Raw genomic sequence first — 72,089 nt, 5'->3', positions numbered from 1 at the left:
ACCAAGTCCACCTCCCAATCCTGCACTGGTTTGATGATAAAAGATATATCCAAAAGAAGATCTCTACTAAAAAACTGCATACGATCCGCCACCCATGCCTCCTTGCAGTGCGCAATATTTAACAATTCCGGAAAAGTTACCTTCAAGGGCTAGTCTCACACCACCAATCATCCCAAAAGCTAATCTTCGTCTCATCTCCCACTCCATATCTAACAAATCTTGAAAAAACGCCTCACCCCTCCTTATATATTTACACACTCCCACTTTAAAGGATCTCACTACCTCCTTAGAATACCAACCTCCACTCGTGCTATCATATTTGGTTTCCACCACTAATCTTCATAAAGCCTCCCTCTCCATAACCTTTTTTTTTTTGGATAGGTAACCTCCCTCTCCATAACTTAATGCCATAAACATTTCTCAAGGAGAGATTAGTTAAAATGAATCAAATTTCTTGCTCCCAAACTACTAGTTAGCATCAGAAAACAAATCTTCGACCAATTGACTAAATGGAACTTAAACTCATCACCAATCCCACCCCCACAAAAAGTCCTCTGAAGGTTTTCAATCCTTTTAGCCACACCAACAGAATAATAGGGAAAAGAGACAAATAATAAGGCAAATTGGAAAGAGTGCTTTTAATCAAACCGGTACCATACTTCAAGTAGGCAATGGCATTCCCGTATTTATGGTCTTGATGAAGTAAATTTTCATTATTTTTGTCATTGATCAATAAAAATAACTGGGCAAGCGAATGGAAGAAGGCTTTTTCAATAATAAACCAAGGCTTTATTATGGTTCGTGCTTGTGATGGATCTTGACTGAGTTTCAAATTTTTTTTAGAGGTATTAAGTTTGCAAATGTTTTAGTGATCAAACTAGATTTTGCTTTAAGATGGTAAAGAATTTAGAAATATAATCTCCCATCCTATCCTATTGAGGCCTTATAGCCGGATGCCTAGGATTCATTAAATAGATTTTGTTTTAAAAGAAGCACTGCAAAGAATTCGTGAGCATTCCTAATATGATTAATAAACCTAGAAATTGCAAAGAAAATAAGTTGACAAAGCAACAAGGTGTAGTACATCTGCCATTTGCCTCCCCACCCAAGCACTAGTTCTAAAAGTTTGACACCATGAGATGTATTTCAAAATCATATCAGAATAGGTGCCCATACCATCTAAGCATACAAGTAATTGATAAATAGGAGATCTACAAACTCAATTTTATTTGAGGATACAAACTAGAATATTTCTGTTTAATTTGTCTCTCTCTTAAATATATTACCATGCTCATGCTCAAACAATGTGTGGATTGAAAATACCTTTGCATGTATATGCAATAAAACGTATAAGATTGTAAAGAATTTAGAAATATACCTCCTGATATTCTGAGAACTGAGAGGGAAGAAAATGTAAGATGCTTGCACATTCAACTCAAGGTGTTTAGTCAATGTATTCTCTTGATGAGAAAACCTTCTTGCAACTCTTGTCAAAAGATCGGCCCCATTCCATCTCAAACGGGTATCATCATATGTCATATAGAACTCGTTCAAGCATTCCATTATGAAGGGACTACATGGAAAGTGGAAAAAATATCATATCCAAACTTTCAGTGTATAATGCAAAGAAAAATTACTTATCAAATTACTATACCTTTTACAAAATAACTAAGGGAACAAGGAATGCCTGTAAATTAAAGTACATATATATATATATATAAAGATAGCATCAACTCCTCATCTGACATTTCTAACAAAATTCATTCTTCTAAATTCTAGAGAAATTCTTTCCCACCAACTCCATGCTCTTTTACCTCAAACTTTCTAAGAAAGTTATTACAGTTCCGTGTGATGTTAAGAAACAGAACAAAGTTTATACCAAAATGTATCACAAACAAACAAGCAACCACCCGCAAATGAAAATTTAGTAATGTAGTTTTTGAAGAAATCCTGCATATCCCAGACTCCAGGCTCTCTTCCCCCAACAATTCAAAGAAAGATTTCAGTTCAGTGCAAATTGTGCAATGTTAACAAACAGAACATAGAAAGTAGCATTGCTCCTGATCAGAATCCTTATCCAGCTGGATAGCAAAGAGGAAGAAGGAAGAACAGCAGGGGCGGGTGGGGGCTTGCATTAACCATATATCTGGCATAAAACTACTTCTACATGTAATAGAACCTCAAAATGATATGATTTCAAATAAACTAGCAAATGAATTCTTACTATCCAAGAATAAGTTCTGTTAGTACCTGTGCTTTCTAAATGCCATCACAGCACCATTCAAAGAACTTCCGGTGAGACGATCCTCCATACCAACAGAGTTATTAAGCAAAGACAATGGTTTCAAAACTATGATATCGGAATCAAGATATATTCCACCATATCTGGACAACACAACAAAAGAGAAACAAATCACTTAAGTTAAAAACACAAACAAAATCAACAAAATTGCTCATATTACAAACGATGCAGTCTATTCCAATCCATTATTGGATGACCACATATCAACAATTAGTTGGTAGGTTAATCTATTTGTCTCACACTCGTTCAAACATCGCCTATGCAATTAGTGTAGTGAGTCAGTTTATGCACCCCAGGAGTCTCATACCGAAACAGTAAAATAGAATTATTTGCTATCTGAAAACCTCACTGGACATGATCATTTGAAAATAGAATCCTGTATAGATCCAGATTAGACTAAGTCAATCACAAGTCGGAGATCCACTACAAGAAATTGCACTTTTGTGGGAGAAAATCTAGGCTATGATTGGAAATATCTCTAAAAACACTTTTCTGTTTTCAGAAACAAAAACACATTGTTCTCAAAACCATTAACAAACATTTCAAAACACAAAACTCTTTTTAAAAAACTTTTCACACCTTCTAATAGGAATATTTTTACAAAATAGGTGTAAAATTTTTGCGGGGATAGGGGCTAACTTATTACTTTAAAAAATAAATCAAAAAACTTCAATAGTAAAAAATTAAAAAAAAAATTAAAAAGCATAGGAGCTATGATTGGAAAGAAACAAAGAGTGGTCGTATGGCCACCCTCAACAGATGAAAGAGGTGGTTGCGCGGCCACCACAATAGGCCAAGGGTGGCCGCGTGACCACCACAACAAGCCTAAGGTGCCCCATGGCCAAATAGGGTTGGTTGCATGGCCTGTTCTGGTTAAAGGTGGTCATGCGGCCACCACAACAAGCAATGGGCGGCCGCGCGGACACGCCAACCAGATTAGGGTCGCTGCACAGCCCCCTGACCAAATCAGGTTGGTCGCATGGCCACCTCTGTCCTGATCGGAGGTGGTCGCGCAACCACTCTTCTTTTTATTTTTCATAAGTAACAAGCGAGCTCTACATCTAGGAGTGTAAACGAGCTAAGCTACTCGTGAGCTTACTCGAGATCAGCTAGAACAAACTCGACTCGTGCTCGAATCAATTATTAAATGAGCTTCTCGTAAACACGAAATCAAACTCGATTATTAAACGATGCAAACTCGTATAAACTCGACTCGACTCGACTAAAGCTCGTAAACCCGCTCGTATAAGGATCGACTCGTTTATTAAGGCTCGACTCGTATATATATAATTAAAAATAAGTTATATATTAATTTGTTAATATATAACTTATTTTTTATAATATAGTATATTAATAAACAATATACTATATGTAAGCATAAATTAAGTAACAAATAAAAATGATCAATAAATATTAATTGGTTATAATTGTTTGGTTATATCAATATGTATATAAAATAGTAAAAGTGAATAATATTAATACTTAATTATTAATCACTTAATCATATGATATAATGACAATTCATATACTTAATCATATAATTCGTATTATATTATTCATATAATATAATAGGACTATATGATCATATGATAATATAACATTGTGGCATATGACATGTAATCACTGATTCACTATATCCAATATTATAACTTATAAGTATTATTATTTGATACTTATGAATCATTACATCACCGTCATCACGTGATTCAAGATCTAAGATCATATGAATTGTTAAATAACTTAGATCGTATGAATCATATGATCATACAATAATACTTAGATCATGTGATCATATGATTCATATGATATTAGTATTATTATAAGATAATTAGTAATTATGATAATTGTGACTTATAATGATTATATATACAGAATTATCAGTCAAGTTATAAGTATAAATTATAGCACATAATGTCAAATAAGTATACAAATACAATGATTAAGTATTTAGATACTTAGATACACTGATTAAGTATAATGTAAGATTTTAAGTGTGTAATAATTATTCACATTAATCATATGATATAATGACACTTTTAAAACTTAAACATATTATTCATATATAATGACAATTTAATTCATATAATCCCAAATTAAGTTATTAGGATTGGACGGTTGGTCCGATTGAAATTACCAATGTGTTAATTATAACCACAATTTAGGTGTTATCATTAGAATTCAGATCATATGATCTAACATTGTGCATTTGTGCTACATAACTATTAGATATGAATCATATGATCTAAGAATTATCATTAGACTTAAAAAAAAAATAAATAAATAAAAAATATTATTATCATTAGATATATAGGACGATATGAAAATATAATAACTATCATTATTAATGTTTTAACTTAATGTTTATAATGATTATTGTTACATTTATTTTATAAGTAAATACTTATGAATCGACAGAATTGTTATATATAATATATTTATAAGTTATATCACATGATTCACATGATTTAAGATCAAAGATAAAATGGTAATACTTTTTTGTTTGAAAACATATGATAATACTTAAATTATATGATACCATCATTATATTTATATCTATATTAACTTATTAAGTATGTAATTATTAAGATTATAAATTGTTTGTATCATAACTCATGAAGAGTCGTTCGTATATAATTTTTTTTTTATAAGTAAGAAGACTTTATTAATGAAAGCGTAAGTACATATAATGACATGTACAATTAGACATATATATTACTTATTAAATTACTCTCTATATATATATATATTAATACTTATATATGCTACTCATTATACTTACACATATAAGTAATATAATGATACATATTAAAATGTAGTAATTAGAATATTTACAATTGTTATACTTAATTTCAAAACATAGCGTGTGAAACTATAATTTTGATTATTTATAATACTAAATCATATCATTAATGCATTGTAGGTTTAAATGCTTTTTTTAAAGTATAAATGGTTATTATAAGTGTAAATTTGTTGGTGGTATAGAAAAAAAAATGAAATAGTGAAATGTGTCAGATGATATATAGACACTGCTATCCCACTCAACCTATGTCCCAATGCTAATTAGCCCTTAATTTGTTTTTTCTTGCAAAAATTAATTTAAAGATTAATTGACACTACCATATAAATAAAATATAAAACTATAATTTTTTTGCATTACTCATCACACAATTAAATTAAAAAGAAGTGCAAGTCAGTCAGGTAACACTTGGGCGTTATGAGGCCACGTGGCTTGCCATGCATCTAGTTAAGGGTAGAAGTAGAACATGGTTTGTTTAGGCTTGACTGGTCAAATCCAAAATAACTTCTCACGTACGTAGCAACTTGGCTGTTAAGGGTAGAACATATATGGTTTGTTTATTCTATTTTTTTCCCACTTTTTGCTCCCGCCCATTATCAACCTGTTATTCTCCGCTTTTTCTTTTTTCTCCGCATTGAGCCGTGCGCACATCAGTGACTCCTTTAGTCTTCAGAAATTGAGCCGCGTGCACTTTTTTTTTCTCCTCCCGAAATGAACTCAACTCTTCTCAATCTTCCTGATTCTTCCATCGCAGGCATCTTTCCTTCTTCCCATTTCTTATTCTTGTAGCTCTTTTCTTCTACCTGCAAACACTACAACTCTACAAGCCAAACCCAATGAAATAGCGTCCTTGCTTAAAAAAACTGGTTTCTCCGGTAGAGCAGAAGATGGAGGACGCACTCTCTCTCACGCGCACATTGAACCCGGGCTCGCGAGAAAGCCGTCTCTCTCTTCTATCTTCGCTCAAAACTAGTTTATTTTTTGTTGTTTTATTTTTATTTTTTTGCTAAAATAAAGAAAAATAAAAATTTAAATTATTTGATTCGGGCCGAGAACTCGAGCTCGGGATCGACCAAAATGATCGAGCTCGAGCTCGATCAGTAAATCTTCCATAGTGAGCCGAGCTCACACACCAAATTTAGGCTCGTGTTGAGCTCGAGCTTCAAATCAAAATAAACGAGCCGATCCCGAACAACCAATACTCGCTCAGAATCGGCTCATTTACAACCCTATTTACACCTGCTTGTGTTTTCTCAAAATAAGCAGGCGTACCCCCACGACAACATTTTCTCAAATGTGACCAAAAAATATTCTTCCCCTTTAAATCACGTCAAAACACTTTCTAATAAAAAAAAATAGAAAAAACACTTTTCAAAAGCATTATCAAACATACCCCTAGTTACCCAATGTAGTAGGAAACAGTTAGTAGTTTATAGATCAAGTGCGGAAGTTGAATGTCGAGCCAGGGCACACGAGGTATGTAAATTATTATCATTGAAGATACTGTTGAAAGAACTTAGATATGACTATAACGATCCTATGAGATTATATTGCAACAATAGGACTACAATTAATATTGCTCATAATTCAGTTCAACAAGATCGAACTAAATACATTGAAATTGATAAACATTTTATCAAGGAAAAATTGCACGCAAGATTAATTTGTACAACTTATTTTTTTGATAAGTAATAAATTAATTTGTACATCTTATGTGAAGAACTGAAGAAGGGAGAACAACTTGCAGATATTTTGACAAAGGGAGTGTCCAGTAGTGTTCTTCATACAACCTCATGCAAGTTGACCATGCAAGACATCTTTGTCTCAGCTTTAAAGGGAGTGATGAAAAAGAAAACTTAGTGAATTTATGATCTCATTTTATTCTCAAAGCTTATTGCCATTATCCTCTTATTTTATTGTTATTACTATTGTAATCTGCATTAACTAAATATCCATAATAATTTGTATCACTTTTCTATTTAAACACATGTATATACCGTATGGCAGGCATATCAAGTACGAATACAATTTCTTCTTGCTCTCTTCTTGCTTATTCTCTTCATTTTCTTTACTTTCAACTTCTATAACAGACATTCCATATCCAGAACTAAGATCAGGAAGGGAGTTTATTGGGAGAAAAAAGTAGAGTTTCAGAAGATGGTTCGATATGCGACTCTATAGTCACAGAGAATTGATAGACAAACGGTATAATTAATATATATATATATATATCATAGTGCAAGTGTCTAGTCTTGAGCTGAGCATCAAGCAAGCTCATACAGAAATCACATTTGTGTGTCAAAGTATGCCTCATTCCCAAACAAAAACTGATAGGATAAAGTTATTATTTTCTAAAATGAGTGTACAAATCCTGCTTCTGACAAATATTTGCTTTAAATAGAGTAGAAAATACCAAAGATCTGCCTTATAGGCATGTTAGGGTTGTGGCTTATCAATGATGTAATTATGTAGACATCTTTACAATAGTATGTTTCAGAGAGTAATTAGTGAAGTGATAACCATAAGAGTTATTATTGTTTCCTTGAAAAATATGAACCCTAGCCCTTAGTTTCAAGCCTTCGACCTCAAGATTTGTATTTTCAAAAATGCAACCTCAAGATTTGAGTTATTCATATTAACCATGATGAATGTGATTGTGAAGCAGACATTTTGTAAACTGTTCTGCATTTTTCTCATTCAACCTTTCTTTTCTCTCCTTACAATAAACGAGAAGGGAAAAAAAAAAAAACCCATTTTTTGAATACCCAAATCTTCATATTATGCCTCTGCTTCTCATATCCATATGTTTGCATGGGTTATGACCATAATTCGTTATGTTTCCTCATGTAAAACAATAAAAACACATACTTTAATATAAGATGCTCTCTCTGGGATTACAGCAAATTAGCACGTTCATATGATATCCATGCCTACAAGTATAATGTAGTAGTGTTTATCAAATCTTCATATGCATGACCCTCTTTGGTTCTTCGCCCTCTGTTTTACACCATCCCCTTTACGAAATCCTGCTGCATTTCCCTTGTATATGCATATCTAGTCTTCATGATTACTAAAATAGAAACTTACAATCTCCACGTTTACTAAAGTAGAAACCAATCAAAGACTTCACTGATAGATGGTCGAAATGAAAAGAACTCACAAAAAGAAAATACTAAAAATTCGCTATACTATATGAAAATTTAAGTCGAACTAAGCACACTTACTTGTAGAGAGCAGCAAGACGGACAAGCTCACTGTAGTGAGTAGGATAAAACTTTGTGTTTCTCCATTCAAACCAGACAGAAGCAAATACATGGGTCCGCGTATCCTTCAGCAATTCATCAAGATTTGGCATGGCCACAGCAACTTTGTACCTGAACAAATAAATGCGTTTAGACAGTATGCTATAAAGTGGTAAAAGAAATCAACTAATTAAAAACAAAAAAAAAAAAAAAATAGAATGAGAATATACCCATCATTCACAAAGTTATGCTTAAAAAAATCAAGCTCAATCGTCTCTGAGAACACCACAACACAGGCACCTGGATGCTGAGAGAGCAAACTCTCAAGACCCCGCTGATGCCTCACAGTATACATCCAAGGCGGCGAATTCCACACCATAAAAACTCTCATGTCACACTTCCCCTTACTGAAAAACGCATCCATGAACTCTGAAAACGACAAATGCTGATGCAAACCGGGGTAATACCCCCATCTCTTTCCATCCGCATATATATGACCCGAAAACTCAGTCTTATTCCCAACCTCACCACCCTCTCCACCCAACTCATCATTCAACCTATCATTCTTATTGGAATCCATAATTCTATTGCTATCCAATACGTTACCTACATTTTCAACTGAAGTCCTATGCTCTGCTCTCTTACTGTCTCTCTTATCAGATAAATTCAATACCCCATCCTTTCTATTTACAGTCCAACGATTCAATTCATTACCTAAAGTTGTACGCTCCGCTCTATTCAATCCAATGTGGTTTTCTCCGGATTTTGATTCCCTAATCGTGTCCGAAACGCTCAACGGCTTCTTGGCCGAAAATGGGGTTCTCTTGAACTCGTTTAACCACCATTTCTGGACCAAGCGATCTCCCCTCGTGAGCGCGGTGACCCCAAGGCCATCGGGGTCTTGAAGCATGGGATTGTTGAGAGGGTTCAGAGCCTCCAAATTGGACTTAAACATCTTGTCCCTCCTCAAGAAATCGCTCTTCTTGTCGAACCAATTCCCCCAGCCTTCCCTCAATGGCGAGGCTCTCCCACGACCCGTCGTTTTCACCAGCAACGCGTCCTCGATCGAGACCACCTCGCTCGCCTTCCTCCGCACCGTCTCATCCACCGGCACGTCGTCGGACCCGAACGCTGCCTTACTCCGATCCTCAGACCCTGAGCGATCGTCGTCCCATTCGTCGATCGAGCGCTGGTTGAACGCCCTCCTGATGGCCCCGCTGAGATGGTCGAAGAAGTAGCCCGAAACCCGAGTCCGATCCGATCGGTCGCCTTCTGCATCTTCTTCCTCCGATTCGTCTTGTTGCTGTGGATCTTCTTCGACGATGTCGAGCTCGTCGATTTTGTCTTCGGAAGTGGAAACGTCGTCGTCTTGGGCATCGGAGAGGAGGGGGTAGGAGTCCACGTCGTTTCGTGAGTTGGTGAAGTAGTGGTGGTGGTGAGGCTGAGATGGGGCGTGAGAGAGGCGCGTGTACAGGACAGAGACTGAGAGGAGGAGGAGCAACGCTGAGATGACGGCGCACGCCTGCGCCCCGTACCGGGGCCGCCGACGTGTCCGGAGGTTACGAAGCATCTCTCCCGACGTTAGACACTTAGACTTAACGGGTCGTCATCGTACGGGGATGTGAGAGAGAGAGAGAGAGAGAGAGAGAGTGTGTGAGGCAGTTTTCGGTTGTGTAATTTCCCACGCTCACATCACATCACATGAGACCCACGGTACTGTGGGCCAATCTAACCACGTGGCAAATCTGTTGGCTTTTGGAGAAATCCTTTAGAGCAGCAGCGGTTTCATGCTTTTTCTTTTTTTTCTTTTTTTTTTTAAGGAAAAAAATTCTAAAGTTTTGTTGTGATTTCCATTTCTGCTCCGTTTGTTATGGCGTAAAATAATTTTGATATTTTACGATATTTTGTAGAAGCGAAAATAATGATCAACGAAAATTATTTCCAGTTTGACCGTAAAAACTTCTTTAATTTTTATAAAACGATTTTACGATTTTAAAACTTGTAAATCGTTTTTCGAAATTAAACTTTTCGTCATTGCACGCAAGTTTGATATCCGATTATTGGAATTCGACAATAGTCGGTCGTCGGAATATAGACGGCGCCGAAATTCGGCAACATCCGGCCACCATAATACTACCAGCGCTAGAATCCGGCAATATTCGGTCACCGTCTTAGGATGCTGGCGAACCAGATTCTAGCCGAAACTGGCCAAAATCCGGCCATCTTCAGAAGCCGGCTGGATCTGGCCAAAATGGCTAGGATCCAGTCGGATTTGGCCTGATCCAAAGGAGTTCGGTAGGAATCTAGCCATTTTGGTCGGATCTGGCCAAACATGCTTGCCAGAATCCGGCAACGGCAACTGGACGTTGCCGGATCCGGTGGTAATTGTATTTTCGTTTTTCGTAATTTTTTCGTGCAATCCAAACACTGAAAAATATATTTAGAAAAATCATTTTTTCTAAAAATATTTTTTTCGAAAATATTTTACGACGAAAACCATTTTACATTGAAACAAACAGAACATTAATCATTGATTTTTCAATTTCGATAATTCTTTATGTTTTACCATTTTTTGTCAATTTCCATAATTGATTCCTTATGTCTTAGCTGGTAGAAACTATTTGGCGTGTCGGTTTTGGGTTGACCTGTCAATCTAACAACCTGAACCCAACATGTTTAGTTAAATAGGTTAGACGATTAAACCCAAACACGACACGCTAATTTGACGTTGATGGTAACCTAGGTTACCCAACATGTTCCCAATTAACCCTTTTAGCTAACGAGTTATATCGGATTGGCACGACCCTGACTCGTCAAACATTTACAAAATAAAACATTTCTTCAATTATCGTTGTTTTTTCCTCATTTACAAAGTAGAACAGAGATTGCCAATGACAAACACGAAATTAAATTGGGATTTGACCATAAAAAACAAGAAGAACAAGTACATGGAGCATAAATTTGAAAGCCAAAAACCATTTCTATAGGCTGGGACCGTTAGGGCATGGCTTGACTTCGTATATCTCAATTTAAAATAATTAACTAAAATTTATTTTATTTAGTTTAATTAATGGGTTTTAAAATGCACCATTATATATTCTTAACTCTATATTATTTAGATATGCTTTCTTTATTTTATTTTTTTATTTTTTAATCGTATTTTTTTATTGTTCTTTTTTTAAAAAACAGTTATATTTATCAACGGTCATTTTATTAAAACAGTCATTTCAACGGTCATTTTTCCTCAAACGGCAATTTTTATAACAATCATATTTTTCAACAGTCGTTTTGTTAAATCTGTCATATTTCTAATACAATAATTTTTCAACAATAATTTTTTTAACCATCATATTTTTAACAGTTGTATTTGTCGATTATTAAGTATTTGCAAAGAAGTAAAAAATACTATAAACTAAAATTAACTGTACATATCTTTAGTGCATTTATAATATGCCATAAAACAAAAATAACAAGGAAGATAAACAATAAAAAATAATAATAATAATAATAAATATATATGTGAACCGTGCTACTTTTACCGAATTAAGAAAAATCTACTCTTAACTTTTGTTTAGATAATTCAATAGTGTTTTTGACTTTTTATTTAACTACTTTAGCCTAAAATTGTAAATAGCTAATCTATTGAAAATGCTTTTAAGGTTACCTAATCTTTCATAAATTTAAGCATTCAATTCTTAACTGAATGGCACTTCCAACTAAATATGTTTTCAGGAAAAAATAGATGACTTTTAATAACAGTAATCCTATCAATTTACAAAAGTAAGAGACTTTTTTTATTCCACACACCAGCCACTTTTTTTATTATTATTTTTATTATTATTATTAACGGGCTAATGGAGTTAACTTGTTTGACATGTTTATTAAACCAGTCATAAATAGGTTGACATGTTTATAACCCAAACTCGTTTAACCTAAACTCAAACCCTATAACTTTATATCGCATTTGTAAAAAATTATCAGCTCTAGTCTTATATGTCACATCATGCTAGATCAGGGCCGATTCTATATAAAAAAAATTAGGTGGTCGCCTAAAACCCCTAATTTTATAAGGCTCTCAATTAATGAATATTAATAAAAAAAAAATCTATGAAAAAATATTTGAAGGCTTACTTTTAGTTAGCATTCTTTAAGTAAGGCCATAATTATTGTAATAAGTAATTAAAAAGGCGTTAATATCGTTTAATTTTCCAACGTTCCATTCTTGAAACAAATCTTAAAAAATTGATAGTATTAAATAAGAGAATCAAATAATATTAAAGTCATTCTTAAATAAAATCCATTTTTCAACTTTAAACGTTATATTCTTGGAAATAATGGAGAGAATGAAAATAATAATAATATTCAATTATGTTATGAGTAGAGATTTTTTGAGCCTTGTGATGAGCATTGAATAGCCAAAATTCCAATCAAAATTTAAAAAGACAACAATTTTACATTCCAAAAAGTGAGAAAACTAATATATATATAAAGCCTCACTTAACCTTGTTGCCTTAGGCCTCAAAATATTTTGATCCAGGCTTGCGCTCATCTATCACGTGTACACTATGTCGTACATAAAAATAAAAAATAAAAGCAAATGGCTCATTTGAGTATGTGTTTTTTTGGTATTCTTTTGTATTGTTTTTAAAATTGTAAATACAGAGAAAAATATATATATATTTGAAATTATGTTTTACTGTTTTAAAAAATAGAAAACAAAACTAGGAATATATGTTTGAAAATGTGAATTAAATTGAATATATATATATATATATATATATGACATGTCCATATAAGAGGAGGAGGAAGGGTAACCTCCACTTCATGTCCTCAACCGATTGAGCTACCCATTAAAAACTAAATTGAATATATTTGGAAACAGTAAAACTAAAACCGGAAATAATAATAATAATAAGACGGTTCGAAAACCACCCACAACCACTCTTTGGGGTGGCTTGATCACCCTCGAATTTGACTTTTTCTTTTTTCTTTTTTTCATGGCATTCTCTATTTTTATTTTTGTTTTTGAGTTGGGTTGAAAACAAAAAAAAATCTCTTCCAAACATAAATTCAAAAAATAAAATAAAATAGTTAAGTTGAGTAAAAAACTGGACTTAAAAAAGAAAAAAATTGACTAAAAACAACATGGCCATATAAAATAAGTTCATTTTAAAATAATAATGATAATTTTTTTTTTTTTTTTACGGGCAAAATCTGCTTGTTCTGGTCGACTACTTAGAACCGTCCTCCGCCAAAGGTTGTTCCGGTGGCAGAAAACTCATGTTGTGTGTGTACAATCCTAACGGCCTAAATTGTGTAAACATAAAGCTAGTTGAGGTAACTCCAAGAGTCGTAAGTTATAAACATAATTTCATAAATTTCACCATTCAAATTTTTAGTTCTTTTAAATTTCAAGTAAATAATTGACTTGAACGACGCACATTATACTCATCTCGTCAAGGCATGAGAAATTTGCAAATACTTATAGCCCGAGCAAAATGCATTATTCTGAAGAAGAAAAGAAGCAACTTTATAGAAACCAAAAAAGGAGGGACTATGGACTACTTGCTATTCTTAAGGGACACCATTAAGGTTTCTCAGCAATAAAACTTCCACTTGCCAAATACAAGCATTGAATTCTTTTAAGACGAGAGGTACGTTTGCTATGCGGAATGGTTATTCCGTGAAAAATAAATAGCACTGAGAATGAAAAGTGAAATAGAATAGCCTTATAATATATGATAAGGATTCTAACAACAAATTCTTCCATTCCTAATAAAAACTATTTATTTTTTCTAACGAAATAGTCATTCCACAAACCAAAAATTCCCTAGGACTTCAAAGTAATGGATATCATATGTATTGAAAACTGCATCAATTTACCCATAGCAAGCAAAAACATCACTTAACCGTGGAAAGAAAAGGTCCTATTAATAGCATTAAGGCCATTTAAGTAGCAATTAAAGTAAGCAACATTCAGACAAGCTTTACAAGCTGTACAGCAGCAGAATCAACTTTGTTAGTACCGATACCTGGCATCAACAAATAACAACAGCAACATCTCTATGATTGTCTTCTGTCTTGTTACTCCACCACGTTTTAGTTATAATCCCTACAGTGATGCTTCAATCTGAATGGTTAGAACATCCACATAGGGTTGGTTTTCCCCTTTACCTTCATAATTTGCACCAATTTCTTCAATACCCATTGCTGATTCCACAACTGTCGAGGAGAAATCCATTGATATTTTCAAAAATTTGAGGAAAGTCCATTTCACATCTTTTAACTCCATTGGCTGCAGCCAATATCTCTCCAGATCCAATATTTCCCTCACAAATTTCTTTATGATGCTACAACAGTGAAGCACCTAGAACTTTCAAAAGATGCCTCTGAGACAACGGTCACAAAAGCTAATTGCTGACTTCTTTGTCTTACCTTCATCTACAGAACTATCTAAAAATTATCCAGATACTCTTTGCAGTGTAGAGCTCCGGTTTCTCAAAAAAAGAAAAAAGACTCCTTTCCACGATCAATATCACCATAAACAGTTTCTCTGTAAGCATTTTCTTCTTCTATTTCTATATATGTTTGTTGTAGGATGGAGTGGTATCTGGCAACTCATCCACTACGGAATCCATAATTCCCAAGCCATTCTCAGCATTTGATTCATCTTCACAAGCGTTTTGGATGCCTGCATCTTGTGAAGACTCTTTTTCGTCTTCATATCCAATTCTAAACAATGTCTTGCGACTCTCTGCTTTTGATTCTCCTTCACCATTTGAACCTCTTTCAACATTAATATTCTTATACTCACCACTGATTAGAGAAACTACATGTTGCAATTCAACACTATGAGATGACATGTTTTCTTTATCCTGGCTTTCAACCAAAACCTCACAACTTCCCCTTTTGTCTTTCCTGTTTACAGAATTTTCTAGTGATAATACCTCTGTACCTTTGGAAGCATCATTGTTGATGCCTTGTTCATTAGAAGACTCTTTCTTACTGAAGTTTGGCCTGATCAACTTTCTTCTTTTGTGGTCCCCACCTGATGAGATACCTTGTTCATTGGAAGACTCTTTCTTGCTGAAGTTAGGCCTGATCAACTTACTTCTTTTGTGGTGCCCACCTGATGAACCATCACTCCCAGCAATTTCATTATAGTGTCTACTCTTGGTATTATCTTGAATTTTACACACTTCACTCCGACGTTTGAAATCCACACACGGTGTCCGTCCAACATTCAGATACTTGAAATCCACCAAGCAATCCACTTCCAACTTGGGGTCCCTTAAGTTTTCATGTTCATCATATTCTTTGATCAACGTTTTAGACTTTTTGGTCTTTGCCGATTGGAAGAGACTTTGACGCAACCTTGCCATGACTTCATCCACTGATGTATCCCCATCACATCCGTTACGGCCAACGTCATCACCATTTTCCTCTACATATACATCTGAAGCCAAAGTTAAGCGAGAAAACACACTATTCCTGTTCTTCTGACAGCCATAGGACACGTTTTCAAAACCCTGATAAGACTTGTGATCAAGATTAAGTGAATTGTGTTCATCCAATGATGTATCCTCATCATATTCCTTATGGCTAAAGTCATCACTATTTTCCTTTACATGTACATCTGAAGCCCAAGCTAAGCGAGAAAACACACTATTCATGTTCTTCTGACAGCCAGAAGACATGTTTTCAGAATCCGGATCATACTTGAGATCATGATTAAGTGAATCGTGTTCAGGGTGGTAGTCACTCCTAGGTTCAACAGAATAATCACAGCCATGCAACTGAAGCTGACCATTATTTGACAAAGGAACATTACCAGTAAATGCTTCATTCTTCTCCTCCTGTCGTGCAACCTTCTCACACTCAAGTTTGCCTAATGACTCTACAAGAAAGCCAGAGTAGAATGAAGAGCCCTTGTTTTCCATCCGATTATTTTCAGTCTCTGATAAATGCAAGGGAGCTAAAGCACACTGCAAATAGGAGAGGCCCTCGTAACCTGGATTTTCAGAAGATTCTGCTGCCAAGTTTTCAGAATATGCAACCCTAGATAAAGGCATGATGTTCCTGTAGTTAAAGTGCTCATGATTGTTGGGGGTAGAGAAAGAAACATGGTTTCCAAAACTAGAACTATCATCTGGGCATCTCTTTCTACATTTTGGTTCCACAGATGGGAAATGCAATTGGTTTTTTGGGGAAGGAATGAGAGTCCCGGCATATGGTTTATAAGGGGAAGCACATTCTTTCAATGAATTAGAGCTGTGATCAATCCCTGGAGATGATGAGTACCTATAGTTAATACTAGTGGATTCAGGATCATAAGGAACTGTGCTCATACCAAGTGCATCTCCATAAAGTGTTGAATAGGAAGGGTAACAGATTTGTGTCTCTATTGGGCGAGTGGATGTGGAATATGACCTATGTTGATCTTTAAATACAGCATTGTCAGAGTAGACAGATCTATCAAGGTTAGGTTGATATAAACTACGGCACTCAGTAGACATGGACGGCACAAAGCCATTGTCCATATTACATTCACTATCTAGCCTATTAGTCATTGTATACCTGCTATGATCAGGAACTTCAACTTTGCCTGAAAGATACCCAAAACGGTCATTTGACACGACAGGCCCGTGCTCAATGGACAAGTTATCTCTACTCTCTGACCTGCCACAAGCTGCAAATCTGACTCGATCTATTCCACCTTTAGCCAAAGAGTCCTCAAAATACTCGTTAATGGGTGCAACTTTACCTGAAAGATACCCAGAACGGTCATTTAAGACGACAGGCCCATGGTCAATAGCCAAGTTATGTCCACTCTTTGACCTATCACAAGCTGCAAATCTGCCTCCATCTCTTCCGACTGTAGCCAAAGAGTCCTCAAAATACTCGTTAATGGGTCCAACTTTACCTGAAAGATACCTAGGAGGGTGATTTGACACGACAGGCCCATGCTCAATAGCCAAGTTATGTTCACTCCCTAACCTTTCACATGCCACAAATCTGCCTCCATCTCTTCCAACTTTAGCCAAAGAGTCCTCAAAATACTCGTTCATGGGTCCAACTTTACCTGAAAGATACCTACAAGGTTCATTTGACACGACAGACCCATGCTCAATAGCCAAGTTATGGTCCCTTCCTGACCTAAAACATGCAGCAAATCTGCCTCCATCTCTTCCAGATTTAGCCAAAGAGTCCTCAAAATACCCATTCATGGTCACATCGTAAGTTTTATGTTTATTCCCTAACCCGTTACTTTTTACAAACCTGCTTTCATCACTTTCTCTTCCACCATAGCCAAAAGATTTCCCAGAGTACTGATTCAAGACAACTGGTCCATGATCATTATCCAAATCATTCGGATCTTTTACCTCATCCCTCATTATAGCCCCACCATCATGAACTCTTCGAACTTTACCCTTTGCATTCTCTCTTGCACCTTTAATTTTGCTTAATTGTCTTTGTGGTAGATGATATGTTGTCCTTCTCAAACTGAACAAGCCTAGAAGCCTATGAACCTGTAAAAAGCAGAGTAAGTGGCATCAAAAAATAAGAACTTTATAAATAAATTCCATTGAAATCTAACTTCGATAGCAAAGGAGCAGACCTGCTCTTCAGACAGGCCAAAGTTAAACTTCTTAGCAGAAAAGTAATTTTCTTTGATTGTGTCACGAAACTCAGCTTCAGTAAGTGGGCTACAGTTCCAAATTGGGGTGAATTTCACCTGACAAAGAAATAAACAAAGATGGCTATGTTTGTTAATATGTTTTGAGGGTTTTTGTTTTTTTTTTTTTAAAAAAAATGTTCCAATGTGATATAAAGATGAAATCAGTTTTAAGTGTTTTGTGGTTGTTTGTTAATGATTTGTTTTGTAAGGAGAAAACAGGAGGGAGAAGGAAAAAAGCTTTAATAAACATAGCCATGACTTTCTATGTAATAAGTTAGGGAAAAGAAACTGAATCACTCTCCCCAAAATAAACTCTCAAAAGCCTTCTCCCTGCTACTACTTTAAATGGAAAAGAAGAAAAATGAATTAAATGGACACAAGAAAAGATACACATATCCACACCTGTGCGGAGAATTGCTTTCCTGATGAACGGAATGCATGGGGCACAATATCAATTGCACCATCAGAACATGCCTGGAAAACACCATGTAGGTGTCTCTTATCATATTCAAACAGAAACAAAATCATTCCAGCTTTAACCTGCTTTACAAAGTCGCCATCAGAAGATGGAAGGCCAAACAGTCCCCGTCTTAAACATTCTTTTTTGGTTGTACTGTTCGACATAAAAATCGCACCACATTCAGGAACTCTTCCTGAGACACCATGCTGCTCTTCATCAAACTCCATCAATGCTGTTGACTTCTGTCAAATTCAATAATGATGACAAATATAAAAGCCACAAATATCAGGGTGACAAGATGCAATACTATGGGTTAAAGCCTTAAAAATTGGAAGTTCCTCTGTTTTTGTCAAGAACCAATAACTTCATAGGTACCCCATTGCAGAAATTTTACCAGACTACTAAAGCCAGCACAAATACAGGTAGATAGAGTTAAGCAAGCACGCGCCTAGTAATTTAGAGGGGGAAAAAAAAGGGAAAAGGTTGTAAAGAAAGAACGAAACATATAGAAGCATTTTTACAGCCTGAAAAATTATCTCATAATAAATTAATGATATCCCTTAACTAGTTTAAAACAACCAACTCCTGGACTAAAAACACTCTGATTTCAGGATAAGGAAGAAATCCCAAACAAGGCCAAAAAACTGTACTTGTGACTCCAAGACTTGATGCTAATATGGAGAAATACAATAATTTTACGAGCCCAAACTATAGCTTTGTTTAATAGAAAAAGACACCAACAAATTGAATGTTATCGAAGGTTCTTTTGTTCTTTTGGATCCTTTTCACTGTTTTGAATAGGCATAGGATAATGACAGGAACAAAGCTGTCAAAGACATTCACAATTAAGGAAACACTTCAAATTACTTGGACAAATTTGTCAAAACATTCAAAAAAAAAAAAAAAAAAACGAAACCACTGTAATTTACAGAGAGAACAGGTTCTTTTCAAATAACAAATTTAAATAATTAGGAAATCCTCAAACAGGACAAGTTCCTTTTGGTTCCTGTTTGTTTCGCCAGAAAATACTTCTAGAAATATCTCTCCCCTAAAAACACATATTTTTTATGAATTAAAGGTATCTACCCTAGAAACACATATATGCATACCAATATATATATATATATATATATATATATATATAGAGAGAGAGAGAGAGAGAGAGAGAGAGAGAGAGAGAGAGAGAGATGGATCAACGAACTCTGTGTTTGCCATATACATAAGACATTTTCTATTTTTAATTCCTCGAAAAAAAAATTCTATGAAAACAAACGGAAACAAGGGGCCATGAAATCAAGAAGTCGAAATATCAAAAGCAAAGGAAATAAAAAGACGTGTGCGTGAGAGAGAGAGAGAGAGAGAGAGCTTACACGTTACACCCCTGTTTGGCTGCAATATATTGAAGAAAGAAAGCGACGAATGAAAACTGGGAAACAGGCAGTGCGTTTGGGTGTGTTTATCTTTGGATCGCCATTCACTAGAAAAAAGAGAGAGATTTTAGGTTTATGTTAACAACAATCTAGAAAGGCGCTAGCTACTTGTTTGAAAAAAAGAGAGAGAGAGAGACAGAGAGAGAGAGATAGAGAGATGAGATGATTATATGATATCTACATCCTACAGATACGCGTGACAGGGAGAACACGTCGCGTTGTGGGTCTCTCTCTCGGCATGCGGCGCCTTTTATAATTTTAATGGGGCACTTCTTCTGTATAGCACTCCCAATAGATTATCTATTTACAACTTTAAGCTAGAATAGATAACAAAAGTATTAAAAAGAGACTCCATCAGCTTATGTATTCCAACTCTAAAATAGATTTTTCTTAATTTCATAAATAGTGGAACTCTACAAGTAGAGTTATACTATTCACTTATCTATTTTTTTTTATTCTTCATCTCCACTTTTTTAGCTTTGCTTTTTTCCTTTTTCCCTCCACCACTCCACGTTTTTCTATTTTTTTCTTCCTTTTATAGTGGCGATCTAAGAGAAAGTGTGTAAAGTAGTGGAGTTATGAAGCAGGACCCACGTGGAAAAAAAATACTATAATGAAATAAATTAATTAAAAATAATAAAAAAATAATATAGAGTTAAGAATAGATAATCAGATGTATAGTGCATTTAAAATTCATTAGCTAAACTAGATAAAATAGATTTTAATTAGCTATTCTAGATTGAAAAATACATAAGCCATTGGGAATGCTCTAAGAAATTAGCAATAGTTGAGATTTGACCTTTGTTTCTCTACAAATTTATATTTATTTATTAGGACTAACCTCTCTCTCTCTCTCTCTCTCTCTCTCTCTCTCTCTATATATATATATATATATATATATATATATATATATATATATATATATATATATATATATATATATATCTGGTCAATTTCAAATGAAATTAAGACGAATCATTATAGCATTCCTAGTAGCCTCACAAAAATAATTTTTTAGCTATTTTGGTGAGCCAATTTAATGAAAATCCTGAAAAACCACTCCCAGCAGCCTCACCATTTTAACCAAAAAAATTTGATGACTGAAATTACTAACCAAATTAGATGATGCATTTTCACTCAACAATTCACTCACCAAATTTTGTTTCACATTTCTCTCATTTCTCTCTCACATGATTAGCACACTTTTTTCCTTTTTTCTTTCATTTTCTTCTCCCATCTCCCATCTCTCACACGATAATGTCCTTATTTCATGGATGTGAATGATTTTTTGTAAAAAGATTATATAGAGAAAAAATAAATAAATATGAAAAAAAGTTATTATTTAAATGGAATAGTAAATATTGACTAGTTAAAATGGTGAGGCTGTCGGGGAAATTTTAATAAAGTGGCTCACCATAATAGAAAAAAGTAATTTTTAGTTATTTTGGTGAGTAAAATTTGGTGAGGCTACTAGGAATGAGATTTTATTTTGTTTCGTCAATCTAACCGTGTTGTTATAAAACATAGAAACATACCTCCATAACCTTTTTTCTCATTTTCATTGTTATTTATATGAGTAATGATTCACCACCACCCAAACATACAACTTTTTACCATCTTGCCTATGTGGCAAGGCGGTCCTCCACTACTTTTTGAGTTTTTTTTTTTTAAAAAAAAAATAAATTAGGGTGAGGGACTACCATATAGGCAAGGTGGCGAAAAATTGTATGTTTAGGTGGCATTGAATCATTACTCTATTTATATAGGGAGACTATTTTCCCACACAGACTTGTTACATTGTTGAAAGACGTTTCACTTACACTCTTAATTTTTCTCACCAACTTCCAAACAGCTTGTGTATGATGTTTTCATACGCTATTCAGCATCTAACTATTAGACCATTAGGAGCAACATGCAATCATTTTTTCTAAATTTAGAGAACAAAATTATTTTTTGTTTTCCTATCTAAAAACACTCAACAATAGCTTTTCTTAAATTTTCCTTAAACCATTAAAATATTATTTTTTTTACTTTTACTTTTCTTTCTTTTTTTTTCTTTCATTTTATTATTATAATGAGAAGAGATGTGAGAAGAAAGATAATCGAGTTTATAATTATAATAATTATTGGAAATGCTTAGGAAACTTGTAAGGAATCCGTTACCAATGACTTTTTGTGATTTTATTTTTTTTACATTTTCCCTATATCTATGGAAGAGAACCACCTGTAGAGTATCTGCTACTAGTGCTCTTATATGTCATTTAGTGTATTATAAGTGTTGTGTTGTGGAGTAACAGTAATGTTACTCCACGTCGGCTGCCCACTAATGGGCGTCTTATACGCTACAACTACCACTTGCACAATGGCCATAGTTCCAGCTCCAGCCATGTATCTCTATCTATTTTTAATAATGTTTATGCTAGGTAATAAACTATGCGACCATCAAGCACACTTGTAGAAAATGCTTGGAGTACTATACAAAATCTTGTGTGGACCAGCATAGCAGTATCGCTGTATGTGTCTCATTATTCCCCGACTCATTTGGTTACATCATATTAAACATCTTTAATCCCTCTCAATTCCAATATCTCAAAGAAATGTTTAACCTTTACGTACAAAACATTATGCACCCACAATTATGTTGCAACGTCCAAGAAGCAACACAACTTGCCAACAGTGAGTACAAATACAATACAAATGTGTTCAAATAGTCTTCCATTTGCCCTCATGCCAGTCAATTTAGGTGCAATCACTTTTCCAGCACTGCTCCTTTATACCACATCATACATTGTCATAGGCAACATGCTAGAGTAGCAAACACTAAAACCTCGATGTCATGACATAGTCGAAGGTCACAAAGGGACAAAATAAGGTCATTAATAATGACTTATGGAACTCACACGGTGAGAAAGTAGGAATCGATTTACCATACATGTATTATGAAACACATGCTACGATGGATGTAATGGTCTCAAAATTAATTAATCAGTAATTAACTTAGAGTGTCACCGTATTTTTTCCAAGCTTATTTATTAATGAAATAAATCAAAGAGTTACTAAGACCCCCTGATCAAATGGCAATGTAACAAAATAAAAATAGTTTTTTAAACTACAAGATAGCCAAACAACTAAGTCACATAACATTGAGAAATGATACGTTTACAACTTTTGTACAACTCCAACAACTTTTTTTTCAAATTAATCATTGGATCTGTTTTTTTACACATGGATCCTACATTTCCAAAGGTTTATTTAAAAAAAAAAAAAAAAAAAAATTGTTGTAGTTGTACAAAAGTTGTAAACGTATTATATCTCTATCACATAAATAGATAGAGCAAAATACTAAAAGCATCATAACACAACTTAACGAAATAAATATAACATTAGGTACCTCGGTCAAATACTGATCACCAAGTAAAATCGCAAAATATTACAACACAAGTCTAGTACATAACATTATCAAATACAAACGATAATTATGGGTCCTCCAAAAGCGTAACGCCCCCAAAATTACATAATTATATGTACTTGACTTAAAATGTTAACTCGTAGTGTTATCAAACCAATTAACTGGTAATTAGCTAAATTCACTATGCTATACAAATAATCAGAGTATACTATAGTAGAAAGTGGAATCTAATAATCTAATAATTTTGACAATAAATCTTGAAATGGAACATGTATCATCAATTATAAACTCAAAGCTTCCAAACAGACATTTTTATCACAATAATAAATAACTACTAACTAAACCCACATAACAATGCGAGCCATTCACTTGTTATCTTGATCCCAACGAATTTTTCACTCTACCGCATGGCAACCTGCAAAATAAATTAAACATATTCATTTCTATTTGTTGTGAAATAAAATAGTTCATCGCTTTTATAGGCAGATTTTACGTTCACTTCTGTTTTTGTGAAATAAAATAATTCCTCACTTTTGTATACAAATTTTACAAAAGTTACAATCAAACCTAAAAAGTAGTATTGAAAAAATTATCATATAGTCTAACTTTATTGTATAATTATTTATATACAAATTTTACAAACATTTCAATCAAACTCAAAAAAAAAAAAAAAAAAAATTAAAAAATAATAATAACAAAATTATTATATACGCAGTCTCACTTTTCTTTTATAATTGTTTATACACCAGAGAGGAAGAGCGTTTTTTTAAAAAGATTGAGAATTGTGGTTTAACATGAGTTTAAGAGAGATTTCATCTATTATTAATAAAAAGGTATGGAATATGGACATTCTCATATTTTAAAATAAAGATAATATATATTTAAATGTTATTACCTACGTAGAAAATAATTCTGTAAAAAAAAATTTTGTGAATTTTTTTGTTCGAATAGAAATAGTAGGTGATTGGTGTGATTTAAATGTGAAATGAAATTTGAATTGTTTGTGAGAGAAAAATTAAAAAAAGAAAAAAGTTATTTGATAATAATTTTTAATTTTTAATTTTTTTTTCTCTTTTAGAGAAGTGAAAAATCTATTGAAAATAAAGATATAGGAACTTCGTAAATTAATGAAAACAAAATAAAAAAACTGTATGAAAAATCACTAAACTCTTAAACAGTACGCAAGGCAAATATTAATAGACAAATATTACTTTTCACTTATACAATAAGTTGTGCAACTGGGAATATAAAAATTTTGTCATCAGAATATAATATTGTCTGAATGTAGTATGCAAATTGTAAATTCTGAACATAACTTTGAATTATAAATTCTACAACATCGGAGAAGAAAAGTAAGAAGAGAATAAAAAGATCCAACAAAATATGCTGAAAAATATATTTAATAAATTACAAAAGTAATTTATTATAGTTTTTGACCGTTGAAAATGTACTTTTACACATCAGAAAAATACAAACGTAAATAATAAACGCGTGGCTTGTGTGGGATGATGCGCACATGCTAAGTGTTAAAAGTGCATCTAAAGCGTCAAAGCGACTTTGCGGCACGCGTGTTTGCGACGATCAGTACTTCGCACTAGGTCACACAACTTGCACGTGTATACTAAAAAATTCAATTTAATATAAGAGCAAGATAAATACTTATAAATGACACACAAAAAAAAAAAAATCATAATTTTTAATATGGGACAAAGATTTTTTTATTTTTTTATTTTTTGAAATAGGGACAAAGAATAATTAAAAAACCAAAAATAAAAAAAAAAATTTGAAAAATGAAATAAGAAATAATTTTCAACACAATCACAAGCAAAAACGTTTGCCAACGGTTTCCACAAGGTCTAAGTGCCCCATATTGGGGAGTGCTCTAAAAGGGACGAATAGACAGCGAGAGATATCTACAATTCTGTTCGTGGGTCCCCCCTCATGCGGCGGCATGGCGGCATTTAAAACTTTCGTATTCGTCGGTTACGTCTCTCCATGGTAATTACTAATTCTCCATCATGGTTATATTCTAAATATTCTAAACATATTATTTATATATATTATTTGAAGTGATAAAATCTAAATTTACTTAATTTTAAAAAACAATACCACGCAAATTTTAAAAGATTTATCTTTGGCCTTTTAGGCTTTGACCTTTGTTTTGTAAATTTTGTATTATTTTATTCAAACTATTTTTTTTTTCCTCATTGAATAAAGAAATGGTTACGGGGAATGATCATTCTTACGCCTGATCCGAATAGAATAAGTAGATTATCCTAAGGCCTTATTTAGTTTGAAGAATAAATATTCCATTAGAAAAAAAAAAAAGAATAGTTATTCCCAACAATAAAAGAGAATGGAATAGAATGATTATTCATAATCTTTAGGTTAGTAACAACTCACATACTTTAATTGGAATTTAATCAAAATTACTAAAAAACCCTCACATTATATATATATATATATATATATATATATATATATATATATATATGGAAAAATACACGTAACCCCCTTAAACTATCATTTAATTGTCAATGTACCCCCAAAACTACCAATTGTATCAATGTCCCCCTCTAAATTACCAAAAAATGTCAATGTCCCCCCCTAAGACCAACAAAAAGACAAAAATGACCTTTTTTTTTATAAGACAAAAATGTCCTTATAAATTCAAAAAATTAAAACTAAAACTAAAAAATTTTTAAAAAAAAAACTAATTTTTTTTTAAAATTAAATAAAAAACGAAAAAAAAAAAAGAAAAGAAAAAAGAACATTTTTTTTTAAAAAAAAAAAAAAAAGCAAACAAAAAATAACTGAAATTTATTTTTATTTTTTTTAAAAAAAATAAAACAAATGAAAAAAGAAAAAGAAAACCAGTTTTTATTAAATTAAAAAAATGAAAAAGAACAATTTTTTTTTAAAAAAGAAAAAAAAATAAAAACAAAAAATAACTGAAATTTATTTATTATTTTTTTAAAAGAAATAAAACAAATTAAAACAAAAAACAGTTTTTTTTTTAAATAATAAAAAAACGAAAAAGAACAATTTTTTTAAAAGAAAAAAAAACGAAAAAAAAACTGAAAATTATTATTTTTTTAAAAAAATAAAAAAATAAAAAACAGTTTTAAATTTTTTATTATTTTTTGGAATAAATTTTTATTATTTTATATTTTTTTAATAATTTTTTTAGTTTTAGTTTTATTTTATTTTAATAATTTTATGAAGGACATTTTTGTCATTAGGGGGACATTGACATTTTTTGGTAGTATAGGGAGGGACATTGACACAATTGGTAGTTTGGAGGGTACATTGACAATGAGGTGGTAGTTTGAGGGGGTTATGTGTACTTTTTCCATATATATATATATATATATATATATGAACAAAAATTATAAAAATAAAAATAAAAATTGAAAAATGGATCGGTCTCCGGGGGTGGTGCGGATACCCCTGGCACCCTATGTGGCTGACCGAACCCCTAATGGGCGGTCGGCCAGCCAAAATTAGGGTTTCTTTTTTTCATTTTTTTTTTTTTTTGAAAAACAAATTGAAAGAAAATAAAAAAGAAAGTGTTTTTTCTAGACATTGTAGTACATTCCTATTGGAATAGCTATTCCTTTCATTTTTTAGAGGAATCGGTATTTCTCTTCGTAAGGAAATAGTTATTCCACTGGGAATAGCTATTCCAATGAATAGATCCTTACCAAACAAAAAAATAATTATTCTATATGAATAGTGATTCCATTTCAGAAGTCTATTCCGCAAATCAAACGAGGCCTAAAAACGAAAATAGGGTGGGCTTCCCAACAAAAGATCCAAAACAAACTAAAGCAGTGTGAAAATAATTATAAAAAGCAGGAAACAGGGTCAAACAAATGACTTGATCCTCTCAAGGGGCCGTACAAGACGGTTACATAAGCAAAAGACACAAATTAAGGAGAACCTATCTGAACCCCCGCCTGGAACCAACAATAACAATCGGAAGGAGGTTGAAGCTGAATATGCATTGTCATAGTCCGATTAAGGGACTGTAGGAAAGAGATGAATCAACTCAAATTCGGTTGCAAGAGTCTCCACAATAAGAACAAAACACCCAAGAGCTAGGAGACAACAACCCACAAAACAAACAAGCAGCAAAAAATAGAAAACAAAAAGTTAAAAAAACTCAAGGAAAATTAAATTACAGATAAAAATAAAAGACAACAAAAATACCCACAAAACAATAGCACTGACGAAGGGCAGGGCTAAAAATGGTGGCACTAGAGCAGCCCCCTTGGCGGTGCTTGAAAACCACGCGTCGGCAGTGGCGGCCAAAGTGAAGGGGATAGCCGCAGAGAATCAACAGCAGTGACAGGGGATGGGAGAAGCCACCACATGCAACAAAAAAGGCCTTACGCATTGAGACGTGTTGGACACACGCTAGCGAGTGAGATCCAGTCGCAGGCGTATGTTGGCCACAGACAGGCGCGTGCACGCCGGAAGATGCCGTGGTTGGTGGTGTTGGAAAGCGGACGAGCCAAGGAACACATTGGAGTGATGCATGTGAGAGTGAGACTTCCTGAAATTGATAGATCTGATTTTGAAAAAACAAAATCTTAAAATTCTAAAAAGGGAGTGGAGGAACGAGGCTGAAACCAAACGCTCAACGGAGGGGAAGGAGTAGAGATGGACGGCAGTGGAGGAAGATCCATCAGAGATGTTGATCCATGAGAAAAGGACTAAAACAAAAAGAGAGAAAATGAAAAGAATGAGGGAAGGGGGAGGGGGAGGAAAAGATTAAAATCCATCCCTCCCCATTCGAAAAACCCGCACGAGGCGACAAAAACCCGCACAAGGAGGTGGCTAGACTTCTCCGAAGAGAAGTGTAAAAACTTCTCTCTCGGTTGAGAGAGAAATTATATTTGATTGAAAATGTTCCATTATTTTATTAGAACTAAGTCTTATATATTTTAAGCTATGTAAAGATCTAATTTGTATATCACATTAAGTTGCATTGAATAAAAGGGGGAAAAAAAATAAGATTGTTCCTTGAAAGTTTATCCATTTGAAAAATCATTGTCTGGTTTTTAAAAAATATCACTCCCTTAAGTTTTGATAGCTTTAAAAATCACCCTCCCATTATTTTTATTTCTCCCCCTCCCCAAAAAACAGTCAACCTCTTTTTAAAACTAATACCAAATAATTTTCTTAACTGTTATTTGACAAAAAGTTTAAATCTCATTCCATTTTTATATTACATCAATAACTTATTATTACTCTTTATCAAACTATTTAACCAAACTCATTTTTTTCTATCCAAGTTTGTGATAGTCTCTATCGGGTCGGTTAGTCACCAAGTCAGTTGCAGCCATATAATAAAGTGGACACTTCGTACCCATCACTCCCATAAATTTATAATAAATAAAATATTTTTTTTTAAAAAAAAAAAATGTAAAATTGGTCTACGGGGTTAGTCTGATTTACAAATCACTCACTGTAGTATACAAATTAATTGAGAGGTCCATGTAGTAGGTGAAATTGACAAATTATTCTCTGAAGTCAATTTTCATCCACTACTTGACGGAAACCGTTAAGTTTCCATGTCAGACTCAATAAAAATGTGATACAAATTACTCTAAATAAAAAAAATATTAATATATTAAAAATTAAAAACTTAAAATATTATTATTATTTTTTTAAAACAAAAAGAAGGAAAAAAATGGAAGTTTAAGGGTGGCTGCTAATATATTAAAAATTAAAAACTTAAAATGTTATTTTTTTTAAAGAAAAAAATGGGAGTTTAAATGTGGGGCTGGGGTGGCTAGCTGCCACCAATAGCCACATTTAGGGTGGCTTGCGAGCCACCTTATAGGCCAGGTGTGACATGTAAGCCACCCCAGAAGTGGTTGGCGTTAAGAGTGTACAACTGGTTGCGGTAACGACTATTTCTTCATAACTGCAATCAGAGTACCTAGTTATTTCCATTTAAATAACCACAACCGATACTGGTTGCAGTTATTACCAACTACCTGTTATTAACTGGCTTTCATACATTGATATTATTATTATTATTATTATTATTTTTTGGAATCCAATGCCTAACCATTCAAGATTCAGTTCTAAATCGAAAATATTACTGGTTACCGATTACCCGGTTATATATATTCTAGCAACAGAAAACAAAAATAGCATGGTAACAGGAAGCAAAAGAAGCGTTTACTTTTTATGGGTTGGAGATGAGTATAGGACTAGGTACCTTGGTAAACCTGGATGGAACTCTCATGGCCTTATACAAATCGGGGAAGACAATATACTCCTTAGTCGGAAGCGCTAAGTGCTAACCATGCCCAGTTATATTAATGAAACCAGAGCAATGCTTTGAGATACTAAATCCAGAACCATTAACCGAGTTGCACATGGATCAGTGCAAAAAAGGAATGTTTGGGTAGGCTGAGAAATGAGAATGTCCACCGGAGGAGGCAAGTACCAGCCTCTGCCTCTAAATCGGACAAGTCCAAGTTCAATAACCATGCATTGCAAGATTTAAATTCAAAAGTTTTTCTATTCTTTGTTCCCATGAAAAGCTTCCATTCTGTCTTAATTTTTCAACCACATTACAGCAAGGTTTTACTGAATAGAAGAATATCCCAAGCAGAAACAAATACAATCCTTTTTCCTCCACCAAAATAATTTAACACAAATATTTCAACAGAAAGTTGGAGCTAAGGGCGTGTACTCATCATAGGCGATTAATGACAGCCTCCACCTCGGAAGGGGTGTATAGATGGTATGTTGGAGCCACCTTTGCAATGTCAACATTACTTGGAGTCACCTGGGATCAACATTCAACAACACAGTTTTAAGCAATTTTCTATGGACTAAAACATTAATCTCCAATTCCAAGAAATTCTTTTTTACCTTTTCTTCCATAACCTGCCTCAAAATGGAAAGAGCAATGGTTTCAGCTTCTTTAAGAGTGATGTCCTGCAAATATTTACCATATCAAATACCCCACCCCCTTCAACTTTTCAAGTTGACAGCACAGCAACAGAGCAAAAGTAAAAGGAATATGTCATCTTCACATAAGATTGCACCACTTCAATGATTATATCATTGAAGCATGTACTCAAAGATTTTTTAACAAGTTGACAAGTTTGTCTAGGCCCTTAACTTACAAAGTTAGCATGTATTTGGCCGTCTAGAGGTGGAACAAACTATTTGCACACAAAGCATGCACACGCGGACATATAAGAAGGCAGAGATAACTCATTATATTGCACTTGCAGAAGGCGGATCCACACATGAACAAGAGAACTGCTTGTATTGCAATGAGAGAACATATAAATACAAAAGGATACCTTGTTGTACTGCTCTTGCAGAGAGCTGTCTGCACCCTCTGAACCCGAACCAATAGCTTTTGCATTGCATTGCCAAAAAGTGCCAGATGGATCAGTATAGTATCTGCATTAGAGAGTTTTCTTCTGGGGTCAAATAACGAGGAAAACACCAGGATATGCACACATGGCATAAGCAGCAACAATTTTAACAGTTACTCAAAACTGAAAAACAGAACAAGTGACCTACGAATATGCACATCCTGGCACTATTGCATATAATTGTCACATTCGTGTCCCAAAGAACAAACTATAAATGGAAATCTACAACCGGCCTTTTTTTTCTAGTGAATGTGAAGGGAAGGAGCTAAGGTGAATAGTGTCGTCATATAGATGATAATTTGCAAAGAAAATAATAATTAAACCACGGGATTGAGATTACAAAGGCAACAGGTATGGCATGACATGTGATTACAGATACAGAGAACATCGACACTAATCATGCAATTTTCACACTTAATTGGTATGATGTTGAAACATTGAACACTCAGAGATTGGTTCATGGCCACATTGTGTCATGTTGATATGAATATATTGGGAATTTGAGCAGTCCAAGTGGTACAATGTGGTCAGTCTACCACCTGAGTATGCACATCCACAGGGGTGATTGAGTGATTCTACAAATCACCCTAACAATCATCATAATGGTTAAATTTTAGTTCGGGGAGTCTCTACAAATCATTTTGGCAGTAGCAGTTGTCTGGTGTCCAATTCTCTCCCGCCACCCACACCCCAACTCCCTCAACCAAAAGCAAGAAAAATAATCAAATTAAAAAAGAAACTAAGAGTACAAAAAAGGGCACTGAGGTAGTGGAGCGTGTGCTTTTTCAGAGAAGCGCATGATTGGGAAGTGGAAACCTTTGCTGCGTTTTTCCAGGTATTGCACTCGATCAGTTTTAATAGAGGTAATGAAGACAAATTGTGGTGGATCCCTTCCAAAAAAGGTTTGTTCAAGGTTGGGTCTTTCTTTAGCTCTCTGGCTTGCGATGTGAGAAGTCACTTTCCTTGGAAGAGTGTATGGCGGACTCAAGCTCCTCCGCGGGCAGCTTTTTTCGCGTGGTCTGTGGCTCTAGGCAAGATCCTAACGGGGGATAACCTCAGGAAGAGGCATGTCATTGTGGTGGATAGATGTTGCATGTGCAAGAGAAGCGGGGAATCAGTGGATCATCTTCTCCTTCACTGCGATGTTGCATACGCTATGTGGAGTGCTATTTTTTCTCGTTTTGGTCTGTCTTGGGTTATGCCTCTGAGAGTCCTTGACTTGTTTGCGTGTTGGTGGACGGCTGGTAGGCCGAGGAGTGCTGTTATTTGGAAGATGGTGCCGACATGCATTCTCTGGTGTGTTTGGAAGGAAAGAAATGATAGGTGTTTTGAGGATTTGGAGAGATCCTCGGAGGATATTTTAGCTTCTTTTTTTCATACGTTGTATCTTTGGACGGTGGCTTTTGTGTCACCGTTGTTGTTTACCTTTCATGAATTTCTTGTTCGTTTTTCACTTTCTAGCTAGGTGCGTTCTCTTGTATACTGCCGGTGTATTGAGGGGCGCCTTACGCTTTTAATAAGACCAACTTATTACTTATCAAAAAAAAAAAGGGCACTGACATATACTGGAAGAACAAATATATCATGGGATGCAAGAGCGAGAACATAAGTATGAAAGCATTAAAGCCGGATGTTACAGTTTTTAACAGAGCAGAAGCACCTCCAGAGGATGTCTATATCGATGTGGAAGAGACAAAAAGCACAAAAGGGAGGTCAAAAGTTATGCGGGTAAAAGTTATAACGAAAAACATGATTGGTAGAGAGGTAAATGGGGACATTGCCCTAAATAAGGTTGAGTGACGTAAAATAATACATGTAGCAAACCCTAATTGGTTGGAATCAAATCGTTCGAGTCTGTGGTGTGCGAGGCGGAGTCTCGGGTGTTTTGGGACCAGTCTCGGCGTGACTACCCGAGGATCATTGCGCAGACTCATGTCAACCGGCATGGCGGATTCTTGGTCGTAGAAGAATTTTTTGGAAATCGGAGGAAGGACGCGATTTTCATTCCGGAGGGCAGAACCGGTAAAGGGTGGTCAAGATTTCGGGAGGAATTATGCTTGGTCTCTGAGTATCTTAGAGACGGACCAAGAGGTAGGGAGGATGGAGCGGAGGTCCCCATCATGCGCAGAGGGAGAAGGAGCTTTGCTGAGGTGTTGGCAAACAATGATACTTCGTTGGAAGAACCGTTTGGGGAGTTGTCTGGACCGATAGCCAGAGTGCCGAGATGGGTCAACGAAAGCTATGAGGGAAAGCAGGGTGCTCTGAATCCGGCGAAGTATGAAGGAATGGCAATAGAGCACCACTCAGGGGAGGTCTCAAGGCTTCCCGAGGAAATGAGTACTCGCTCAAGGATTCCCGACACTCGGCATGGTGTGAAGGTGAAGACGGTGCCGGAGACGAGGGTAGGAGTCCCAGGTACGAATTCGGATCCGATCTCAGTTACCGCTCAAGCGGAGGGCGCAGGACACGATGGTGCATTGGGAAGGACGTCTGACACCACGCGTGGGGCATCTGAACCGACAAAAAAGGCAGCACGCCTCAGACACAATGAAGGGAATGTCGATATGGGTGCACTCAGAGAGTCACTAGTAAGGATGAGAGAGGAGATTGACTATTGGTTGAAGGGGTTGGCGAGGACTGAGGGGGGAGGGAAGGACCGTAGGGCTCGGGTAGGGGGTCTCAAAGTGGCGCGGCACATCTCCCTTTCAAAGCCCAAAGTGAAGAATTTTGTAGCACCTAAGGCTGCTTGGGCTTCTAAAGGAAAGGGTATTCTGATATGCCCAGACCAGGCATCAGTGTGGAGGGCCAAGGGAAACCCAGAGACCCATCCCCCTAGGGTCCAGGCGAGTTTGGTGTAGACCAACGTGCAGGGTAGGGGCGCAGAACCATCTGGTGCCTCTTCGTCTAAGGGGGTTCCAGAGGCGGTTTTTGTGGATTTCATTGACGGACAGCCTTGTTTGCCGGTTAAGGAGGCAGCAGTGAGGACTCCGGTGAGTTCAGAGACAGATGCGAGGGGGATTGGGTCTCAGAATTGCCATCAGTGGCCTGCCGTGGTGTGCCCGATATCGCAACCAACTCTGGGTGGAGGTGGAGAACAGCTCCAAGGGCAGGTGAAGCAAACGGAGAGCTGCATCTCGCTTCGGTGCAATTCGGAAGAGCAAGGGGAGGCGGAGGAAGAGCAGAGGGATGACTCGGGAGAGAAGAAAAAAGGAGAGTCGAATGGTGGGTCCGGTGAAGTAGGGGGGAAGGCGGATTCGGTAAAGGAGAAGTGGACCTGTAGTGAACCCCGTGTTTTGTGCATAGAGGATGGACGAGAGTTGCTGAAAGTCCCGGTAATCTCGCAGCTGAGGACGTTGGAATTGCAGGGGGTGCCTCGGGAACTCACAGGGACTGTGTTTGGGCTTCAGTCGGGGAATATGGAGCGTGTGCCGTGCTTCGGTAGTGCTGGAGGGGCAGGATGTGAGTGGTTGGGGGGGCCAAGGGTGGACTCAGGGTCCCCTGGTCTGCGGGTTGGACTGGTGGGTGAAGCATCAGTTTGTCATATTCCCGGGTTAGGCGGTTTGGTGGCTGGCAAGGAGGGGGGAGGGGCTGTTGACGTGGGACTTCCTCTAAATGCTTACGCTCCAGATTTGGGCGGAATGGGGTACTCGGATTGGGTGATGCAAAGTGCCAACGAGATTTATCCCATTATTGGGATGACGTACGTGGGGCACAAACTGCAGCTGCTAGCTTTCCTGTCTTGTATTGAAGAGGAGAATAAAGAGGAGCGACGCATGGGTATAGGTCGGTTGAAGGGGAAGAGGGAGATAAAGAACCTAGAGAGCTCTGTTAACTATGATGGTAAAGGGTCCGGTTTGGGCAGCGGTAAGAGGAGGACAAGGGGGCTAATAGTGGTGCCATGAAGCCGAAGATTCTCTCTTGGAACGTTAGGGGGCTAAATAATAGACGTAAACGGTTAAGGATTTGCAATTTGCTTAGAGGGTGGAAGGTGGATCTTATATGTCTCCAAGAAACAAAAGTGAAGGAGCCCTCGAGGAAGTTTATGCATAGTCTGTGGGGGTGCAACTATGTGGATTGGTGTTGCGTGGACGCTAGCGGGGCCTCAGGAGGTATCCTTATCGCTTGGGATAAGAGGGTGGTGGAAAAGGTGGATGTCTGTATGGGGAGGTTCACTCTTGCAGTATCTTTCAGGAATGTCTTTGACCGCTTTGAGTGGGGTTTCGTGGGAGTGTATGGTCCGAACAGCAGGGGGGATCGGAGGGGTCTTTGGGATGAGTTGGCTGGGATTATGAGCTGGTGGAGCTTGCCATGGTGTATTGGGGGTGATTTCAACATTACTCGGTTCAACAGCGAAAGATCTGGAGAGGGTAGTGTGACCGCTATGAGGGACTTTTGTGATTTCATCTCTGAGCAGGGGCTAATGGATCTACCGCTCGTTGGGGGTTCCCACACGTGGTCGAATGCTGGTGATACTCTTGTTTGGTCCAGAATCGATCGTTTCCTTGTCTCTTCTGATTGGGAAGTTAGGTTCCCTGAGGTGACCCAAAAAAGGCTCCCCCGACTATTCTCTGACCATTTTCCTATTCTCCTCGACTGTACGCTTTCTGCTACTAGTAGTAGGCCGTTCAAGTTCGAGAATATGTGGCTTAAGGTTGACGGTTTTGTGGGACTGGTGAAACAATGGTGGGATTCCTTCTCGTTTCACGGCTCTCCCAGTTTTGTTCTTGCTTGTAAACTAAAGGCATTGAAAGCTAATCTGAAGAAGTGGAATTCAGAGACCTTTGGTAATGTGGAGAGAAACAAGAGAAAGCTTCTTGCGGAGCTTCATGCGATTGACATAGTGGAAGGCAGTAGGGCGTTGGGTGAGGGGGAAATGCAAAAGAAGATGGAGGTTGTTAGAGAGATAGAGAGAAGCTCTTTGCAGGAGGAGATTTGTTGGAGGCAAAAGTCCAGGGTGACATGGTTGAAAGAAGGTGATAAATGCACAAAATTCTTCCATGCTATAGCAAATTCAAACAGAAGGTATAACTCTATTGACTCCTTGTTGATTGGAGACTCCATTTCTTCTAATCAGGCAGAGATAGGAGAGCATGTGGTTCAGTTATATCAAGACCTGTTCTCTGAGAAGCACAGCGGGAGGCCCCGGTTGGATGATCTTGCTTTTGATGCCATTTCAGAATCAGAAGCAAGGTGGATGGAGAGAGCTTTTGAAGAGGAGGAAGTCAAAAAGGTAGTGTTTGCGCTTAAGGGTGACAAAGCGCCGGGACCGGATGGCTACACCATGGGTTTCTTCCAAGCTTGTTGGGAGATGGTGAGATCGGATATTATGGAGGTTTGCTCTGAGTTTCATGCTAGGGAAGTATTTGAGAAGAGTGTGAACGCTTCTTTTATTGCTCTTATCCCGAAGATCCCAGGAGCCCAGTCTCTCAAAGACTTCCGGCCCATTAGTCTAGTAGGAGGTATTTACAAGATTATTGCTAAAGTCTTGGCTAACAGGTTGAAGACGGTCATGGACAAGATTATCACCAAATCCCAGAGTGCTTTCATCAAAGGTAGGCAGATCCTTGATCCTATTCTCATCGCGAATGAATGCCTGGATAGCCGTCTGAGGTCAAGGGAGCCGGGAGTAGTATGCAAATTGGATTTAGAAAAAGCGTATGACCATGTTAATTGGGACTTCCTGGTGTATATGCTAAGGAGATGTGGGTTTGGGGAGAAATGGTGTTCGTGGATAACTCGGTGCATCTCCACTGCAAAGTTTTCGGTGCTTATCAATGGTTCTCCTCACGGATTTTTTAGTAGCTCTCGAGGTCTAAGGCAAGGAGATCCCCTGTCTCCACTTCTGTTTGTGTTTGTTATGGAGGCTTTGAGTCGTATGATTATGGCGGCAGTGAGGGGGGGTGTGTTGGATGGTTTTAAAGTGGGCAATGCTTCTTTCTCTCACCTGTTGTTCGCAGATGACACTTTGATCTTCAGCGATGCTAGCCCTTCCAAGTTGCGGTCTTTGCGAGGTCTCCTACTTATTTTCGAGGCTGTTTCGGGGCTTAAGGTAAATCTGGCCAAATCCAGCATTATTCCAGTGGGGAACGTTAATAATATGGGGAGTTTAGCCGATATTTTAGAGTGTGGAGTGGCTACTCTGCCTGTGATGTACCTGGGTCTTCCACTGGGGGCACATTACAAGTCGACTCGGATCTGGGATGGAGTTATTGAAAAGGTGGAAAAACGGCTGGCGAGTTGGAAAAGGGTTTATCTCTCGAAGGGAGGGAGAGTGACATTGATCAAAAGCACACTCTCCAACTTACCTACGTACTACATGTCTCTTTTCCCTATTCCGGTGAGGGTTGCTTCTCGCATTGAGAAATTGCAACGCGATTTTCTGTGGGGTGGTTTGGGTGAAGGTTTTAAATACCATCTGGTGAGTTGGGAGAAGGTGTGTACTCCTATCTCAAATGGGGGGCTGGGCATCAGGAAACTGGTTAAATTCAATCGCGCCTTGCTAGGCAAGTGGTTATGGCGCTTCGGAATGGATAGAGAGGCTTGGTGGAGAGTCGCGGTGGACTCAAAATATGGAAGTTTGTGGGGTGGGTGGTGCTCACGAGAGGGTGGTGGGGGGTTTGGAGTAGGACTGTGGAAGTATATAAGGAAAGGCTGGGAGAACTTCTCTAGATTCCTTAGATATGAGGTGGGGGATGGGAGCAGGATTAGATTCTGGCATGACTTATGGTGTGGGGATGCGGTTCTAAAAAATGTGTTCCCTGATCTTTTTGGCATTGCACGGGTGAAGGATGCGTCAGTGGCTGACAATTTGGAGCGTTTGGGCGGGTCTTTACAATGGAATGTGAGCTTCATCAGAGATGCCCATGATTGGGAAGTCGAGATTTTTGCCGAGTTCTTCCAAGTGCTGAGCTCTACAAAGGTGAATCCTGAGAGGGGAGATTGTTTTAACTGGGTCAAGTCCAAGAAAGGTGTATTCAGGGTGAAGTTATTTTTTGAGGCTATGATGGATGATGGAGATTCTTGGTTCCCATGGAAGTGTGTGTGGCGGACACAGGCCCCCCCGAGGGCAGCGTTCTTTACTTGGTCTGCAGCCTTAGGCAGAATTCTGACCTTGGACAACCTTAGGAAGAGGAATATGATTATTGTTAATAGATGCTGTCTTTGCAAGCGGGATGGAGAATCAGTGGATCATATTCTTTTGCACTGCGATCTAGCCTCAGCTCTGTGGAATAATATCTTTTCCCGCTTTGGTATATCATGGGTTATGCCTAGGAGTGTGCTTGACCTGGCTGCTTGCTGGTGGAAGAAGGGGAGAGTAGGAAGTGCTACATCGTGGAAAATGGTGCCTATTTGCTTGTTTTGGAGCATATGGAGAGAAAGAAATCTTAGGACTTTTGAGAATGTAGAAAACTCCCTAGAGGAGGTGAAAGAGTTGTTTCTCCATACCTTGTATGGTTGGTCGATGGCTTTTTTGTACCCTTTATCTATCAGCTTTGCTGAATTTCTTACTTCCTTCTCGAATTCTAGCTAAGTGCTTCCTGTTGTATACTTCTAGTGTACGGAGGGGCGCCTTACGCTTTCAATAAAAATTTCATTACTTATCAAAAAAAAAGCATGAATAAATATATATAATCAAGTATGCATAATGATGCTACCTTTCATTTACACAATAAAACTGCACTTGCAAAATATGTATTTTAGTTTTCTTGCTAGGCATAAAAAGTATTCAAACATTGTACTTGCAAAGTATGCAAAGAAAACTAATACTCACAGGCTGGGCCCGTTCTCATCATGGCCAGCAATGAGAAGAGAAACTCCAAAGGGTCGAGACTGCACAAAAGAATACCATACATCAGAAAGCATTTAAGAATGACAAATCTAGGATCTAATATCAAATAGTCAAAGAGGATCCAATTTTAAACAAGAAAAAACATTTTAAATGCAATAGAAGCAAACAGCACTCTATGGACATTGTTCTGTTGTCTCTTTCTCAAGAATGAAGGTATCTGGCACACAGCACAGCATCCCATACAAAGAGTCCTTGAAGGTGAGTGACAGTAAAATGATTACAGAAGTTTAAGTATGAAATGTGAATTTCTGCGAGAACATGTAACTTCTTTACAAGGATTTCCTAAACAGGCAGAGTTTTCTTTTCTTTTCTTTTCTTTTTTCTACAAAGTAAATACAATTCACCTGTATGGAACTGAAACCTTGACTTCAACCTTCACCTCTTTCTCATGGAGGAGTAGATGTCATTCAGTCCAACCCTTGGCATTTCCCAAACAGGAAACTTCACAGCATACTAATTTGTTTTGGTAAGAAACAAAATTTCCAAGACAGACAAACTGGACATTGGAGTAGAGTGTGTAGGACACGTTAGTTTTTCCCTTGTGTTTTTTCTTGTGATGGGGTTCTTGAGTTGGGTTTTTTGTTGAGTCCAAAACCTATGAGTTATCGACATCAGAAGGGGGGTTCTTTGCTTCGGATGGTTGAAAGAGGCCGAGGGTTATCCTGTGAGTGTTGCTTGGTTGTCTTCCACAGTGGAGGATTTGGTTTGTAAGGCAGAGGTGGCTGAGTTCTTCAAACCGTCTAGGGAGGGGAGTAGAGCTCTTATAGTCCAAAGACATTCCGATAGGTCTGGTCGTTTTTTGGGGGAGGTGTACAGGGGTGGCGGTTGTAGAGGCTCCATTGTTGTGCCAGAGGGACAAGAAGGGAGGGGGTGGAGTATTTTTCTGCAGAACTGGGAAAGGCGGTGGCCTTTTTTGATAATTCTCATGGCTGTGGTAGCATAGGCGTGGTTTCTCGACGGTCCATTGGCGGTTCGCACGCTACTACAAGTAAATCACTATCGTTAGGTGGCTCTTTCGATCTTCTCACGGTGGTAGGAGCAGGGGGCACAGTTTCTCGGCAGCCCGTTGGTGGCTCGTAGGCTACTAGCATGGGTGGCCCTTTTTCATCTTACACGAAGGTGTTAGGAAGGGCATGGCAGCCGCCGTGTTGTTCTACGACACCAGTCCTCCCTACAGTGCTTGGTATGAGGAGAGCTCAGACCCTCTCTGCTGCTCAAGGTGATGCGGACTTGTCTTGTCCCTGCTTTCACCTTGCAGCATGAAACATGGTTGTACGTAGGGATGAAGTAGTGTGTGTTAGTGGGAAACTAATATCTCTGAGAAGTCAGCCAGAGTTTTTAAAAGGGGAATTGGATCAGGTGCTTGTTTTATTGGATGAGGGTTTGGGTTCTTTTGGGTTGAGGGATGAGAAGCATGCTGATTTGAAAGCCCATTATGTACCTTTTACTTCTAAAGGCCTTTCCTCTAAAGACAAAGCCCACCCTCTAGTTAAAAAAGATAATGGGCACCCATACAATGAAACGTGCGTTTCATGTGAAACCCACTTTAAGTGGGTTAGGAGAGCTCGTGATGGGCAGGCCCTTTCCTCGAGTTTAGACCCGGTTGTGGTTGCGGGTCTTTTCAGCTTGGAATCAGATTGTATCAAATCCTCCCAGTCCAATGGTTTGTAGGAGGATCCGATGTGAGCTTTCACCGGCATCGTTACTACGTGTGGAGCAGTCTGCTAGTGATGCGTCTTTGCCAACCATCGGCGATATTAGCTCGTTGCTTATGGTGGAAACTTTGGTAAGGTGTATTGCCAAGTTTTGTGGCTCTCTGATAGTCTCACTGAGTCATTGGCAGCCGTAGAAGATGTCAAGAGGACTGGACAACCTTCTCCAAGGGATGTCGTTGCGGTGTCTGAGCTGGGCAGTAGCCCTCTATGTAACATAGTCCACCCTCCTCTCCCCTCAGATTTCGACGGTGATGTAGCTGAGCCAATACCCATTCCTCCTGGACTCTCTGTTGCCAAGTCCAGTGTGTTTGTAAGCCAGCCAGTGTCTTTGCCTCATCTGGGTAGGCACATAGGCTTGAATTTTATGGGAGGCAGTGCTAGTTCCAACTCTTTTTCCCCCTCTTCTCCTCTTTCCAAAGAGGTGTTGCATAGGGGCAGTGTGTGCATAGTAAAGGATAAAGGCCTTGCTTTTGATGAGTGGGTTGGGGGTGATGTGGGGGTTAGGGGGAGAAGTGACGCTCTTGTTTCCCAGCCTTGTTTGGATGTGGATTTGTTCTCTGGCGAGGAGCTCACTCCATTGAGATTTTATCTAGTAGTTTCTAACAAGAGGACAACAGGGTCTCTGCCTTCAGCCTAGGTTCTGCAGACAATCTAGAGGAGCTAATGGGGCTTTCGTGCGAGAGTTTTGAAGAGGAGCTAATGGCCTTGTTTGCAGCCATTGAATAAAAAAAAGGAAATAGAGAATTAAGAAGGTTAGTTTGCTCTATTAACTAGATACGAACAGTGGCAGTGCTAGTCGCGATAGAGCCAAGGGGAGGGCTGCTAGTGGATTTTTATGAAGCCCAAATTGTTATCTTGGAATGTAAGAGGGTTGAACGAGGGTGATAAGCGTTTGAGAGTCAGAACTCTTCTTAGACAGTGAAAGGCGGATATTAATTGTTTGCAAGAGTCTAAATTGGAGCTCATTTCCAGCAGCATTGTGCAAAGCTTGTGGGGGTATCAACATATGGATTGGTGCTACTCACCTTCTAGAGGAGATTCCAGTGTATTTTGGTTGTGGGATAGGAGGGTGGTAGAGAAGATCGAAGAGTGTGTTAGGGAGTATACTGTAGCTTGCTCATTCATATATATCAAAGATGGTTTCTCTTGGGCTTTTGCGGGGGGTTTTTTGGGCCTAATTCTGATCGTGTTAGAAGGTCCTTATGGGAGGAGTTGACTGACTTGATTAGTTGGTGGAATTTGTCGTGATGCATTGGGGGAGATTTCAATGTCACCCGCTTTCCTAGCGAAAGATCGGGTGTGAAGCTCGTTTTAGTCCCGCTATGATGGAATTTTCTGATTGTATTTTTGAGCTAGACCTCATGGATCTTTCCCTTGTAGGACTTTTACGTGGTCTAATAATAGGGACTCCCCCCCTTGGACAAGAATTGACAGATTTCTTGTTTCTCCGGCGTGGGAAGCTAAGTTTCTTGATCTTTTTCAAAAAATGTTGCATAGACTGTGCTCAGACTACTTCCTCATTCTCCTTGATTGTGATGGTTACCAAGGAGGCAAAAAATCTTGGAAAAAATGCAAAATTAGTCCCTATGGTTTACCTCATTTACAACTAGCTCCCTGTAGTATCAAAATGAACTTAAGAGGTCCATGGAGTATGCCGAAATGAACTTAAAGGTTGGAAGAAGATTTACTTGTCCAAGGAAGAGCGCCTTACTCTCATCAAGAGTACGCTTTCAAGTATTCCCACTTATTCTTTGTGTCTCTTCCCTTTACCCGCTGGCACAACCAGAAGACTTGAGCTTTTTCAAAGGGACTTTCAGTGGGACAGCCCAAGCGGGGGCCACAAGTTATATTTGGTAAGCTGAAAGACTGTTTGCTCCCTAATTGCGAGAGGGTTAGGTTTCAAAAATCTTACTCTGTTTAACAAATCCCTGCTTGGTAAATGGCTTTTGAGGTTCGGGTATGAACAAGATTATTTATTGAGGCAAGTGATTGTATTGAAATATGGGATCCAGAGAGGGTGGTGGTGCTCAGAGGAAGCACAAAGTACTTATGGGGTGAGTTTTTGGAGGTATATTAGGAAAAATTGGGGAGCGTTTTCCAATTTTGTTTCCTATAAGGTTGGAGATGGCCTTCGCATTCGCTTTTGGCACGATATTTGGTGCAGTGATAGTGCTCTAAAGTGTTATTTCCCTGAATTCTTTTCCTTAGCACGTAACAAAGAGGCTTTGGTGTTAGATTACATGAATCGCTCCAGGCCCCCACACCCTTTGGAATCTTACTTCATTCGAGATGTTCATGATTGGGAAATTGAATATCTGGATTCTTTTCTTACTCTTTTATACTCTGTGAACCCCTTTCCAGGAGTAATGGATAGCATGGTCTGGACACCTTCAAGACACCATGGTTTTGCAGTGAAGAGCTACTATACTATGTTACATTCAGGTGAGCATAGTTCATTCCCCTGGAAAAGCATTTGGAAGGTGAAGTCCCCTCCTCGCATTGCTTTCTTGTTGGCTACGAGTTTGGGTAGAATCCTTTTTTTTGATAAGTAAGAGAAATATCATTAAAAGCGCAAAGCGCAATCAAGTACACAGGAAGTATATAAGAAAGACATCTAAGAGGAAGTAGAAAACAATACAAGAAAATCATTAAAACTAAACGTTAAAGGTGCGAGGAACACAGCAGACCAAGAGTACAAAGAATGAAAGAAAAAGGAGATGAAATCCTCAATGGTTCTTTCTTTGTCCTCAAACTGCCTATCATTGCGTTCCCTCCATAAGCACCACATAAGGCAACAAGGGACCATCTTCCACACGACAGCACTCCAGGAGCGACCACCCGTCCACCAGCAAGCGAATAAATCTACCACCCGAAGAGGCATAACCCAAGACAGGCTGAAGCGACTAAAGATGGCGATCCACAGAGCGCGTGCTACCTCACAATGGAGAAGAAGGTGATCCACTGACTCCCCATTCATTTTGCACATGCAGCATCTATCAATCACTATGACCCGCTTCTTCCTTAGATTGTCCAAAGTAAAGATCTTCCCATGCGCTGCCGTCCAAGCAAAGAAAGCTACTTTCAAAGGAACCTTGGTCCACCAGAAACTTTTCCAAGGAAAATGAATAGCCTCTTTGCAAGCAAGAGCCTTATAAAAAGATCTAACATCAAATTTCCCTTTGTGAGAAGGAGACCACCATAGCTTATCCTCCCCATCATAATTCACTCTGGATGAGTACATCAAAGAGAAAAATGAGGCCAAAACATCCACCTCCCAGTCGTGGGCCGCTCGAAAAAAGCTAACATCCCACTGATAAGACCCACTCACCACAACCAAATGGTCTTCTACAAGAGCATCCTTGTCACGCGCAATGTCATACAAAATTGGGAAAGCTTCCTTAAGAGGCACCTCACCACACCACACATCATCCCAAAAACGGATCCTAGATCCATTTCCCAACATGAGTCGGTATGGTTACAAAACGAACTCCATCCCTTCCTAATATTCTTCCAAAGCCCCACTCCGTGAGACCCAGGGGGATCTAAAGAACACCAACCATCCCGAGTAGATCCATACTTTGCATCCACAACAGATTTCCACCAAGCCTCTCTCTCATGGACATAGCGCCATAGCCACTTCCCTAAAAGAGCCTTGTTGAAAAGCCTCAAATTCCTGATGCCCAAGCCACCACTTGAAATAGGGGAACAAACCTTGGACCAATTAACCAGATGAAATTTAAATTCTTCACCTATGCCACCCCACAAGAAATCTCGATACAACTTCTCTATACGACTAGCAACACTGGAAGGAATAGGGAGTAGAGATAGAAAGTACGTAGGAAGATTAGAGAGAGTGTTTTTTATCAGGGTTACTCTGCCACCCTTCGACAAATACAATCGCTTCCAGCTAGCCAGACGTCTCTCGATCTTCCCAACTACCTCATCCCAGCAAGACTTAGCCTTAAAAGGAGCCCCCAATGGAAGACCAAGATACTTTAAAGGAAGAGAAGAGACTCCACAACCCAAAATGCCAGCAAGATCATCCATATTATCCACAATACCCACAGGAACCAAAACTGACTTATCCAAATTAATCTTCAAACCTGAAACAGCTTCAAAGAACAGTAATAACATACGAAGATAGAGAAGATGACCAGGACTAGCCTCGCAGAAAACTAATGTATCGTCTGCGAATAAAAGGTGAGAAACATTAATAACTCCATTGCTTCTACAGCCCACAGAGAAGCCAGAGAGAAAGTCCCTTTGAACAGAAATAGAGAACAGCTTACTAACTGGTGCTGCCTATGTGAGAAGGATGAGGAAACTATTAATCATCTCCTCCTTCATTGTGAGTATACTGTTGACATCTGGAACTTAGTCTTAACAACTTTGGGGTCTCCTTGGGCGTAAACATCCTAGAGAAGCTATCTGGAAAGTTATTCCCGCCCTCTTGATATGGAGTATTTAGAGAGAAATGAATCGTCAAGTCTTTGAGGATAGCGAGACCAATGTGCATCTTAAATCCTCCTTCCTGAGATCTCTTCTGGATTAGGCTATTGTTCATGTTCCTAACTTTCCTTAAAGGAAATTGGTAGATCTGATTTGTTTTCGAGATTGTAGTAGCAGCTAGAACTTTGGCTCTCTTGGTTCACTTGTATACTCTTCGTGTACGAGGAAATTTCGTTTTTTTAATAAAAGTATTATTATTCATCAAAAAAAGAAGTATACCAAAAAAATAATTTATTCCCTACAGTCAAATTATGTCCACTGAATTAACAAATTCCGATTATGTGACATATCATAGTCAATAAAATTATGACACGTGTGCTATGTAAGTCAAAGTCACACTATCTGAATCTATTAAATCAACGGACGAAATATGATTGTAGGGAGTAAATTGTTTTTTGAAATACCTCAGGGACTGAGTTTATTTTGATACCATAGGGAGCTATTTGTAAATCAAGTAAATCACATGGACTGATTTTGCATTTTTTCCAAAAATATTTTAAGGCGGAAGGTGATGGTAGTCTTCTTATCACTTTCAATGCTCTCATATCTTCATTTTAGCTCGTAAATTAAAGGCCTGGAAAGCAAATTCAAAAATCTAGAATGAGCAGGTGTTTGACAATGTGGAGTCCCATAAAAAATCTCTTATGGAGGAGCTGTGTGTTCTTGATGGGTTGGAGGAAGTGAGAGCTTTAGTCAGGGGTTCTCAGAAAACTGGATATTGAGAAGGGTTATGATAATGTCAATTGAGATTCCTTACTTTACTCGTTAAGGAGGTGTGGTTTTAGGGATAAATGGTGCTCTTGGATATTGCATTGTATTTCTTCGATGCACTTTTCTGTCTTGGTGAATGGTTGTATGTCCGGTTTCTTTAGTAACTCCTGTAGGTTGAGACAGTGTGATCCTTTGTCACATTTTCTCTTTGTTATTGTGATGGAAGCATCGAGTAGAATGCTTTCTACTATTGTTAATGAGGGATTTCTCCCAAGCTTTTCTATGAGGTTTAAGCACTCTGGTGTGGTTGACATCTAACATATGTTGTTTTTGTATGATACTTTGGTTTTTTGTGGGGCTAAGCCTGACTACCATCGCCTTCTGCGTGCTTTATTTTTATGCTTCAAAGTTGTCTCCGGTTTGAAGATTAATATGGCTAAGTCGAAATTAATTCTTGTGGGTAATGTGTATGGGTTGGCGGGCATTCTGGGCTGCAAGGTTTCTTCTCTGCCTTTGAAGTATCTTGGTATTTAGTTGGGAGCCTCCTATAAGGCCAAGTATTTTTGGGACGATGTTATTGAGAAGATATAGCGTCAATTAGCCAATTGAAAGAAGTCATACTTGTCTAAGGATGGTAACGTTACCCTAATAAAGAGCACACTTTCCAATTTGCCAACATCTTTCATGCCCCTTTTTCCTCTCCAGCGGGTGTTACAAACTATCATAAAGAGCACACTTTCCAATTTGCCAACATATTTCATGTCCCTTTTTCATCTCTAGCGGGTGTTGCAAACTACATAGAGAAGCTTCATCAAAATTTCTTATGGGGCAGGATAGGCGAAGAGCTCAGATTTTACTTGGTAAGCTAGTCCAAGATTTGTTCTCCGATTTCTAAAGGAGAGCTGGGGGTTCAGAACTTAATATCGTTTAATTGTGCTCTCTTAGGAAAATCACTATGGCGCAATGTGCATGAGAGAAGCGTGGTGGAGAGTTGTGGTAGACTCTAAATTTGGCAGTTCATGGGGTGGGTGGTGTTCTAATGAGCCTCTTGGGTCGTATAGGCTGGGTTATGGAAGAATATCAGGAGGGGGTGGGGGATGTTTTCAAGTCACACCAGATTTGAAGTGAGAGATAGCGTCAAGATTAGTTTCTGGCATGATCTGTAGTGTGAGGACAAAGCCCTAAAGGAAGCATTTTCAAATTTATATGGTATTGCTTGTGCGAAGGATGCTTCTATAAGCTCACTTGGAGCTTTTTTTTTTTTTTTGATAAGTATGGACCATTTTAAAATCGTGTGTTGACTCACTTGGAGCTTTCTAGTGGCTACAATCAATGAGACGTAAGTTTTGCTAGAGCGGCTCAGGATTGGGAAGTGGATGTCTTTGCCTCGTTCTTCAATTTGTTGTATTAAGTTAGAGTAAGACAGGAAGGTGAAGACAAGGTTTGTTGGGCCCCCTCCAAAAAAAGGGTTGTTCGTTGTTAGCTCCTTCTATAATGTCCTTGATTGTAATGATGGCATTCCTTTCCCTTTGAAGAGCATTTTGTGGACCAAGGTTCATTGAGAGTGGATTTTTTTTGCTTGGTTGGCGACCCTAGGGAAAATACTTACCATGGACAATCTTGGGAAGTATCATGTCATATTATGGTTGACAAGTGCTGCATGCACAAGAGGAATATGGAGCTTGTGGACTATCTTCTTCTCCATTGGAAGGTTGCTTTTGCCTTATTGAGCGCGTTCTTCAGTCGTTTTGGGCTTTCTTGGGTTATGCCTAGAAGTGTTGTGGATTTGTATGCTTCTTGGTGGACAGGTGGTGGCACTTAGAGTGTTGTTGTGTGGAAGATGATGTCTTCTTGGCTCTTGTGGTGTCTTTGGAGGGAACGCAATGATAGAAGTTTGAGAAATGCTAAAGGTACCGAATTTTTTACTAAAAGATGGGTACCAAGATGATGTGGAGCTTATTCATTGGTACCCATAGCATTTTTTTTTTTATTAATTGTTTTAATCATCTCCGATTCTCCAATGAATAAGCTTCACATCATCTTAGTATCCATCTCTTGGTAAAAAATTTGATAACCCTAACATTTTTCTAAAAGTATCAAGGACCATAAGAAGACGTTGGCAAAGTTGAAGTCTTTTCAATACTCTTTATATTTGGACATATGCGTTTTATCTCCTTTGGTGCTTAAGCTTTCACGATTTCCTTATTTTTTTTCTTCTCACTCTAGTTAGGTGTTTCTCTTGTATATTTCATGTGTACCCGGATTGTACCTTTCTCTTTTAATGATAGTTTGATTACTTTAAAAAAAAAAAAAAAAAAAAAAAAAAAAAAAAAAAAAAAAAAAAAAAAACCAAACAAACTTAACATTGGGATATAATAATATTGCACAACCTGCATCATCTCCTTTTCTTCTATTCGAAATTTTGAAGAGCCAAGAAAGTAGGCTATGTATTTTGCAGCAGTCTTAGGTTCTTAAAAATAGGCACTTGCAAATGATCTGACGCATTGAAGCATCTGATATTACTTTTCAATTAACAGGGAGGACCCACAACTTATATAACAAAACAGAAATTAATTGCAAAGGAAAGCAATTAGCCTTTAATAAGAGTAATAAGTCCTACAGCCAACTTCCTGGTCAGATAACACCACTGCTTTGACTTAAAATATTGGATTCAACTCCATGACTACGTTAGTTTGTTGTCTTTCTTATTCTTTAGTTTTTCTATTAATTTTCAGTCATAATTACTCATCAAGAGGAGCTTTATGGTGCTATTTGCAAAACATTCCCCAGTTGAAACTCCCTAAAAGAAAAATCCTCCGTAAAGTTAGTATGTATTTAATGCAGATTGTCATTTAAATTAAATTAAAGCAAAAAAATAATACCATACTGATTTTAACAACTAATCTCTCTCAATTTAAAAGCATCCAACAAATCCCTATGAATAAAGGGTAGAAAGTTTAAACCACGGAAAGATCTCCAATATGTAATTGGAATAGACATAACAAGGTAAGAAAATCTGGCAGCAAACACAAAGACAGTGTATGGACAAGCGAAATCAGGCTGCTAGAACAGCCAAAATGCTAACATCTATATATGTCATATTCACGTTGAAGTAAGAGACAGGAAAAATGGAAACAACTTAAAGCAAGTGAAGAAGAAATATAGAGGACAAATAATTTTTTTTTATAAGTAATCAAGATATCATTAAAAGCGTAAGGCTCCACCAAATACAGGACAAATAATAAAGGAAGCATGACTCAGGCCATTGCAATTTGGGATATACATGTGGACAGATCAGGTTCAAGATGAAACCATGTATATCTTGAACTGAAAGCAAGCAAATAAAAGAAAGAAAACAAAAGGGCTATATATAGAAATACTCAGTATAATTATCAGTTGCACTGTTAAAAATGCCTAACTGCCGGCTTTTTTTTTTTTTTTTTCTTTTCATTGGTATCATATATTTCACAATAACATAAGAAACAAGTGAATCAGTTATTACCATAAATCATGCAAAGCTTTTTTTGATAAGTACTCAAATCATGCAAAGCTAAGTGCTTATTACCATGGATTCTTCATCACCTTCGCCAAATCGTAGGGCCAGATCACAAAGAGCTTGAGTCGTAGACTCCACAGTCATTGGCTCACCATAGGAGAACCTATGGTTCTGAAAAAAAGAAAGAAAGAATATAAATCTATTGGCATAGAGCTATTGCATCCCACTAGCACATCGATAACAAAAACTGTACCTGAGTTTCCACCCGTGCATGCTCAACAAGTGTTCGAGCATCAGCAATCAATCCGCTCATGGCACATCCAATATGGTCATCAATTTCCATAATTTTCTCCACACTGCTGGGTTCCTAAAAGAGAAATATAAACAAATAAGGTCTTGACCAACAGACCAAGTAACAACCCTCTATGTTTCTAACATTAGCAAGTGTGGTTAATCTACATCAAGAGAAAAATCTCCTAATCAAAATTCATATGGTACCACTCTTAGTTTTTAAATGAACAAGAGGCTAGGTTAGAATAGAATTTTGAAAAGAATATCCTATTTAAATCTGATTGCAAGTTTTATTGATCCTAATGTCGATCCATAAATTTTCACTGTCACATTAAATTTGTGAGTTCCTTAATAATGCTTAACATATATACATTAGTATTCCTGTTAGTTTCACCACTTAAAGAATACGATGTTGTTCTCTGGTAAAGAACACACACACATGCATTCCTCGTCATACCTAAATAAAACAAATAGGATGGGACATTTACAACTTAAGCTCTTAATAGCAATACAAATCAATGGGTTATTATCATAACACTGATCTGAAAAAATCTATGCTTTCACAAAATGCATATAAAGTTATCCTTAATAAAAGAAATAGTGACAGGCTTTGTCCCAATGGTAAAGGAGGGTTGGCTTTTGATAGCTCTTAGGTTCCAATCTGGCAAAGTGAGCACACACACACACACTTATTCGTAGCCTCGTAGTTCTCATAAAAAACTAACGGTGATCAACAACATCTACCACTAAAGGTCAATGCCAACAAACCTAAAAGGCCTCTCCGCAATGCATTCCTCTAAATATAATCAATATCTAAATTGAGCACAACCCACCAATCTTGATCCCCTTGCTTGTGTTTATTAAAAAATGCTTTATAAATGGTGGGACCAAATGGAAAGACAAACTCCTAAATCAAGATAGGTTCATTAAGCAACTTCACCTAGATGGAAATTGAACTGTAAACTGAAGTCTCAACTCATAAGGACATATGTCTAGTTAAAACCACCAATCTGTTTTCGCTTCTACTAGATTTTTATCAAATATAAACCAATCAAGACCTACTAGACATTTGCAATCTATAGGCACACAGAGAAGCTATACCAGCTTGTATCTTATGACCTGTATTCCTTTAGTAGTGTGCTTTGTATACAGAAGCATACATCTAACGGTAGCACGACTAATTATCATATAGAGCAGAAGCTTTGCACTTCATCTAAAAAGGAAATTTCTTTAACGGTCTAAAAGTTAGAAAAGGGCTTCTTTAACATTGAGCGAATACAATGACTTTCCAGACTCTCTAAACCATCAGACCACTTTTAACATCCGCCTAAAAGGAATGTGAGTTTCACAGCAATTCTTCCATCAGAAACAATTAAAAAAAATAAAATGCTGTTCAGAACAATTAAAAGTGAACTGATTGCAACTATAAATGTAAACACAAGAACAAATACATGGAGATCACAAAAGGATAAAGTCTAACCAGTAGTGGAGAAGTGATACGTTTCTCAACTGCAAGCACAACTCCTTCTTTCGTCTTCAACCCAATTGCAGTTGAACCCAGCTATCAATCGATGAACACCCAAATTATAATTACAATCAGAACCATTTGACAACAAAATAAGAAGATATAAAAATAAAAACACATAAATGAACGAATAAGCAAGACCTTGATCTCGTCCCCACTAATAAATAGCTCCCAGAAAAAAAAAAAAAAAAAAAAAAACTTTGGATGAACCCACACTATCTCTATAGATTTTTTTTAATGCCTATCACTCATTATTATTTTTTATTCCTCAGTCAGAGAGAAAAAAAAAAAAAAAAAATATATATATATATATATATATATATATATATATATATATATATATTCCAAGGAAACAAACAGACAGTGAAAGAAAAGAAGAGTGGATTACCTTGATGGCCTCAATAGCATACTCAACCTGAAACAACCGCCCTTCTGGAGAGAAGGTGTTCACTCCTCTGTCATACTCGGTCCTTCACACACCCAATCGACAACCAAATAAAACGAAATCAAAAACCAAACATATAAGAAAAATAAACAAAATAAACAAACCCTATATGTATAGTAGCACCAAATGTAGCTAACCTTGTGAGAAACATTTCCGGTGCAATTCGATAAAAACCCTAGAATCTGCGTGAGATAAACCCTAGATCAGTATCAGAACGAGATTAAATTCAACGGTTTCACACAAACAATTGACCAAACAGATGAGCACGTGAACAAACGCGTCGATTTCTCAGGAACCAAACAGAAAAGTGTATAAGAAGTTTCTGAAGTTGTTGAAAACAACAAAAAACAATGGCAAAGATATAGTAACAGAGAGAGACTAACGGATCTCTCAGATATCAAGCTCAGGCAATGAGCTTTTTCCCTATTATTGCAAGGAGAGAGAGAGAGAGAGATTTACCGTTTTGAATGATATATGTGCGAGTGTGAGATAGAGAGAGCTGAAGAGCGAGCGTTTTACTCCGATGGAAAGCAGAGACCAAAAGGTCTGGTTTCTTGTTGGGGAAGAAGGCTTTCTAATGGGCTTGGGCCTTTGTTTGGACTTGGCCCGGGTCATGAAATGGGTTCCACAGGATTTCTATGCGGCACAAGCTCGATCCAATTGGGGCACACAATTTTCCCCCCACCCGATGAGCCCACTAAGCAGGCTTTTCTAATTTTTTTTTTTTTTTTTTCTCATTTTTGCCCTCACGTCTGTTTCTTCAAATTTCAGCTTCTTGAAAAAGCCACATGACCAACGGCACTCTTTTTCCAAAAGCTACAACGGCTAGAGATTGCTAAAAGACCATATTGCCCTCACTCCAAATGCTTTCCTCTTCCATTCCCTGATGTCCTTCGTCTTTCCTCTTCCATTTCATCTTCCATTTTCAAGCTTTCCTCTGTAACGGCCAGAGATTGCTAAGCTTCCATCTTCCATATTCTTTTTTTTTTTGGGTAGAAAATCGTATGTAACCTTGTATCCTTACAGTATCCCTAAAATTCGTATGCATCTCTTCAGGCCCAGTTCTACTGCAGCAGAGGAGGCTGATCACGTGGGAACCAAATGCTCCATCAATGTACACCGGTCTAACACCCACCCGTTTCAGAGCGCTGTAACTCTTCACTTTGCTTAGTTCTTTTTTGATTCCCATATCTACCGTGCGATACGCTTCAGAAGTTTTCCTCACCCATCCGCTCAACCCTTGGAATTTCAATTTCCACAAGCCCACATCACAGGCCTATAAATGAACCTATCATCTTCCACAAATCACCAACGAATGATGGTCAAAAGCTCTTTGAAGGAATTTTCCCCTGAAATCGCTCATCTCAGACCCAAGAGCAATTTCCCCGGTGTTGCATTTCGACCCAGGCCCTCCACGACGCAGACAACAATGGGTCCAACTACCAAATCACGATCAAAGGTAAATTTTCATCTTCTTCGTTTCTTGCAAATGTACCCATAGGTCATGAACTTTATTTTTATGTTTTGATGAGTGTATATTTGAGGTGGTAGTTTAGTGGGATTGGCTGTATATTTGAGTGGCTTCAAGAAGCCCTAATTCTTTTAGTGGCTTCTGAAAGTCTTTTTTTTTTTCCTCTCTAATGTATATATATTTTTCTAGTGAGCAAGCGTAGGTCTTTCTTCTAATGAGTGTACTATTATCAGTCAAAAGTTTCATACTTTTTGTGAAAATGCAACTAGAACTGAAATTCATTTTTTTTTCTTAGGTTGTGTGGTTTGAGAAATTTTTCTGAAGAAACTCATGGGTTTTGTTTTTTTAGGGAAATCTCTCAAAGCAGCTTCACTGTACCAAGCAGGACACCTAAAACCCCACCTTTTTAATTTTTTTTTTTTTTTTCGAATGTATATATATTTCTACTGAGCAAATTTAGATATATCTTCTAATCAGTACTATTATCAGTAAAATGTTCCATACTTTTTTGTGAAAATGTTACCTTGATTTGTTAGTTATATTACATGGTTCATGAGTTGGTTGGTTCAAATGTGTTTCGTTTTAATTTGCAAATTACATTCGCTCTCTTTCCCTCACTCAGTCTCTCTGAATCTCCATCCTTTCTCTCCTATATCATTCTCACCCTATTTGTATATGGAGGATTGGAATTTCTAATTTTTTTTTTTTCAAATGTGTATATATATATCTAGTGAACAAGTTTAGTTATTTCTTCTAAAGCGTACTATTAGTAGTAAAAAGTTCCATACTTTTAATGAAAATCCAACCTTGATTTGTTAGTTACACGGTTCATGAGTTGATTGGTTCAAATTGGTTTTGTTTTATTTTGCAAATTACATTCTATTCTATCTTATTTTTTGATCATTTAGTGTGAGTTTGATATCTCTATAATTTTGAAATTCATGTTTCTAGGACTTCAACTTGGATGCCATGTGTATGGTCGGTAGATTAGTTCTTTGGTAGTTAATAAAATTTATTATTCTGATTGATTGCAATGAGCAAAATGAGGGACTTGGTGGTTAAGATTTATCCCCACTAGAACTATGAGCTTCTAGTTGTAATAGGTTGAAAAGGGTTAGTAGTCTGTATATGCGCACATGTATATGTGATTGTCTGTATTGATGTATCTATCTTTATCTATATATTTAGTTGTGTAGTGTATGTCCCTGTTTATATGTGTCTCATTGTGTCTACATTTGTGAGGAGCTGGGAATGTGGTTCAGCATGTGTGTAGTTCTTTTATCAAAGGGTTTTGTTTAGTTTTCATGTAAATTTGCAATGCATGACACCAGCTTGCTTTTTGCATCTTTTAACTTTGGGAATCAGTATGACATGATGGCATTTAATCAAGATCGATAGGGCATCACTAATGTTTTTCATGCATTAGTTATGTTTCAATTTAAGCTTTTCAATAGGTTAAGATTCTCTTACTTAAGAGATACTAAAGTGAAACTTATATATTAGGAACTTCTTTTAGTGAAAGATGAATGCCTTTTTTGCTTATAAATGTATTACTATTCATCCTACAAATTTAAGTATATATCAAATGCACAATTTTTAAATTTATAAAAAAATATAGTCATTGCATGGAAAAATGGGTGAGGTCCTCTCACTTTTGATAGGTCTTTGCCTTATTCTAGGTTACCTCTTTAACTAAATAAAATCTTAGTTGTGTTCTAAAATATTATGCCAATACATGTTAAGAACGTATACTTTTCCATTGTCTGTTGCACTTTGACAGTTTTTGAAGTAATGAGAAAATTTCTGTAATTGTTTCTCTAGTTTCTAAATTATTAATTATGACTATCATAATCAATGTTGGTAGAAAGCAGTACAAATGGAAAATGGCCAAAGGCCTGGTCCAATACTATACTATTTGGAACTTTATTTTGCATCAACGTAATCCTCAATGGATGAGCTGAGCCTGATGTTTTTCTTTTCCAACATTTACCAGTTGCGATTTTCTGAACGTATATGTTCAAGCTGGAATGAGTAGAATGACAGGAACTGAAATGTCTAGCCCTAAACTCTTTATTAGTATGTTAAGACGAACTAGTTTGAGGAAATTTTCTCCAACTCAGACAAAAAAACTGCCTTGTGTTTTCACATGCTAATTAAAGAACATTAAGGGCCTTGCTTTTGTTTTCTTTTTTCTATGCTAATTAAAAGTGTGGTTCAATACTGTACTATAATATTGTCACTGTTCACTGCAGCACGGACGGTACTTCCTGTGCACACGACTGATGAACCACAAGGTATGAAGCTTGTTCAATCTTTACCTCTACTGCAGTTTCCTATATTCATGTTGTAACATATTTTAGGAAATTGTCCTACATTTGTTCTAAACCCTTCCTTAAGTAGATGTCATTTTTCACAACCTCACGGAAGTCCCCAAGAAAACACCCATCACCAACCCCGTCCTCTTTTGGGGTAAATTCTAAGCCCCCCAAAGCGGTATGGATACCCGACACAGAATTGGCTTTGGCGTACTCTCTCGTGGAACTAACCCAAAAAGGGATTTGGCCGTCTTACACGAAGCATTTGGCCACAATCACTGAGCATTTTAACAACTGGAAGGGTTCCATTACACCGAGAAGCAAGTTGGCAAGAAGATAGATAAATTCAAGGCCGACTGGAAGGACTTTAGCGAACTCCTCGACGGCAGCATAGTCACCGGAGGGGGTTGGGACAATGTGAAGAATACGGTGTCATTAGAGGAACATCAATGGGAACAACTGAAATCGGTAAATCTCTCAATTTCCTATATATAATTACCATTAGCTGAGATATCGAAATCTGAAAATATATTAATTTCGTATATATACTTACCATCATTTGAGAAACTGAAATATGAATATTACTTATCAATTTCACAATTATACTTACCATTATTTGACAACCTCAGTTACCATGTTTTGCAGCAATACGGGGCACACAAATATTTCAGATTCAAGAAGGGTGGACCCCCGAACTGTAGTGCCCCCAATTTTAAGACATATAATTTAATGTCTTAAATTAGAATTTAGATCTAATAATAAAGTTAAAGAATAAAGATGAATATTTATGTGAATAAATAATCATTGGTCTTATAAATTGTTTTATAAATATATTCAATTGATTTAATGAACTTCGTTTTAATAAAACAGATATTTATTTTATATCCGAAAATTACTGAGTTAATAAATAGACAAAATAATTAATCATTAGATTAATTAACTTTATTATATAATTGTGCAAAATATCATTTGACACTTTATTATGTAGTGTAATAATAATATGTGTATTAATGTTCGTAATAAAATATCTTCATTTATAAAACGAATAGACTAAAAACAGGTTTAGAATAATAGTTTTTATGAGACAAATGTTAAAAAGACCCGATGTATAAAACTCTAACAGCTGATAAATTGTAGAATAATCAGCCGTCGTCATCCCTGCGCTTTATTCCATTAAAACCTTTTAAAATCCTTTATCCAGACAGCACGTTCTCCCGCTCCCTCCCCTCATCACCCTCGCATTTTTAAATTCATTCAGCTCGTCCTCCGCTCTAATTTAACAGTACTCACCAGCATGCTCTCCACCTCCTACACTCATTACTCTCACATTTATAAAACGCACCCTCACCCCTCTGAAAATGGCACACTTCCTCCTTCTCTTCTTTCTTCTCCCTTCCCCCTCTTTCTTGCTCTTCCTTTGCTCTCTTCTAACCAAGAGATGCAGAGAGACCGAGCAAGAGAGTGAGAGACCGTGAGATTGAGAGAAATAAGAGGGAGAGATCGTGACAGAGAGGAGACCGAGAGATAGACATCGAGGGATTGAGGGAGGAAAGAAACAAAGAGAGGGAGACTCGAGAGACATAAAGAGAGAGATAGAGAGAGTGAACCCGTGCGCAGAGCCAACGAACAGAGACCCGACCAGAAGCCGATTTTCCGGTGGACCCGTGAGCTGAACCCATCAGACCCGAATGATCCGGTGACCTGGGGCCTGACTTCCGGCGAGGCAAAGACGATCAGGCGGAATTAGAAGCGATTCCAGCTAATTGAACAGAGACACAGTGAGAGGGAAGACCGATCTTCCCGTGGGTGGTGCTGATCGGCGCTGTAGTTTATTTTGGATGTAATCTTCGGTGGGTCTTCAGTAAGAGGAATTCTGGCGGTTTCAAAGCATTGTCCGGCGATGCTTGTGAAGATCGGTGCTATCACCGATTTGGTGATTTCCTCGGTAGATTTTCTACAGTTAAACAGAAAATCTGTAAGGTAATTCCTGGTAGACTCTTGTGATTTAATTTAGATTTATTATTGATTTTGGGTTGTTGATGAGTCCCCTGGTTTGTGGGTTTTGATCGGATGGCAGTGTGTGTGTGTGTGTGTTTGAAGTAGACAGCTTTGGAATGGATAGTGTAGGCTCTGGCCAGTGTGTGTGTGTGGAGATGGATCATGAGATTTCTATGTATGTTGAGTACTGGCCGTGTGGTGTGTATAATGTATTGGCCAAATGGACAGTGAATTTGGTTAATTGTGATATTCTGTTTTGTTGTGTTTTCCTTTTACTGTTGGTTGTTGATCTGCAAAGGTTGGAAATTAATTGAGTATTTTGATAAATTAATGAGGTTATATTTATTTAAGACTCAATGTTAAGTTGGTATTTTTAAAAGTGATTCTATCGAGGGAAAAGAGTTTAGATGTTATTAAATTAATACTAAAACTAAGACATATTATGATAAGTGAAAATAAGTAATATTCCTGAGTGATGATATTAACACTTTGTGTATATAAATATAATTATTGCAGATGAAGAACTGAGAGACTGTACAAAAAGGATTGTGAGTATTCCTTACTCAGAGTGATACACGTAGAGCTTTCTTTAATGTTTTGATATCTGTTTTATTTAATAGTATGCAACTTGTTTGGAGCATGTTGTTTGTAACATTGCATGTGTTAGTTACGAGTTAGAAACAAGGCAAAGGGATAGACATCCCCGGGTTTGAGGCCCTGGGAGGGATAGACAGCCCAGGATTGAGGCCCTGAGGAAGGGACAAGACATCCCCGGGTTTGAGGCCCTGAGAGGGATAGACAACCCAGGATTGAGGCCCTGAGAAAAGAATAGAGGTCCCTGGGTTAGAGGCCCTTGGCAAAAGAATAGAGATTATTCGGTTTGAGTCCTTGGCATAAGTGTTTATAACTGACATCGTATTATTGCATTACATATTGTTGCATCGCATACTTTTAATTAAATCAGTAATCTTATCATTATTGAAAGCAGTTGACTGACCCATATATTTATATATGGGCGGTATAGCCCATTATGCAAGTACGAAAAAGTATAAAGCTCAAGGATTGGATCTTGTTAGTACTGAAGAGTTAGAACTGTTTATTAATGTAGCTAATGATTGTAGTGATTTCTTTGTATCAATTTGGAATGTAATATTTTAATTACATTTGTCATTCAGTAAACTCTGACGTATCTTTTTAAAGAAAATAAATATATTTCACTGCGTAAGTTATCTCTGATGTAGTAATGTCACGTGGAAACTGGAGGTTTCCGCTTACGAATTTGCTGGCTCAAATTCGGGGCGTTACACGAACTACGCCAAACTGAATCTCCTCTTCACAGGGACACGAGCTACGGGGCAGTTTAGGCATGCTAGCACTATGGACCCACCGGACGATGGCAATGTCATTGTGTTTGACCTCAATAATATCTCACCAACAGTAATTGACCTCACAGAGCCGCAATGTCCTCCACCACGCATTCACAGGAACAAAGGTAAAAGGGTAGCGTCCCCGACAAGCAATTTGCCAAGGTCGAGCAAGCGGGGGTCCAAAGGTGAAGAGATAATGGTGGGTCTAACCAATACTTTCTATGAGATTAGGGACCAATTGCAGAGTACGATGATCAAAAGCTCGACATCCAGTTATGTGGGGAACGTTTGTCCCAACACCGGCCGTCCTCGAGATTGGGTCATCGAGGCAATGAACATAATAAACACACTGGCCGTTCAGATGGCTTTGCTTACATGTGCACAAAGTAATGCGTGTACAGCCTTGAAGGGGATTCATGAGGCGAAGGTATTCGTCCACATGACCGATGCAGTTCAGAGAGACTGGCTGATGGGTTTCCTTCCTCTTGACAATAATTGACATAGTTGACTGTGTTTATGTGGGGAAGGCACCAGACTTCGGATATTTAAGTTTATATTTATGCACGGACTTATGAATGTTTGCGTAGAAGATATTTAAATTATGAATTTGCAGTGTAGTGATGAATAGGTTCATCATAATCAGTTTTTATAACTCTAATGCAAGTGATATAATTCAACATAATTGTACTCAACATGGATGGTGGTAGAACGTCTGGTATGAACTCAGATTATGAAAACTGGGGTGATAAACCTGACGACCCCCAATATTGTGCGAGTGAGGTACCCGACAATGAGGATGACGAGGAAACGAACACGGATCCAGACTATGCTGAGATCTTGAATCTTCTCGATAGTCTGTTTAGAGTGATTGAAGAACTTCACTTTAACATACAACAAGCTTATCGAGTTGTGCGTATTCCGCAACACACGTCGATTTTGACGGGCCATATGTGGGTCCATTTGGTCCAAACGAACCCCAACCTTAATACATGCTACTAGCGCTTCCGAATGTTTCTTTGCACTTTCATGAAACTATGCAGCACATTAAAAAATAATGGCTATCTGGGGAATAGCCGATATGTTAAGATCACAGAGAAAGTAGCAGCCTTTAGTTGTTTGCCAAGCACACTCGCAGAGGAGTGTGGCCGACAGGGTGCAAAGATTGACTCACACCACAAGCACATATGTTGGGCAAGTATGCAAAGCCCTATGTAGATTGGGCAATACACTCATACAATCGTGTGCCACAGAGATGCCTCACCCATACATCACTCGTGACAAGCAATATTACCCCTGGTATAAGGTGCGCAACCTTCTTAATACTCTTGATAAGTATATACATTTTATTTGCTTCAATTGCTATTATTCATCTATAGAGTTTTATTTTATTTCAGGACTGCATAGGTGCCATTGATGACACACATATAATGGCCTGCATAACCAATCACAACGCGGTGCCATTTATCGGTCGCAAAAAAACCCCAACACAGAATGTTATGTGCATGACAGACTTTGACCTTTGCTTCACATTTGTTTGTAGTGGGTGGTAAGGCAATGCACACGATTCACGAATTCTCACATCCACTATGAACGATCCCGTGATGCGCTTCCCAACACCGCCCGAAGGTACTATTAAATCATCCAAAGTTGTTCGTCCAAATTCAATTCTAGTGTACTCTTTATAGAACGGAATACTTAAATACAACGCCTAACTTTGCAAGCTTTTATTATTTGGTGGATTCTGGATATGCTTGCTCAAGGGGTTCTTGCCCCCGTATCGCAACGAACGATACCACCTGTAAAACTTTCGTGGCAGTGGAGCCCAACCTTAGAGGAAGAAAGAGTTGTTTAACCATAGACACTCTTCACTGTGATCGGTGGTGGAACGAACTTTCGGGATTTGGAAGAATCGGTTTCCGATTTTAGAAAATATGCCACTATACGAAATCCCGGCACAACGTTTAATTGTGATTGCATGTTGCACAGTCCACAACTTTATCCGCAAGGATTGTGCAGAGATTGATCCATTATTTAGATCCGCTCTGCAGGAGATGTACAGTGAATCTTGAATCGATGTATCGCAACGGGCTCTTATGCCAGGAGTATCGTACGTATCACCTGGACAATGACCTGATCAATCGGAGGCAAGCGCGAGGTTCATGGGGATGTACTAGAATTCAATGTGTTATGATATGTGGCGCGCAGTTAATGGCGAGTAAACCTTAGAAAGTTATTTTGCTTGTATTGGACGATGTGAGCTACTACTTTTTTTATATTTGTAAGGGAGCCAGGTTTAATGGAAATGATGGCTATTGAGACTTTCAGAGTCGGTAATTTTCAGTGGTATGTTTGATGTATGCTTGTGTATCAAAATTTGAAATTATAATTTTATAAAATGTAAGTCATCTGTCAAAAGACTACATATACATTTTATTGCAATTAAGTCAATGTTATGCAATTTTTCCAAATATACCCATATTTTTTTTTTAAAAAAAACTAAAATAAAAAATCAAGATTTTCATGGAAAGAATATAATGGTGCTCCCTTTTACCTTTTATTCCATTAATACAGTGAAGAGAGCATCCTCCATTCCGCTTATGTCACAAACTTACAATTATCATGCCTGTAATCACAGTCAAGGTGAAACAAAGTCCAATATTTACATCCAAAGTAGACAGGCACATAAAAGAAACCACTACATGCCAAAAAAGTCCAAAGTACACAGTACAAGTAATCTGTTCCCATAAGCTCATTCTAACATCAAGGATGAGGGACCTCTAGATCCACTATAACCAATACAGTAGAAGACTAACAACAAAATGAGTAGTAGTGCCGTAGCTCAGAAAGGAGTAATGTTTTTTCGACCGAACCCTAACTCCCGCCGTATGACGTCATAATGGGCCTTGCATTTTCTTTCAACTAGTTCATCAACTCCATTATTAAAAGCATTCATTCTCTTCTCCACTTCCTCGAGACGTTCCATTAAGATATTTTCGGTAGCGGACATATTATTAGCCCACGCAAAATAATCACAATCACCGACTTTCTGCATGCAAGCATAGTAAGTAAAGGGGTCCTACAACACTTACGATGAATTATATACTAAAATGTCATAGGAAATTACCTTGTAATGTATACATCCACACCACTTTCTACCGGGGTTTTTCGACGTCCTGGAGTTCCTCAGCTGTGCTGGAACTCCACAATGACACATGGGCGGACCACTTTGACACATCACTGGCTGTAGACATTTACTATGGTTACATTGTATATAACATGAACAATTTAGGAATACAAATATGTAACATTTATACATTTGGGTGGACTGACAATAGGAATATCAAGCTTTAATGTAATTTACTCCTCACAATACGTTTTTTATATTTTATTTTAAAATCATGCTTTATCCCCAACAAAATGACTCTCCCAAACAAACTTTAAATTGCGTCATGCAATTTGGTTTAGCAAATATCAAATAGGAATCATCATTAATTTGCTTCCATCACTAAATTCTCAAAATTTATTATTTCAGTATGTGACATGCCAAGTTTGGCCTTGTTTCTAACCGTAGTGTTCTGATTTGGATTGTAAATGTTGAACAGAAGATCCAGTCCTTGAAACTGGCTTACCTTCTAAACCCTTGTGAATGGTTGTGATGATGCACTTACTACATAAATCCTACCAAATCCTATCACCAGAACAATCGGTAGAACCGATTTAGAAACAACTACTGGAATAACAGCTACTCTCAGTAGCTTACAAAATCCTACCAAATCCTACTAACAAACAAAGCTTACCCACAATTCCACACGACCAAAACAGAGATCCCCTTCCAACTCCATCTTGATTCCAAAATCTAAAGCACAACTCAACGCGACCAAAATCTAAAGCACTACTCTCAGTATAAATTAATAACATTTGAACACGTTAAAGTCGAAATCTCTGGCCGCTTCAGTTACTAATGAAAAATCCTCAGGCAATTTGAGGAAATCGATGTGGTAGAATACCCAACAATTATAGAGCATTCCTGATATGAAAATGACATACCTGTTTAGTGGCCTTGACGAGAGTGGCACTGAGGAGCTTAGGCCGTTTGGAGATATTCACAGCGGCGTCTTAAGAGATGGCTCAGGGTAGTTCGGAGAGAATCACATTGGAGGATCGTTCCTTTGGACCATTCCAGCGATATGGTATAGTAAGCGGGAGGGAGAGGAGGACGACGAAGATAGGGGTAGCGTGAAGAAGAGAGAGGGGGTGCTTGTGGAGGTTGAAGTGACGATGGAGGTGTGAGAGAGTGAAAAGTGGAAAGGGGAGAAGGAAAAAACAAAAAGATGAAGGACACCAGGGAATGGAAGAGGAAAGCATTTGGAGTGAGGGCAATATGGTCTTTTAACAATCTCTGGCCGTTGCAGCTTTTGGAAAAAGGGTGTAGTTGGTCACGTGGCTTTTTCAAGAAGCTGAAATTTGAAGGAACAGACGTGAGGGCAAAAATGAGAAATTTTTTTTGGAAAAGCCTGCTGAGTGGGCCCATCAGGTGGGGGGAAAATTTGGGGGGGGGGGGGGGAATTGGTTTTCAAACAGGGCCTGAAGCTCAATTTTATCATTAGAGCACTAACAGCAGATTCTTAATCATTTTCCCTATATTTAGGGAACAAAACTACTTTTTGCTACCCTATAAAAAAACACCCCACAATATATTCCCTTACCTTTCCCTATATCAATTAAATATTGTTTTTTTACTCTTATTTTATTCTTTTTCTCTCTTCCCTATATCAATTAAATATACATTTTTTATATTAAAATAATACATATGGAATGAATAGTAGACATGTATACATAGGGGATTACTATTCATTCCCAACCCCCTCATCTAAATATAGGGCATTTGCTGTGGGAGGTTTTTTGATGTTTTTCATGAAATTTTCCCTAAATATAGGGAAGGGAACCAAAAAAAGGTAACTGCTGCTAGTTCTTAAAGGAAACTCGAGTTTGGTTTGATTAAAGTTCATTACAGCAGTTTGTTTTCTTGGTTTCTATATTCATTGGAATTATTAATGATGCATTATATATATATATATATATATATATATAGCCTCTCTCTTTTTCTTAGTTTATACTTTTAACTTTCAATTTTAAATGGTGGACCGAAAACTTCTTGACCAAGCTGTCGTGCTAAGAATCTGTTCTTCTCTCATCCTCCTCCCCTCCCTTGATGTCTCCATCAGTAGCCTTTTTAGACTGGTTTATCCTTTAATGTTTTTTGCTTGGGGTTTTGGAGGTCAGATTTACATCCATCCATCTACCTTGGTCATCCACGTGCCTCCTCTCTATCTTCACCAGTTTGCTCTCTTCCACCCTATGGCTTTTGTCCCCATTATTATTCCATTGGCGCCTCCTTGGCGCGCGTGGGCTACACGCACTACCACTACCATAGCCCACTTCCAACTTTGCTGACTCCATTCCAGCTCAACTTCTGCCTTCGAGGTCTCCTTTTGAAGCAGTGAGGTGCTAGTTGTGTGTATAGATCGAGTTTTCCATTGATTTGCTTTTATTTAATTATGTATTTTTCTGGGTTTTTTTTTTTTTTTTTGTAGTTTGGTTTTCAATTGTACTTACATTTTTTTTTAAAAAAATAAAATAAAATAAAGTGTCATTACGGCTAAAGAAAAACATTAACGCTAGATACTATATTCTTATTATATAGTTGTCTAACAATGTTAATAGAGCACTTAAAATTATTTTATCTTTTATTTATTTATTTAGGGTTAAATACATTTTACCCCCAAAGTTTACCAACTTTTTCACTTTTGCCTACAATGTTCAAAAAGTGGCAATATGTTCTAACAAAGTTTCTAAAATTCTCAATGTGGCCCATCCGTTAGTGATTTCCGTCTTCTCTGACGGAAAGGGTCTCACGTGCGCCACACGTGCTTTTTTGGTTGCGAACTTCCCGATGTTGCCCTCAAATACACACGTTCAATTACTGAATTAACCTTATTAAAAACACTCATGTTTTATCATTTGTTTAATAGTTATTTAACTTTCCAAAATAAAGTAATGCTTCTCAACTAAAACATCAGACAAACCAGAACCTTCTACAATCTCACTTCTTCGACAAGTTCAAAAATACCCATTTTCCGAACCAACAAGCTAAGCGACACATGACAAAGTGACCGTGTTACAAAATCTAGTCTTTATCTTCTGATTTTACTCACGACGCCATTGATTTCCCTTTTCCAATTGGAGGTTTATAAAAAATGAATTTTTTAAAATCAAGGTTGTGGGGAAATTGGGGATTCAGATCTTAAAATTCCAAATACTTTGTTTGAAATTCCTTCAGTTTATCGTGGACTATTGTTTGATCGTATGAGTGAGGCAATGTTTGTTTCTTTTGGGTCGCCTTTAGTTTGTGACTTTGATAAATGATGCCATGGGTTGTGTTCAAATGTTACTTTCACATGTGCATAATGGGGTTGGTGCTTTATTAGTTGTCTGTTTTGTGTGAAGTTGGGTCCATGTGCATTGCAATAACAATAGTGGTCCCAATGTGAGTTCATTATTTTCCTGTAATTGTTCAATGTCATTGTCTAGTATGTGGTGAAACATTAATATTTCTTTAATGTGTCATCGCCTACTATGTCTTGTTTAGTACAAACTATACAAAAGTAACAAACTTTTTAACTAACACATTTGATTAAGTATTAATTTCATAACATAGGCCAAATACTTATTTATCGTAAAAGGTTGTGTTTTTTATGGTATGGAAGTAACACTCCCGTATTTTATTAATTTCCCTCGTAGGATGAGGTCTCCCAAATTGGTGTTTGATGTTCATTACGGGGTTAGGTTCGACAAGCACTTTGGTTGTGAGTATGTGGGTAGTGAAGTTGCAGTACATCATGAGAGTTATTGAAAATAAATATTGACTTCTAATTTAACCAAGTCTGTGTGTTTGTGTGCAACCAAATACCTTAAATGCGGAATTTAAATAAGACAAGATATTTGTTACGAAGTGGAAACTCTGTGAAGAGAAAAACCAGTCTTGGGCAGCTAAACCCAGGAACTCCACTATCCTAAAACAAAGCTAGTTACAAGACATTTGTACTCACATACCCTTATGCAGTAGGCATACCTTTAACTCTGACACGAAGCCTACCGTGAACGCTTCCCAACCAGATCTTCCACCTGAAGGGGTTTTTGATGGATTCTTTTACCTTAGGGTCGACCCCTAAGATAGACTTCACACAAACTGTTGAGCACACACAGGCAACGGCTTGAGAGCTAGCGGATCTTCGATTCTCCCTAAACACCTTCTCAAAGCTAAGAGAATTCAACACCGAATTATGTATAATTTACAAGCCTAGAGCCCTCTATTTATAAGCTTACAAGAAACCTAGAACTGCTGAGATTCGGGCTCTAGCTATCGAGCGTCTAGACGGAAGTTAGCCACTTCCGGACGGTCTTCTACTATATCCTTATAGAAACAGCACAATTCTATCTTTATCAGGTCCACATCCGGACGGTCTTCATCTGCGTTCGAACGAAACACTGGAATATTTTGAAATGCTATATAGCGTCCGGACGTGTTGCCACGTCGTCCGGACGACTTGCAGAGACTCCCTAACAGTGTCGACTTCTGAAATCCAACTCCGTGTTGAATACTGATTGACCTAGCGTTCGGACGGTGTTGCTCTGTTGTTCGAACGTCTTCAACATAATCTGTTGGACACTGCGGGGCGTCCGGACGCCTTCAAGGCTCTTCCGAATGGTTGTACAGGAACCGGTTGATTTGGCTTGAAATTTTATAAGGACTCTTCATGGACATCCTCTAGAAGCTTGTGATCAGTCACATGCTTTGATTTGAACACTGTCTGAACACATGAAGATTCTGAATTGAGAACCGACCATCCTGTTAATTCGCAACCATTACATAAAGTGTTTTTGGTTATCTAGAATGTATCCAATATAAAATACTAACAAACTCTCCCTTTGGCCATTCTGGGACAAAAACACTTGACCGGTTTGGAAATAAATTCCCGGTCTAAAAACCAAAATAAACCAAAAAATACTCCCCCTTTTTGTCACATAATGACAAAGGGTAAACAGAGTATTAATTAAAACCATAAGTGTTTAATGAAGTACACAAAATGTTAGCACAAATTTATAATTGTTCAAATACAAACAATAATAAGTTAAAAAATCAGTCCTCATCGTCAGGCTTGGGGTGATGGTACTGCAGGCACTCCCTGATGTCAATCTGACACTGTTCAACACGCTCTCCAATAAGATTAACTTCACGTTGGAGAGCTCCCATGGATGGCATAAGCTGAGTAAATGCAGCTTCTATATCAAATGTAGGGGGCACAACCTGTGATGATGATGATGCAGTTGTTGGTGGGGGAACTGGTGGAGGCTGAGGAACACCACCTTGAGCCTCATGCCACAACTGCGCATTCGACTTCATGAGGGTCTGAATGCCAAGAGGATCTAGAATCCATGATTTGGGCTTAGAGTCTGAAATATCTGTCACGACCTGAAGACAGATTAGAGTGATTAAACACCCAAAAGACAGACTCGTGTTCTTCTCGTCTCGAACCTCGAGCATAGTGTGCAAGATGTGCTTGCACAAGCAAAAGGGAGTCCGCATCACTATGGCATAGAGAAAGGTGGCCTTCTTAAGAGTAAGCTCACTCCGACGAGCTTGAGGCCAAAGGTTTGTCATAATAACCTTTGCTAAAAATCGGTGCATAGGAGCAAAAGCACCGATGTTGATCTGTGAGTGGGACTTGTCCTCTCTTTGTGGTCTCGTCCCGAAGAAATCATGCAAAAAGTCAATGTTGGGTGTCTCATCACCAGCAGGGAAAGGAACGCCTGAGATTGGTAAAACAGGAACTCCAATCACGGCACTAATAAGTTGTGGATCAATTTGAATCGGCTGTCCTCTGACCATGGTCTACATAATCAGTCCTCTGTCATCATCCTAGATGATGATCATGTTGCCATAAAATTCCTGTACCAGTCTGGGAAATGCCGGGCAGGCACAATTGTACGGGTACTCCCATTGGTTCTCCAAAAGCATCTGAGCAATGGGGAGTAGAACGGGATCCCTCAGATTTGCGCGGAGAAGATTCTGCTCTGATAGGACCTGTCGCAATTGCATGCGATGCAGCCTGTCAGCAACTGACTCTCCAGTTCTTTGCCTGACTTGGGGAGGAGAGTCATCTGAAGACATAATTCCTAGGCTGGGGTGGAGATAAATTGTAAAGATGACACGTGCACGTGAGAAATATGCATAAAAAGCACAGAAAAAACGCACAAGACGACAAAAAAGACCAAAAAGGCAAAATGAGAAGGCTGCGGCGCGGGGGGGAATGCGATATAACCCTACAGGGTTCATCGTCCGGATGGAACTTAAGGGATGTCCGGACGAATCAATCTTACCGTCTGGACAACCAGAACTATCGCCCGGACACTTCACACAAAAAAATCTGAAAAAGAGAGGAAAAATAGCAGAAAAATATTTTCCAAATAATTTCCAAAACACGCGTGTATATAAAACTGATATCACAATTCAATTAGCATTTCAAAAATATACCAAGATACAATTGAAAGTTCAGATTCAATAAGCACAAAAATTTCCCTGCAGAAATACATTTTTCAATAGAAAACTTAACTCAAGCAATGTGTGTGTGTGTGTGAAGGCTTCCTAAAAAAGGTATGAATTTCACTGATATGACTTAAATCACCCGGATTTTCTAGAGAAGAGAGAAAATCAATGTTAAATCAGTCAAAAGTCAAACCTTATTTTACTAGGGCCTAACTACCCTCATCTGATACATTTCCCCTAAGCTGCAGCACATTTTCTTTTACATCGTCCTTTAGTGACCGTCTATTTCCGCAATGATTTGGTCACTGACTATTTCTATAGGGACAATATTAAGAACAGATTTATAGCATATAAGCAGTGGATCTTTTTATGTATCCATATTTATTCAGTTTTGAATGCTTTTTATCACTTGGTGCTGCAACCTAGAAAGAATGTCAAAATTTATGGGTTATAGGTTCAACTAGCGAGTTGGTTAATTTAACCATCTTAGCAAAAAATCTCTCATTAAAAAAATTTCAGAAGCTAAAAGTCAGAGGAGAGAAAGAAAAAAAAATCTTAGGGGAGCCTTTGGATAGTGCACATTTTTCATCACATGAGAAAATGAACTATCTATTATGGATGCCAGTGGGAAACTTTGCAGATATCAAGAGAAACTCTCAGTTATATAAAGGCAAAAGAATAAATGCATCAAAAACTGAGATATTAGTTAAACATACATAAGATATCTGGAAGCTATATAATGAAACAACAAAACTCTGTATCCTTTATCCCCCCCCCCCCCCCCCCCCCACCTTTTTTTTTTTTCAAAGAACACAAAATATGCTTCATAATAAAGAAGATAGTATAGTACAAACATGTAAGATAAAAGCAAACCTGACCTCAAGGAGATAGGTTTGACAGTACCATGATAGAAAAGCAGCCGCTCGACGTGCTTTTTCTATCATCCCTATTTAATATTTGCAGAATTTCATCAAGACAAACAAGAGGGAATATAGGGATAGAAAAGATGGTTCCATAACAACATGCAAAGATTTCATATGATGCTATAAAAATGCTATGCAAGTGTACCTGTCATGCTCTAGGATTTAGGAACCAAAATTCTAGGCATGTGTGACCTCACCTACTGGGTAGGTCCGCTCCCCCTTGGGCGTTGGCGTTGGATGTCCTCTTTCTTGTCCTGTCCTTCCTTATTTATCTGTAGTGCCAGAAATCTGATCACATCTTCCATAAAGGAACTGACGGAAGATGTTTCTTCATAGGAGATTTCCCTTCCTGCAGTCTTCTGTTCCTCTATATACAGCTTCTTGGGGACCCAAGTCTTTCTTGCTTGAGTAGGCTTCTGCAGCTGCTGATGCCTTAGAACATGATTTCTATGCGGAGATCTATGATGCCTGGGTGGCTTAGGTGGAGGACACCTAGGTCTGATATGACTGCTAACTCCACATTGGTGACACATGGGAGTTTTAGGAGCCTACCACTTTTTCTTCATCTGAACTTGCTGATGTGGGCATTTAGGTCTGATATGCCTTAGCTCGCCACAGTGATGGGATGTAGGAGGCTTTCTTTTGATAGGAAGCTTGGCCGAAGGCTGAGGGATGACTGGTACTTCCCCTTCCATAACAGTTTTCCCTTTATCCAAGATTGAGGGTGGAGACTCGGGAATAACTGGCTTCACAAAAATAGTCTGAGAGTTAGAAGGAATATCAAAAGTAGAAGGAGGAACATACCCGAGTTCGATCTTGTCGGTTGGGCACTTCTAAATAGAGAGCATGTGAATAAGCTTCTCCTCGGAGACTCTCTCCAGTTGCAACTGTGTCTCCAAAAGCCTCTCTTCTAAATCATTGATCTTTATTAGCATAGAGGTCTTCTCAATCTTGAGGCTGTTGCTTTAGTACTTGCTGCTTGTATTTCTCCCTCAGCTTTAGGAATTCTACATATTGAAGTTGATAGGTTGACTGCATATCTTTTTCTTCACTATTCTAAGAGTAGTAGGACTAAGAATCCTTCTTTTCTTCATGTGGGGCCACGAAGGCCAGGAATTTTTCTTCCTTAGGAATTTCTTCTTCCTTCTCAGACTCATCGCTGAGAGTTGCATTAAAGGCTTTCCCTTTTTGTTTCTTCAGATTTGCACATTCAATTCTGATGTGCCCTAAGCCTGAACATTCGAAGCATTGGGGACCCCTCAGATCTTTCTTCTCTGCTTTTTCTGACTCAGCAGTGTGGGGAGCCTTCCTTAGTCAATCAGAGAACTTCTTCTTGAATTTATTATTCTTCATAACTCGCTCAAAGTTCTTGGCTAACATTGCCACTACATCTTCATCAATATCGGAGCCTTCGTCAGAAGAGACTCTGGATTTCTTTTTGGATGCCTTAGATGCCTTGAAGGCAGTAGTCTTTGCCTTTCTGACTGGAGGTAAGGAGTATTCATATGTCTGAAGAGATCCTACCAGCTCTTCAATCTTCATCTCCTCCAGATCTTTGCTTTCTTCAATAGTTGTTACCTTAATCCCGAAACACTCAGGCAAAGATCTTAGTATTTTTCGGATGAGTTTTACATCTGAGATTTGTTTCCCAAGACTCACCATCGAGTTTCTTAGGTCGCTAATCTTGGTGTAGAACTCTTTGAAGGTCTCTTCTTCTAGCATCTTAATTTCTTCAAATTTAGAAATCAACATTTGAAGCTTGGCAGATTTTACTGGTTTTGTGCCTTCATATGTTGTTTCTAGAATTTGCCATGCATCTTTAGAAACTTCACAATTTGAAATTCTTGCGAATTCAGATGGTGAAAGTGCTTGACATAGTGCATGGAGGGCTTTATCATTAGAGAGCCGTGCGCTTGTTTGAGTAACAGTAATTTCGTCTGTTTCTTCTGGTTTAATCTAACCAGTTTCAACAATTTTTCAGACGTTAATTGATTTTAAAAAGAAGCGCATGCGGGCTTTCCAATAGCCATAGTTCGTCCCATCAAAGGGCGGAACTGAATTAAGATTTTGAAAACAATTTAAAAAAAATAAACAAAATAGAAGTCAAGAGATTACACTCAAGAAATAAATCTAAAACAGAGTGTACCAAGCTCTGATACCAATTGAAAATAAATATTGACTTCTAATTTAATCAAGTGTGTGTGTTTGTGTGCAATCAAATATCTTAAATGCAGAATTTAAATAAGACAAGATATTTGTTACGAAGTGGAAACTCTGTGAAGAGAAAAACCACTCCGGGGCAACCAAATCCAGGAACTCCACTATTTAAAAACAAAGCTAGTTACAAGACACTCGTACTCACATACCCTTATGCAGTAGTCATACCTTTAACTTTGACACGAAGCCTATCATGAACGCTTCCTAACCAAATCTTCCACCTGAAGGGGTTTTTGATGGATTCCTTTACCTTAGGGCCGACCCTTAAGGTAGACTTCAGACGAACTGTTGAGCACACACCGGCAACGACTTAAGAGCTAGCGGATCTTCGATTCTCCCTAAACACCCTCTCAAAGCTAAAAGAATTCAACACTGAATTCTGTACAATTTACAAGCCTAAGCCCTCTATTTATAAGCTTATAGGAAACCTAAAACTGCTGAGATTCGGGCTCTAGCTGTCGAGCGTCCTGACGGAAGTTAGCCTCGTCCGGACGGTTTTCTGCGATATCCTTTCAGAAACAATGCAATTCTATCTTTATCAGGTCCATGTCCGGATGGCTTAGTCGAGCGACCGGACGGTCTTCACTATAACTCCTTCCTACATTCGAACGGAACACTGGAATATTCTAAAATGCTGGACAGCATCCGGACGTGTTGCCTCGTCATCCGGACGGCTTGTAGAGACTCCCTAACAGTGTCGACTTCTAAAATCCAACTCCGTGTTGAATACTGATTGACCTAGCATCCGGACGGTGTTGCTCTGTCGTTCAAACGTCTTCAACATAATTTGCTGGACACTGTGGGGCATCCGAACGCCTTCAAAGGCTCGTCTGGACGGTTGCACTGGAACTGGTTGATTTGGCTTGGAATTTTGCAAGGACTCTTCATGGACATCTTCTAGAAGCTTATGACCAGT

The 72,089-nt window shown here is 37.7% G+C and overlaps 3 protein-coding genes across 4 annotated transcripts in view; all 3 read right to left on the bottom strand.

Annotated features, from left to right (window-relative positions):
* Positions 1–10,018, bottom strand: part of LOC133868725 (uncharacterized protein At4g19900) — a 16,303-nt gene extending 6,285 nt beyond the window's left edge. Inside the window, exons 1-4 of the mRNA XM_062305705.1 lie at positions 8,572–10,018; positions 8,324–8,473; positions 2,251–2,385; positions 1,379–1,573 (exon numbers count right to left, since the gene is read on the bottom strand). Coding sequence (XP_062161689.1) covers positions 1,379–1,573; positions 2,251–2,385; positions 8,324–8,473; positions 8,572–9,911 — 1,820 coding nt within the window. The 5' untranslated portion in view covers positions 9,912–10,018. The remainder of the gene's footprint in view (positions 1–1,378; positions 1,574–2,250; positions 2,386–8,323; positions 8,474–8,571) is intronic.
* Positions 10,019–14,246: 4,228 nt separating this feature from the next.
* Positions 14,247–20,026, bottom strand: LOC133869743 (uncharacterized). Of its 2 annotated transcripts, none has more exons than XM_062306822.1 (4): positions 19,851–20,026; positions 18,423–18,722; positions 17,961–18,077; positions 14,247–17,871 (listed from the first exon to the last, which is right to left on the bottom strand). In XM_062306822.1, exons 2-4 carry the CDS (start codon positions 18,705–18,707, stop codon positions 14,920–14,922), a joined length of 3,354 nt encoding a protein of 1,117 aa, XP_062162806.1. In that variant the 5' UTR covers positions 18,708–18,722; positions 19,851–20,026; the 3' UTR covers positions 14,247–14,919. The 2 variants fall into 2 exon arrangements, with proteins under 2 accessions (XP_062162806.1, XP_062162807.1); XM_062306823.1 differs by having other exon boundaries at positions 18,423–18,719.
* Positions 20,027–29,840: 9,814 nt separating this feature from the next.
* Positions 29,841–51,846, bottom strand: LOC133868555 (proteasome subunit alpha type-5). Its single transcript, XM_062305479.1, has 10 exons — positions 51,735–51,846; positions 51,413–51,457; positions 51,219–51,300; positions 50,786–50,866; positions 49,268–49,381; positions 49,084–49,185; positions 38,506–38,564; positions 30,657–30,759; positions 30,217–30,282; positions 29,841–30,130 (listed from the first exon to the last, which is right to left on the bottom strand). The coding sequence occupies exons 2-10, from the start codon at positions 51,424–51,426 to the stop codon at positions 30,038–30,040; spliced, it is 714 nt and encodes a 237-aa protein (XP_062161463.1). The 5' UTR covers positions 51,427–51,457; positions 51,735–51,846; the 3' UTR covers positions 29,841–30,037.
* Between the last annotated feature and the right edge of the window lie 20,243 nt (positions 51,847–72,089).

The sequence above is a fragment of the Alnus glutinosa genome, chromosome 5, assembly GCF_958979055.1.
Source record: "Alnus glutinosa chromosome 5, dhAlnGlut1.1, whole genome shotgun sequence".
NCBI lineage: Eukaryota > Viridiplantae > Streptophyta > Magnoliopsida > Fagales > Betulaceae > Alnus > Alnus glutinosa.
Note: the sequence above shows the minus strand (reverse complement) of the source record. Positions and strands in the feature narration are given on the sequence as shown.

Coding starts and splice junctions, on each gene's coding strand:
- LOC133869743 (XM_062306822.1), bottom strand. CDS start 18,707: ATGGAGTTTGATGAAGAGCAGCATGGTGTCTCAGGAAGAGTTCCTGAA. Junction 18,078..18,422: donor GAAAGCAATTCTCCGCACAG/GTGTGGATATGT, acceptor TTTCTTTGTCAG/GTGAAATTCACCCCAATTTG. Junction 17,872..17,960: donor TTGGCCTGTCTGAAGAGCAG/GTCTGCTCCTTT, acceptor TGCTTTTTACAG/GTTCATAGGCTTCTAGGCTT.
- LOC133868555 (XM_062305479.1), bottom strand. Junction 49,382..50,785: donor GTATCACTTCTCCACTACTG/GTTAGACTTTAT, acceptor TTTCTCTTTTAG/GAACCCAGCAGTGTGGAGAA. Junction 38,565..49,083: donor AAGGTGATGAAGAATCCATG/GTAATAAGCACT, acceptor TCTTTTGTGCAG/TCTCGACCCTTTGGAGTTTC.